General features: G+C 37.3%; 2 protein-coding genes across 2 annotated transcripts; both read left to right on the top strand.

Moving 5' to 3' along the window:
* Positions 1-23,355: 23,355 nt before the first annotated feature.
* LOC143609641 (protein tesmin/TSO1-like CXC 5) lies at positions 23,356-28,873 on the top strand. The gene is made up of 8 exons (XM_077084341.1): positions 23,356-23,456; positions 23,575-23,682; positions 23,760-23,940; positions 25,762-26,124; positions 26,202-26,302; positions 26,670-26,764; positions 27,914-28,279; positions 28,593-28,873. Exons 1-8 carry the CDS (start codon positions 23,356-23,358, stop codon positions 28,871-28,873), a joined length of 1,596 nt encoding a protein of 531 aa, XP_076940456.1.
* Positions 28,874-31,609: 2,736 nt separating this feature from the next.
* On the top strand, positions 31,610-40,180 carry LOC143609640 (putative protein ABIL5). Its single transcript, XM_077084340.1, has 6 exons — positions 31,610-31,717; positions 31,795-31,877; positions 37,911-38,058; positions 38,144-38,243; positions 39,582-39,763; positions 39,840-40,180. The coding sequence occupies exons 1-6, from the start codon at positions 31,646-31,648 to the stop codon at positions 39,927-39,929; spliced, it is 675 nt and encodes a 224-aa protein (XP_076940455.1). The 5' UTR covers positions 31,610-31,645; the 3' UTR covers positions 39,930-40,180.
* The last annotated feature ends 31,909 nt before the right edge of the window (positions 40,181-72,089 follow it).

Below are 72,089 nucleotides of genomic sequence, written 5' to 3' on the forward strand. Positions count from 1 at the left end.
GCTCCCATATTTGAATTTGCTAAAGTTTTTATTCGATGATTTAATTTTCTAGTTTACTTTAATTTATTTAAGTAATTAGTTTAATTAATTATTAGTTTTTTAAAATAAAATAAATAAAAATCCAAATATATATTTTCTTAATTATTACTTTAAATTAGCTATTAGAACTAGTCTCGTTATTTAAATTAGTGTCTCTAGGGTTCGATATTCCCGGTCTTCCCATAGCTATTCTACACCCGATAGGTTCACTTGCCTGTTGCTAATGGTTTGGTTTAGGGTATTCTAGGTTTTTATTACTCGTTGTGCTTGGTCATTATTTGCTAGATATTTATACACCACTTTGCGCACATCAGTAATAGGCTTTGATTACGCAATAAGGTGATGGTGCAACGGTATTAAAACATTAAAATTGAGTTAATTTGGCGTTTTGAAGTGTTTTTAAAGATCGCCGGAATTTTCTATTCGTCGCCGGCGGTGTACCAGAAAACCGCGAGGAAGAAGGGGAGGCAGCTCGGTAGTGTTATAATATTATTATATTATATTTTAAAATTCAATTTACACTTTAAACCCCTCAACTTCTTAATATATATAAACTGTTTTTAAACATTATTAATCTTTAACCCTTGAACTTTATAATTATACGTAATTGATTAAAACTTTTTATATTTTTAATATCCTTAGATAGTTTACGTTTTATACCCGTATAGATTTAAACTTTGATTATTTTATAGACTTTTATTGCTTAGATATTCATTAATTGAACTAAACAGATAGAAAATGAACGAATAATAACCATAAATCGTCGTAATTAATATTAAATAATAAACGACAAATACGAATTTATTGAAACGACACAACGGGTCGGTTTAACGAATACAAATACAATACGAATACGAATAAAAATTGACAAATGTCACAGCATTCCCAACTTTTGAGAATTTCGTCCCGAAATTAGGTAGAAGAACTCGTAACAAAAAGATGAGGATACTTTGTTTGCATTTGATCTTCTCGTTCCCAAGTGAATTCAGCGTCATGCTTGGATTCCCGACGAACCTTTACCAAAGGTATACGGCTATGTTTAGTTTCCTTGTCTTTGCGATCCATGATTTCCACCGGTTTGTCAACAAGGTGCATCGTTTCGTCGATGCGCACCTCGTCAAGTGGTATGTGGAGATTTTCCTCTGCAAGACATTTCTTTATATTTGAACCATGGAACGTCGGATGAACATTAGAAAGCTCTTGAAGAAGTTCGAGTGTGTAAGCAACACTACCAACACGAGCAAGAACCTTGAAAGGTCCAACGAAACGAGGAGATAGTTTGTCTTTCTTGCCAAAACGAACAACACCTTTCCAAGGGGATACCTTGAGAAGGACACGATCACAACATTAAAGTCAAGGGGGCGTCGTCGGTTATCAGCATAACTCTTTTGATGGCTACGAGCGGTCAGGAGGTTTTGTCGGATTTGAGAAATTAAATCAGTGGTTTCTTGAACAAGTTCCGGATCGGTGATTTGGGTTTCACCAATTTCACTCCAACAAATAGGTGATCGACATTTACGACCATAGAGAGCTTGGAACGGAGCCATACCAATACTCATGAAAACTATTATTGTACGAGAACTCAATCAAGTGAAGATGTGAATCCCAGTTTCCACCGAAATCCATGACACATGACCTAAGCATATCTTCGAGCGTTTGAATCGTGCGCTCGAATTTCCCATCAGTTTGAGGATGATAGGCGGTACTAAGATCAAATCGTGTTCCCAACGCGTTTTTAAGCGATGACCTGAAGTGAGAAGTAAAACGACTATCACGATCGGAAATGATACGCACAGGTATACCATGACGACAAACGATACGCTGAACATAAATCTGAGCGAGTTGATCAACCGAAAACTTTTCGTTGATTGGAATGAAATGCACAGAAGTCAAACGGTAAACAATAACCCAAATACCGTCGTGGCGGTTCCGAATAGTCGGAAGTTTGAACACAAAATCCATAGAGATATCTTCCCATTTCCAAAAAGGGATGTGTGGTTGAACGAGCAAACCAGATGGTCCTTGGTGCTCAGCTTTAACTTTAGTGCAAGTAAGGCATTTTCCCACATATAACGCGCTGTCTTTCTTCATACCGGGCCACCAAAATGTGGGTCGTAAATCAAAATACATCTTTTCCGCACCAGTATGAATGGAATATCGAGACTTATGAGCTTCCTCCATGATGAATGTGCGAAGATCGTCACAATTAGGAACCCATAAACGATTGAGGTAATACAACAAACCATCGCGCTTAGTTTCAAGTTGATTCTCGACACCACGGGACATTTCATCATACATATTTCCCTCGGTGACAGAGACATGTTGGGCTTCAAAGATACGAAGTTGGAGATCGGTTTGAACGGTCACACAATGAAGCAAAATTGATTTCACATGGGTCTTTAGGTTAAGGGCGTCGGCTACAACATTCGCTTTACCAGGGTGGTATCGAATTTCGCAGTCGTAGTCGCTAAGTAGTTCGGCCCATCGTCGTTGCCGCATGTTTAGATCTTTTTGGTCGAAAATATGTTGAAGACTCTTGTGGTCGGTAAATACCACACATTTGGTGCCATAGAGGTAATGTCTCCAAATTTTCAACGCGAATAGAACGGCACCGAGTTCGAGATCATGCGTTGTATAATTCTTTTCATTAATATTAAGCTGTCGTGAAGCGCAAGCGATAAATTTACCTCTTTACATAAGGACACAACCGAGGCCTTGATTGGAAGCATCACAATAGACAACAAAATCCTCATTTCCCTCGGGGAGTGCAAGGATTGGTGCATCGCAAAGCATGCGTTTAAGAGTTTGAAAAGCTTCATATTGCTTTGGCCCCCATACATAAGGTTTATCCTTGTGAGTTAGTGAGGTTAGGGGCAAAGCGACCTTAGAAAAATTAAGAATGAAGCGACGATAGTAACCCGCAAGACCAAGAAATGAACGAACTTCGGTATGAGTGGTTGGACTTTTCCAATTCTTAACGGATTCGATTTTGGTTAGGTCAATGTGGATACCCTTTTCGTTTACTATATGCCCTAAGAACGGAATTTCTTTCAACCGGGATTCGCACTTTGAGAACTTAGCATAAAGCTGTTACTTTCTTAAGAGATCAAGGACGGAATGAAGATGTTTCTCGTGCTCGGCTTTGGACTTGGAATAAATAAGAATGTCTTCAATAAAAATCATTAAGAATTTATCTAAGTAAGGTTTGCATATGCGGTTCATGAGATCCATAAACACTGTGGGTGAATTGGTTAGCCTAAAACGCATAACCGTAAATTCGTAATGCCCATAACGAGTCTGAAAAGAGGTTTTGGGTATGTCATCTTCATGCACGCGTAGTTGATGATAACCCGAACGAAGATAAATCTCTGAGAAGCATGTGGCTCCTTGGAGTTGGTCAAAAAGATTATCAATACGAGGCAAAGGATAACAATTCTTATTTTTGAGCTTGTTGAACTCGAGGTAATCGATGCACATACGGAAGGATCCATCTTTCTTCTTGACGAAAAGCACGGGTGCGCCCCAAGGAGATGAACTAGGGCGAATGAACACTTTGTCCAAAAGTTCTTGGAGTTGATTAGACAACTCTTGCATCTCAGAGGGAGCAAGATGATAGGGAGCCCTAGCAATAGGGGTTGCACCAGGCACGAGATCGATTCGAAATTCAACATCACGAGTATGAGGAAGACCAGAAACGTCATCGGGAAACACTTCAGGATACTCGCGAACAATAGGAATGTCCTCCATTTTTTGTTCCTTCTTTTCCACCACATGGGCTACGAATGCAACATACTTTTTGCGTAAGAACGTTTGGGCTTGAAAACAAGTAAAAAAAATTAGGCACCAGGAAGAAGGCTTTTCACCAGACACACGGAGAATTTGACCATTGGCAAGCGGAATACGAATGAACTTTTCGAAGCAAACAATTTCAGCACGTTGCACAGATAACCAGTCCATGCCTACTAAGAAGTCAAAACTTCCCAATTGCATAGGAATAAGATCGATTGAGAACTTATGGCCATTTAGATTTAATTTGCAATTTTGAATAACCTAGTCAATTGTTACAGATTTACCATTAGCTACCTCAACAGAATACGAGTTTTTAAGCTTAGATTGGGTTTTATCAAGTAAAGGCTCAAATTCAAAAGACACAAAGCTCATATTGGCACCAGTATCAAATAAAATGGTTTCAAAGTGGTCATTTACGAGGAACGTACCGTTTTGCTGAGCTTGATTGGCGTTAATCATAAAAGCACACCCACGATTTTCTTGAGGAGCTTGAGCAACTTGAACATTTTGACCACCTTGTGGTGCAGGAGCTTGAATGGTTGGATGTGGCTGAACTTGAGCTTGGTTAGCCAAAAATAGTGGAACTTGCGATTGATAAGCTGGTACAGCAGAGCTGGAGCAAGCTGAAGTGCATTCACAAGTGTAAGTCGTGGACACGCGTTGCGAAAGTGGTTAGGGTCACCACAATTATAGCAAGATCGCACCTGATTTATGGGTTGAACATAGGGCACAGGATGGGGGTTGGGTTGAGCGAAACTTGGAGGAGCAATTGGTGCAATTGTGACCTCCCGAAAAGTGGCACTAAGGTGTCCAAAACGGTTGAAGCGATTGCATTGACGGCACGCCATACTAGTTGAATGATGCCGTTGGCAACTGTTACACAATGGGTGAGGTCTGTTATAGGGTTTCTTGAGCGGTGGGGCAAAGTTGGGTTGGGTTGCAGTTTGTTGAATAGCGCATAATTCTATCGTTTCCTGTGGTTTCGACTCTTTGTGTTCGGTAGAGGGTTTATCAGCAGGTTTCTTTGATTTCTTCGATGTCAAAGTCCCGGCTTTAACATGATTATCAGTTAAAGTTGCAGAAAGGTTAATCGTGTCACCTAGTTCCTTAGGAGCACTACTCAAGACACTATCTTAAATTTGTCTTGGAAATCCCCGAATGTACTTATCGATGGCACTCGAAGTTGGGATAACAAGGTGAGATACCAGCACACTGAGTTCATTGAAATGAGAAGTGTAAGTTGCGTGCTCACCACACTCTTGTTTGAGGTTCCAAAACTCAGCTTCCAAATTCATAAGCTCACTTGGAGGGCAGAACTGCTTGGTCATCAGTTCTTTCAATTCGTTCCATGGCATAGCCATGGCAGCTTCGGCACCACGGGTTGTCTTTTCCTTCACCCACCAGGTAAGTGCCCCTTTTATGAAGACACTTGTAGAAAAATGGGTTCTTTTGTCATCGGAATAGGGTGTGGTATAAAAATCCTTAGACTCGGAATAGGGTGTGGTATAAAAATCCTTGTTAAAGTTTGTTTTAAAAGAAATAAATAAATAAACATAAAAATCATAACAATAGTAATAAATCTTGTGTGGAACTTTAGAGTTTTCATGAACCACCATGGACTCTTATTTTCCAAAAATCAAAGAAACTCGAAATCAAAGCGGAATGAAAGCTGGGTATTCGTGCACAAACTTCTAGTTAAAACACATTGTAAAACATAGAGGGTCGGAGTCACACATTGCATGAATTCACCATGACTTGCGTGACATCCTTAGGAGTTCAACCATATTCTTTTCACAAAGAGAACATGGTTATGTTTGAAAACTTAAAGTTGTGATTCATATGGCGTTGAAAATGGTATGCTTTGGCTTAATAGAGTTCATGCTCTTTCTTAACTCTCCAGGTAAGCAACCGGGCCCCGCGTCTGATTGGGATTTATACGCATTGCTTATCCTTAGGTTTCAATAACCTTGGTGTCAAGAGTTTCGGAAAACATGCACGTCCCCTTTACAGTTTACTACATACCTACCATATAGAACCATCTTTAAGAAGAATAAATATCGGAACACAACAATAAAAATCAATAATTGAAAATGTTGGAAAAATCTTTGTTTTTAGGCATAAGCCTTGGACTTGTGTGTGCTTTGTGTACATGAGGCGTAAATGAATTGACAATAAAATATTAAGCAAGTGCATTGAACAATCACATAAGGCCCACATAATTTTCTAATAATGCAACCTAAACAATTAAGCAAATAACTAACTAGAACACTACGTCTAATGTCCTATCTTATAGTCACGGCTCTGATATCAATCTGTAACACCCCAGCTTTAGCGGAATACGCCCGGGTGTGACGTACAGATTGCTTGAAACACATGTGACACTATTACGTGACAATAATATCATTAATTCATTCAAATCCCAAGTACACAAGTTTATCAAATGAACAAATACAGAAAAAGAAAGGAACAAAACAAACGTCTTTTTGTCTATTATTTAAATAACCTAACTTCTAGTGATTTCATCCATTTCCTCCTCTAATAAAGGTATCTATAACACATATATATATATATATATATATATATATATATATATAAAATAATGTCAACTAACTTAATAGTTGGTGAGTTCACATAGTTTAAATACAACATAAAAATCATACAATTCCATGAAAACTTGTGAAAAGCACATAAGGGTTCTTTACACTAGAAACAAAGGTCCTGAGTGTAAAGAAAAAATGAAGGTCTTTTCCAGTTAGGATTGTGCACCAACGTACTCAGATCGGAATCTCTTTTCCACTAGAAACAATGGTCCATGAGTGAAAAGGGGGGCGTATGATCAAACTTATCAAAGAAATCCATGCATGTAATAATTGAGCAAGTAACAAGTAAACACACAAGTCCATGATGCGAATTGTAGTTTGTAAATAATAAATAAAATAAATTGAATTTTCGATAGGATATATATGCTACCCCCAAAATAGTTTTAAAAAAAGGTAAAAAAAGGGGTGTGAGAAACTCACCTTTGAGATTGGATGATAACTTGAAAGTAATATAATAAGCACGTTATATGAAACCGAATGATCGAATCTCACGAGCTAAAATAAAAAAAACACGAGAATTACTAACAAATTTAATAGGATAATATGTCGGTTTTATAGCTCATACGTGTTTATTTATAAGTATTTTGTTACACATTTTAAAGTATATTAATATTTAAGTCCAACGGGTTTAATCAATTTATTATTATAATATTATTTGCAAGATTAATAATATTTAAAGAATTTGTCGTTACCGGTATGTTTTATTTTAGTATAAACGTTTGTTGATTTTGAATTTATAAAGTTACAACGACACTATATATATTATATATATATAATTATTTAACTTGTTTTAACGAGCGGTTTGTGTTTGTAAAAGTTGATACTTGAACAAAAATGTTAACGGAAATTAAAACAACTTTTATTTAACTATAACACTAATTTTGTTTATTTTTTATGATTTATATATATATATATTAAATTTATTATAACTAATAAAAATGATTTTAAAAAAATATAAAGTGGGTCTGCTCTGACCCGAGTTCAAACCCGGGTCTCCATGTTCACACCAAACATAAACAACCACTGGACCAAACCATTTTTGTTGTAAACAGATGGAAAGAATTACTTATAAACAGAAACCTTATTTATTAGACGGATCAAAACACTATAAATCAACCTAACAATTACCTCGTATGATGTCGGAATAAGGGCAGACGACGAGTTGGCCGTAATAAAAATTGAATGAACTATTTGATTATATTAGGGTGTTTGTTTATATTGATTTATATTCGTAGCACATTTGGATGAAGGTTAGGATGCCATTTATAGTTGTAATTGGTCCGTTGTATGATGAATTCTAGTTATTGAGATTTTTAATATTATTCCGTCGGTTTGGGTTTAAATCCGAACGTTGGAGATGTTAATACGCGTAATAGGCTTTGATTAAGCAATAAGGTGATGGTGCAACGGTATTAAAACATTAAAATTGAGTTAATTTGGCGTTTTGAAGTGTTTTTAAAGATCGCCAGAATTTTCTATTCGTCGCCGGCGATGTACCGGAAAACCGCGAGGAAGAAGGGGGCGGCTCGGTAGGGTTATAATATTATTATATTATATTTTAAAATCCAATTTACACTTTAAACCCCTCATCTTCTTAATATATATGTTTTTAAACATTATTAATCTTTAACCCTTGAACTTTATAATTATACATAATTGATTAAAACTTGTTATATTTTTAATATCCTTAGAATGTTTACGTTTTATACCCGTATAGATTTAAACTTTGATTATTTTATAGACTTTTAGAGCTCGGAGATTCGTTAATTGAACTAAGCAGATAGAATTTATTGAAACGACACAACGGGTCGGTTTAACGAATACAAATACAAATACGAATACGAATAAAAATGGACAAATGTCACAGTGGTGCTGGTGCTATGTCAGGTAAAGCTGATAAAAGGTTTGACTCTGTTGGTGGTGGTGATCAATCTGATGAACCACAACAAAAACCTGAAACTAAACACACTTCTAACGTAAACCTTTGGAAGAGTTGGAAAACTTTGATGTATTTCTGGATCCAACAAGGTTTAAAGTTTCTAACATAGAGAATGATTGTTAACAAGTCTGAACTTGCCAAGATGTTGGATGTTTCGGTGGAAGATCTAACCTTTGATTTTGAAAAGGACATCTCAGAGGCAAATATCAATGACGATTGGTTAAATCAAGATGTGGATTTTGATGAGAAACCTAAATCAGTCAAATATGTTGGTGAAAATGAATAATTTGACACTTTTGATGAGGTATTTAACGAAGAAATCTAGATGGAAGCAAATCCTTATGAAGAACCAAAGAAAGTCAACAAGGATGAACTGAAAGGTTGGTTTCATGATCGAGTTGCTGAGGCAAAACAAGTTTACTTAAACCCGGTGAGGTACTATACAAAAACGTAAAAGGATGTTGCACTGGGAAAGTGTATCAGTATTGCTTACTTGAGCAAGATTCGAAAGATTGCGATAAGAAGACTATTTGGAGTGCAATACTTCAATAGTTTCATGGAGATGAAGTCATTGCCATGGTTCGATGTTTACGATATTTGTATGCATTACGACTTACTTTACAAGCCGAAAAGTGGACATATGAAGGAGATTTGGGAATTTATGGTGAATGAGGCTTAACAAGGGTTTAAGAAATGGACACCTCAGGTTCCTAAAGTTTTCATATTTAATCAAGAAAGAAACCTGAAGGTGAGTTGATCAGAACATTGAGATATTCAAGACAGATTCACTATGCGTTATACCGTTGTACTCAATGGAATAGGATTTTCATCCTTATTTCCTTTGCTGGTCATATTTAGCGTTAACTGGTAAAGCAAGCATTTATTTTGATCACGATGAGTAGAAATATGATGTATTCGTGTGTATGATCCAATGTGGTTAGTGAACTGTTCGTTGAAAGACATAGAGGTGTTACATTTGAACAGGATCCAAAGCTCTGATGATGAAGTCAAGACTCAAGCCAACAATTCCAGAAAGTCGTGGATTTATGTTTTGATAAGAAGATACATTGTGGACGGGATTGGGAAACTAATTGGAGATCTGTTAGTGATGAACAAGACAGAATTGAGGAGGAGTTGAATGTTGAACGTCAAGAGAGGGTTACTCAGGCATCGTGGAATCGTTTTCAATTTATGCCGACCGGAATATCTCGTACAACATCACAACAAGGATCAACAAGGCCATCATTTGAAGAAGCGAGGAAGGCTTATAGAAAGAAGTTCTTTGGTATTCATTGAAGATGCAAGGACCTAGCAATATCCAAGGGGGAGTTTATTAGAGCATTATGTCTAATGCTAGGTCTTGCAATGATATATGAGCTGAACTTTAAATATTGTATTGTTAAGGGGCTGAAATGCCATATTAGTAAAGTTGTAAGGGGCGTGTAAGTTAGACCAACGTATAAGACTTATACGTAGCGTATAAGTCTTATACGCTGACTACAACTTATACGGCCTATAGGGAATTGAATAAATAGGCTTACTTTGTCACATTTTGGAAGAGTTTTGGCAAAATTGCTAAACACTTGTACTTACATGTTATATGAATATAGTGATTGTTTATGTGAGTTGACATGTCTTTAGTTCCTTTGCTACGTGTTTCCGCCATTTAGCATAGTATAGTAAACACAACGTTATCGATCCTTATCATATCGTATCTACACATTTATGATGACATATTATGATCGGGCACCAGGTCTTTCAAACGTATAAGTCCTTAGCAACGTATAATTCCCTAGCAGCGTATAAGTCCTTAGAAACATATGTCCTTAGCAGCGCTTAAGTCCAACGCATAAGTCCAAAATACTTATCCGGGCGTATAAGTGCTTATCCGGGCGTATAAGTCCAACCAGCCAAAACATTTTTAACGTTTTTTGACGTCTGACCTATCAAACGAGCTCGAAGTCACACAAAATTTTCCAGAAATGTTCCCATTATCGAAACGAACATTTTGGTGCAGTCGGATTTTAATTTTGGAACGAGCCAATTTTTCGCTTTTTTAACAATTTTTTACGGTTAAGCAAGTAAAGGAATTCGAAATCCAACGAAACTTTCCAGACTTTATCTATAAGCAAAAATGAACAACCTATGAGATTTTGGACATGATTTGACTTTAATGAATCCGGAACGAACTTTTAACGAATTGAGAAATAGATCGAAGAGTTGATGTGTTTAATTCGGTAGTAAACACGAGCCTAAAGCTCTGATACCAGTTGAAAGACCGGTTGTCGAATCATAAGATGTCATCGTATACATGTAGGTGCAATACGATACGTACCGAATACGTTGTGTCACTACACTAAGCTATAAGGCGGAAACAAATAGCAAAGGAATCAAACACATATCAACTTAAAGTAATTATCACTACTTCATATAACAATGTTAGAGTACAAGTGATAAGTTTTTCACCAAAAGATTACAAAATATGGCACAGTCTAGCATATATATATATATATATAAGTGAGCCTATGGGTGTGTAAGTCTTGCAGTGTATAAGACTTATACGCCCGTATAAGTCTTATGCGCTGGTAACCATGACTTTCTCCCTTAGCAAACTATTTTGACAATTACAGCTTGTTTAACCCTACAAGACCTAGCATTAGATATTTTGTACTAACAAACTCCCCCTTTGATATTGTTTGGTCTTGGTGTCTTAGCAGTAGACGTTCATGCTTCAACAATTTTATTACCAAATGATTTCTAAGGAACCAATTTTATGCAAGTTGTTGATTTTAGGTGGTTAACAATCCTTATGCAAACAAACAACCAAAAATGCATAAATAAAACAACCACAAGTTCATAACCATAGCAGCTAATCTTTACAACACTTGTTAACCGAAACAAGTGTTCCATAAGGTCTCTCCTAAGGAACAAAATTGACACATGGCTCGTGTCGGTGAACTCCCACTGGACCCCGCATCTAAATGCCTCAAGTGTCCACCTTGTGGTGTGACTCTTCCACTTTATTTGGACTTCCTTTTGGGCTCCAACTTCAGCTCCTAGCTTTCTTGGGCCTCCACATTTGGGCTTTGGTCATTGGGCTAAAATCCCATCTTTGACGCTAAGGTCCATTAAGGCCCAAAAACAAACCCAAATTTCTTGTGAATCTTCTTTTACAAAAAATATATCCTAATACATTTTTCTCTGGTAAAAGAAATACAACTAATCTACTTATTATTACAAATCAATATGAAATAAATAAATTACAATTCCATAAATGAATATTACAACCATATTGAATAACCGAATAAATCACAACACAAACACACATACAAACATAAGGTCATGGCTAGGTTATAAACATACAAATACACATCCAAATATGCAAGGAATGAAAATCAAAAATGGTTCCCCTTTTAATCCTTAAAGTTTTCGTCCAAGGTTAACCAAAATGAAAACTTTGGAGTTTTGTCCAAACAAAATAAACAATCATCCAAATGACTTAATTTTTCAAGATTACCACATGCATGTAAAGTATAATCTTGAAAACCAAGTAATAAGTAATAAAAGAATTTGAGTTGAAACTTTGGCCCAAAATAATCCCCTCTTAGACCATAAAATGGTTCCTTTCCCAACTACGAACCAAGTTCGTTTAAACACATCTTCAATACTCTTTCGAGTTGATTTAAACATGCCTCAAAAGATATGCCGAAAATTGAAAATATCCATGAAATTTTCTAAAGACTCCCCACCATATGGGAAAAATACTTATCATGCACCTTTGAAAGGTGGCGGGGGCGTTACTTAGCTCGTATGGCATTCACCTAAATGTGAATGTGCCATACGGGCACGTAAACATAGTCTTCTCCTGTTCTTCAGGATAAACAGCTATCTGGTTATACCCGGAATACCCGTCTAAAAAGCAATAAATTTTTTTACCAGATAGCTTTCCAACAATTTTATCGATAAACGGAAGCGAAAAGTGATCTTTCGATGTTGTCGCGTTCAGTTTTCGATAATCAATACAAATACGCCACCTGGTTACCGGCCGGGTGGCGACCTCGTTACCTGAGTCTTCCATGACGACTTGGATGCCCGCTTTTTTCGTATTGTCTTTGTCGGGCAAAGATAATCCCAGCATCTAGCCACTTCAGCACTTCTTTCTTCACTACTTCCCACATGTTCGGGTCCAACCTCCGCTGAGCATCGTGTGCGGGTTTGACATCCAGATTTGTTAAGATTTCATGCATCACAATTAAGGGACTGATTCACTTCAAGTCCGCTATCGTCCACCCGATTGCTTCCTTGTTTATGACTTTTATAATTTTTACAATATTAATTAATGATTAAAATGATTAAATATATTTATATTTTAACTTAAATGATTTATTACCAAAAAGATAAAAACGGGCTGGGGTGGCTTAAACCCGCGCCCCCAGCCACCCAAGGTCATAACACATTCACACCAACCATGCGAGCTGGTGTGTTAGATGGTTAAACTTGATAATAAAAACATATAACTAGACAGACGCGCGACCTGATCGTACTATGAACCCTAGAAAAATTAATAGGCCAAATCGTTGTTCGTTTGACCGATTAACCATAGGGTTAATGGAATAGGGACAACGATGAACCGAAATACATAAACAATCACTTACCACACTGATTAATAGAAGGCTAAATCGTTCACTATAGGGCCGGCTAGAGTATGAATGGTGATCGTTACTTGCAGGTTTTTATGATGCAATTCATTATAGGGGTTTGCTTCGTAGGGTAGCAGGGAAGGTGCAGACGCAAACAATTGAATTATATTAACTTCAAGATGGTATATCCCTAAATTATTAAAGACGGTTATTGATATAATGCAAACACAATCGTTTTGATCTCAAATTCCTAATTAACTATGTCGGTAAGGCCGAAATTGGCATGAGAAGCAATATACCCAGATCAATTCCTAGTTTAGAGCAAAGATTAAGGCACACAAGTTAGCTATTTGGGTCACGGGTTTGGTTATTGGATCATGGATACAGGTCTAAGGGTTATGGGTTAATGGATAATAATATAACAGATTTTGCAACTAGGTCCCTACACTATAAAGATGGGAACACAAAGGGGTTAAAGTATTGTTTAGGGTTTAAAATTGTATATGTTTCAAAGTTATTTTATATATTACATAAACATAATAACAAATAATAATAACTCTAATAACGCAATATTTTCTGGATAAAATTTCCCAAACATAAAAACGGGTCAGGTAAATATAAAATGAAAAAATTTTGAGTTGTTACATCACGCACGATTTCCCACTCGTCGGATTGTAGTTATATGACAACTATTTGTTTTAACCTGTTGCATATTCTATATTAATTTGAGTGTCCGGGCTTTCACATGTTATTGTTATTTAGTTCTAACACAAGTAAGAAATATATATGTGTGTGTAACCATGATAAAACTAATACAAATATGAAGATCACGTTGAGTTTCAATTTACAACATTATGTTTATTATTTATTAACATGTAAATCTTAGTTATCAAAACAATAAACTAATAATCTGGTTTTTATTAACTAATCAAGTATTCAATTTTTATCAAAATTATCAAATATTGGTTTCACTATAAAGGTTAAATAATCCGGTAACCCTTGCCGGAAAACCGTCCACTGTTCTTGCAATATCCTCCATAACATTGTCTCTCACTACCGCCAACCTTCATTACCGATATTCAGCCCTGTCACCCAAACTCCACTTCTGGATTGTCGGGTCGCTTGAAAACCAAGCCATGCCTGACATCTTACTAGTTCCTCGAAAAAAAAAACGAGAATCATCGGAAGCATGCCATTCGTCATAATACATTCCTTGCAGGTCGGAATGTTAACTGACGCTCAATTCTATATCTTTATGTTTCCGGAACGGTCACTCTTGGTGTCGTCGGAGTCCCGAGACACCGTCTTCGTCGCCTCTGTTGTGTGATGTGACCACCGTCACGCCACTGTGGTTCAACATTTCCGTCATCGTCGGCTCTGAACCTAGAACCATCATCTTCGTTGTTTTTGTCAGATAGGTTCTGCAACGATTTCACTGGTTCCATGTCCTTGGGTGCACCTCCACCAATCAACATAAGGTTCTAGAAGGTTTTTATAAGCAGCGTAGGATTTATCACGTTCATGAACCCGTTACTTAGCTAACTCTCCACTCTTGAGTTGGTGTTTCATATGATTTTGTTTGTTAAAAATATTATTAAAGTTTATTCATAGATTACGGACTATACTTTAGTAGCAATGTATTATTTAGTGGTTTGATTATTAATATCACAGTTTTAGACTCCACACACGGGCTGACGCATCATTTCAAGGCGTCTCGTTTATAAATTTATAATTCACTATTATAGTATAGTAAGATAATTATCTAGTAATGATCATCATTCGGCGACATATATATATATATATATATATATATCTTTATTTATTTGGTCGGTTTAATTGCCGGTATAGGTGTACCGCGCATTTAAATTAGTCACTGGACTTTAACATTATATTCACGTAATTAGACATGACATATTTCATATAGTTAATATTCATATAGCCGGCTTCAAGAGCCGACACGGATTGTACCTGTAACACCCTGACCAAAGCCGGCGGAACATGCCGGGGTGCAACGTGATTGGACAAATACACAAGACACTATTTAAAGTGACAATATTTATTCAACTCATTTTATTTCAACAAATCACTAATAACACATCTCGTTCATATAAACAAATAGCAATCATATGGTTCATTTCACTAATACCCTAATAGTCTTGATAACGATTTCCGTCAAGCACTCGAGTCAACAAAAGTTAAACCTGTAACATTTCATAAAATAAAGTTTGTCAACACAAAGGTTGGTGAGCAATTCATAAGTTTGAGCCTATAAGTATATAGTAATAAAAAGCCACAAACTTGTATACAAGACAATAAATAAAAGCTAAAAACTTGGATAAACTGACAATCGCTAATAGTTTTACGTTAGCGCCACCTAGCTACAAGGGGTTGCCAAGTAGTCTAGGATTTTATAGTTATCGTTAATTGCATTACGTTAACGACACCTTGCCATGAGGGGTTGCCAAATGGTCTAGGATTTATAGTTCCACCATCCAAAAGCGATAAACACATAGACAAATAAGCATAGAACACCAAATCGAGCAATTATTCAAGTAAGGTATACAATCACGTTTGTGGGTTTAAGATGCAAGTAATTAAAGCATTTAGTTTGATAAGTATGAAATGTCACCCCAAAACGAAAGATGGAAAAAGGGGTATGAAAGTACTCACCTCGATTGATGAACCGAGAAATAAATAGATAAATAAATGAAGCTCGAATGGTAAACGAACAGATCCAACTTGAAACGATAAACACCGTAGCTAAAATAAATAATGTAATATATATTAATAAACTTGAAACCATAATGAAACTATATTGGAAACATTGGACGAGAAGGTTCGGTTGTAAATCGGATTACCGGTTAATTTGTTAATGATTAAGGACTCGTACTTAATTAATAATTTAAAATAAAATATTATTATTTTATTGAACTTTTAAATAACTAAAACAATATCAAAATAGAAACAAGACGTGCTTAATTTAAGAGTTCGGGTTTTATAAAAATGAATTGGTAATAAAGTTTATAAAAGTATTATTAATGATGATGATAGTAATGATAGTAATAATTCAAAAAAAAAAGATAGGTTGTATATATATATAGATATAAGATAAAGATAATAGTAATAATAAGAATAATTATTATTAATAATACTAATATAGTATAATACTAATACTAATAGTTATAGAATAAAGATCTTAGTATTAATTAAAATGTTGTTGATAAAAAAAATGATAATAATAATAATAAATTATATTTATAGTAAATTATGATACCATACGTGATGTTGGTTCGATTTCTAAACGAGTTCACAAAATAACCATATTAATATTATTGCTAGTAACTAATGATGATATATGATTTTAATAGATAATAATATTATGACTTTTAATAATATTAATAACAATTTTATATTTATAATAATAACGACAATAATTATAATATTATCAATTAATAAGTATAATAGTAAGTTATACAAAATAATACTAATAACAATCTTTATATAGTAATGTTAGTATTAATAGTAATAAAGTTTTGTTAAGTATAAAAATAACATCGAAACCGGTCTAGGATGAGACCCGAACCCGTGACCTCTAGTTCAACAACTTATGTACCAACCGACCGAACCAAAATAACAATTGTTAATTTAAACCCATAATAAAGATAACATATCCATTATCCGGTCGTTTATCTTTTCCCCAAATTCAAAACAATACCAAAATCCATCCAACCCGTTTCAAAGTATACAACCAAATATATAACCGATTATAACGATTTCAAACTTATAGTCGATATATATAAAATTATTAACACCCAAGTCTAATATTACTTTACCTGTTAGATGTTTATGAGGTCGGCTCTACACCGGGAACAAAACCCGAGTCGAAACCTACCGAAGACGAAGAAACAGAAGCCGAAGCCATTTCCGGCCGCCGGAGGCGTGCCGGAAAAACGATACAGAGAGAGAGAGAGAGACAAGGCGGAGGGAGAGAAAGACGAGAGAGATAGAGAGCTGCGGTGAGAGGGAGAGGTAGAGAGAGCTGCGGTGAGAGGTCAATTCCGGCCGCCGGAAAAGCGAACAGAGGGGAAGGGAGGATGGTGGGTGTTCGGTGGTGGTGGTGCGACAGTGAAGGTGGTGCGACAGTGGAGGTGGTGGGGTGTCGCCGGAATATCGTCGGAGATGGTGGCCGGAAAATCGGCAGGATGTGGAGTGACGAGGTTGGTGGTGGTGGCTGCGGGTGGTGGTTTGCGGCTGAGATGGTCGGAGAAACGAGGGAGGGAAGACGGCCGGAGCTCGGGGCTTGCCGGACCGCCGTCGCCGGAAAACGGCTCAATGGTGGTGGCGGCTGGGCTTTGCATGTATAAGATGTTAGGGTTAGGTTATGTTTGTTGTTTATATATATACATATTTTCAAAAGTGGCCCCTCAAGTTTCAATAAATGTTTAATATGAGTTTAAAGGTTTTCAAAGTTATAACGAGTTTACGAAAATTAGATTAAACCCTCTGTGTTTTCTCAACGACACTATAATATGACAAAACATCGATTTATTGGTGATCGAAATATATAATATAATATTGTATAATAAATAAATAAATAATGTTCTAAAAATGTTGAGTCGGGTTCACGTAATAAAAGTTTACAAAATGAAAACAACTCAAGACTCGAATTTTGACGGATGTCACAGTACCACTATCTAAATATGACATAATGTCATATGTCATTTTATTTTTTACTATCAAGTAACAAACAATAATAACAACACTCAATTTACTATTATTTCCCTTAAGTGGTCATAACTAATATCGGCACAATTGGCGGTCGCATATAATTCTAACTCGTTAATCTTTGATGTTGTACACAAATGGCCGCAACCTTGTACTTTATCTGACCTATTGATATTAACTAATAGTATTTTTCCTTCAATATTTTGTCACCTTTTGGTACTGTATAATTACTTCATAATAGAAAGGTTTAATCGACATCTCACGTGACGCATGTGTTCACTTTAATTTTAGAATTAGTTATTACAATTACTTTAACTTACTAGAATGATCCTCCTGATTTTCTTTTATGGACTTTGATTGCCTCGAAAGCCAGTACAATTTGATGTGTAAAAAATATCAGGCCCTAAAATCGAGGTTGTTACAATATTTATCACATGTTGTATTTGGCGAAGTGTTTTCATACACATACAAACATCACTTGTATGATCAAATATAAAGCCGAGTGCGTATGAACATTGTGAGAACATAAAGTTTTGCATAAAAAAAAGCTAATAAAAACAAATCATCGGTTTATACATCACTACATATATTCTCATGATTTAAAATTGGTTGTTGTATTTCCATTTTCTCATAACTCTTTTGGGATGTTTTAGCTTTGGTCCTATCTTTCTATTTTAGAGATTCTTTCTATGATTAGCTTGCTTGAGGACAAGCAAGGTTCAAGTGGGGGGGGGATGTTTGATGTATATAAAAATCTACATCTTTTAAACATCAAATAATCTCCAAAATATTATCTCTATTGTATTATCTAGTTCAAATAGCTACGTATTATGTTTATTTCTATTTTCAAATATATTCTAGCCTCAAACAAAGAAACAAGTGGATACAAAAAGAAAAATGAAGAAAAATCAAAGAATTGTGTTTAATCAGCCTAACACATCCCCCATGTTGCAAGCAACACACCCCTCATATTCACCTCTACAAGAAAAGATAAAAATCTGATGAAGCAAAACATGGGGCCATGCTTCATGAAGCACACCCATGTGTCACCTTTCACAAAAAGACATATATATATATATATAACACTCTAAACACGGGGCCGTGCCTCACCTAGACCGCCCCGGTGGTGAGTCATCATGTACTACCTGACAAAACATTAAATGCACCTCGACTGCTGCACACGGGGGCGTGTCAGCTTCTACAGATAGTCTATTAATAGATGTGCATGTTGCATTATTTCAAGTGTGCTTGGAGAGGGTTTAGACAGATTTCTCATTTAAAAATACTCACTTTACACCCATATTGAAGATCCATTGGAGAGTTTAAAGGCTTGGAGGCATTTATCATCATCATCCATCATCATCATTATAATCATTCAACACCATTAAAGAAGGAAGATTCATCATCATATTGGTTATATTGTTCTAGCTTAATCATGTGTTTGTTATCTTCATCTTCTTTAACGTTCATTGTCATGCTCATCATGAGCTAAACCTTCATTTACCATATAAATCTATGATGAACCTTGATTCTAATTGATTATTATATTGGATATGTGATTTAGTTTCTATGAAATTCTTTGATGAGATATGTTTTGTCATTATAGTTCATTAATTCAACATTGATGATTAACACTGATTCATGATTCACTCATGTTCTTGGAAACTAGAAATGGTAAAAAGGATATCTTGATATTTCATCCAAAACGTATTTCCTTGTGTTGTACTTAGAAATGATGAGATTCAAGTTATGATCAATTTCACTAGTTTTGATAATTCTGAAATAAATTTTTTAACATGATTGGTTAGGTTGTCATGCTAGTTAAATAAATCATATGTTAAAGGAATGTGTAATTATAATCTACTTAAATCAACCAATGGGAGGTTATGTGAATAAAATATAACCACCCGAAGTTGTTAGAATTGGTATTTAAGAAATTTAAGTCAATCCTAATCTTTATACTTCACTAAAACTACTTGCTTACTTTGGCCATTATCTTCGATCGTGATGGTCGTTTCACCTCTCATTTTTGGAGATCGTTGCAAACCGCCTTGGGTACCCGTATTGATCTCAGCACTACTCACCTGCAAACCGATGGTCAATCCGAGCGAACAATTTAAACTCCCGAAGAAATGCTACGCTCTTGCATACTTGATTTTGGTGGAAATTGGGATACTCACTTACCCGTCGTAGAGTTTTCCTACAATAATAGCTTCCACAGCAGTATTGGGATGGCACCCTTTTAAGCTCTCTATGGCCGAAAATGCCGTTCCCTGATTTGTTGGAACGAGATTGGTGAATCGCAAATCACCGGCCCCGAGCTTGTTCAAGAAACTTCTGATCGAATCGCCCTTATTCGTCAAAATCTTCTTGCCGCTCTTAGCCTTCAAAAGAGCTACGCCGATAAACTCCATAAACCTCTCGATTTCAATGTTGTTGTTCGAGCTCTCCTTAAAGTATCTCCTTGGAAAGGGGTAGTCCGCTTTGGTAAAATAAATAAGTTATCTCCTCGTTTCATCGGCCCGTTTGAGATCGTTGAAATGGTTGGTAGAGTTTCAAATCGTCTCAATCTCCCTGAAGAGCTCTACAATGTTCATCCGAATTTTCACTTTCCAATCTCAAGAAGTTCTTAGCCGAGGGAAATCTCCACATACCCCTCGATGAATTACGAATTGAAGAATCTATGCGCGCTATCGAGAAACTAGTTGAAATTGTGGATCACAATGACAAAGAAACCAAGCGTAGCCGTATTCCTCTTGTCAAAGTTCGTTGGAAATCTAAATGTGGCCCCGAGTTCACTTGGAAAAGAGAAGACCAAATGAAAACCAAGTACCCGCACCTCTTCGTTACGGCTTATTAATTTCGGGACGAAATTTTCCAAAAGTAGGGAATACTGTAACATTTCGATATTTCGTTTCTTGTTTTCTAACCGTTACCTGACCCCGTTTGTATTTGGGTATCTCTTTAATAAAAAAAATCTCGTATTTATCAATATATTTATTTGTTTTATTTATTTATTGGTAAATGATTATTAGTTATGTGAAAAATACAACCCATAACTAATTTTAATCCACTCATGTATCCAACATCATACTACAAGAACCAATTAGCAAAATAATAAAAAAAAAATATCCTTCTTCCTTCGTTCTCCCGTTCAGCCGACACCCCCCCCCCCCACCTTTCTCGAACCGCAATTTTCGGACGTAATCAACGAATTTGACATTTTCAAATGAGTATCATACCTTAAACACACCCTACCGACGTTCTAATTGTAGAATATAATATCGATTGACAACTAATTCATTTAAATATGAGTCGCGGCTAAACTAGGTTATTTACGCTATAAATACGTGTTTTTTATTCAATTAACGGGTACCATATATCCCCTACTGCATCTCGACCTTAAACCTTAAATCAATTACAACTTACAAAGTCGTTAAAGACCCATAACGAATTCAATTTTTAAGTCCTGAGCCTAGTCATCATTCACCCTCAATCCATCATAAATTTTGGTATTGTTATATGCTTTTTGGTCGTTTGCTTCCTTTAAATAAAAGCCCTAACTCAATTTCAATTAATAACAAGTAATTAAAGGGGTTCAAATCCTAGGGTTTATAATTGGGGAAGAACAAGAACCAGAACATGTGTTTATTAATTTCCGTTTTAAGTTATTAAACAAGTCAAGGCGTTGGCCTGATAGCCAGCGCGTGTTATGTTAAAGTTTGAAAACCGGCCTAGGGTGCGGGTTCGAATCCCTTATGCCCGTTTTTTGGGTTTTATTTTTTATAATTTCATTTTAATAAGTTTTTACTATTATTATACATGCATAACATTAAATAAACATTGTTTTGATAAACCGAACCCCGAAATAACTCATTTCTTTTCATATTCATGTATATATATATATGTATAGATATTTGTTGAACTTTTATTATTGATTCTATATATAAATATATAACTTTATATATTATGCGCATACATATAATAAGTAAGATAAAGAAAATGTATAATAATTCTTTTTACGACTCTCGCTAACGAACCAAATTATACTAGATATTCAAAATATTTTGTTTAACTTTTCGATTTAATGTCTACCTTAGTTATGTAAATATTAAACATAAAATTTATAATAATAATAATAGCGTTAATGATAATAATCACAACAACCATAATAATATGATAATACGACTAATTAATATTAATAACCTCATCAAAACCCAAGATTCGTCATATTATTATTCCGTTTATATTTAATTCATGTTATCATTAACAACTATGAACATTTGTCGGTGAATCTCGAGGAGCTTGACCGTTTTTATCCTAGTTTTTATTATCTCATCTTCACTTAATCCACTTGTTAAACTTGTAAATTTATAGTACGTTTAACTTGTGAACGCATAACACCCCCAAAATATAAAACGGTAAATTGCTCGATTAGTTGATAAAACAAGGGAATGCGGCTTATAAGTACATACATGGTGAATATGAGCTTAACCCCAGCCAGGGGCTCTGCCCCTTGGACCCCGCTAGGGGCTGCCGCCCGTAGAACCCCGCTACCAGGGGCGATGCTTCGGACCCCTGTTAGTTAAGGGTTTCACTAACCTAGACGTATGATATAGTAGAAGTAGCTAATTGATACATATAATTATTACCACAGTTAGCCGTGCACAGCGAATGAGGGGTATTACCGTTGAACTCAGAAAGGGACAAGACACAAGTGAGTTTCTAGCCCCTTTCTCTGTTATGTGTTCGGGGCTGTGTGCATACTCCTATGTGTTAGTTAATACACTTACCTTAAGTGGTAAGTGTATGTCGTATGTATGATTAAATGTATGTGAACGAAATAGAAGATAGGTATAAGTATGTATTTGTATAATTGTATAAATGTATGGTCGTGTGGTGGTATCGCAAAGTATGACGGGTTGCAGACGCTAATAATATCTACAAAGGTTAAAGGGTTGCATACCCTAATAATATATGTGAAGGTTAAAGGGTTGCAGAACCTAATAATATCTAAGCAGGTTATAGGGCGAAATGCTCTTTAAAACGTATATATAGTTATGTGTGTAATGCACATGTTAAAATAATGAAAGTATGAAAAAAAAAAGAAATGTAGGTATGTATGTATGTATGTAAGAAAAGTAAACAAGTTAAGTATGTAATATGTATCTTCGGATACGTATATACGTACGTCTGTGAATGTAATTTATGTTGCCTGATTAACTAGAATTCACTCAACGTAACTGACTTTTAGTATACACGCATGCAAATAGGATGAGACAGATGGCTTGAGGAGCACACATGGTTGAAAAATAAATAAGTCCTAATACAATTTCTTTTGTGATGGTTATATTTAAGTTAAGTTTTGTGTTTTGGTTATAGTGAAAGCACCCATTGACAAACGACACCCGTCCGATGAGAGGCTTGAAAACCCAATCTGAGCGTCAAGTATTTATAAAAATTGAATTTCAAAACCTCAAGAGAGGGAGCAACAAAAGAAAAGAAAAGAAAAGAAAGAGGAAGAAGGAAGCCTCTCCCCTTTTCCATTATTCTCTTCATCAATCCTTTTCAGGAATTCAATTCAATTCTTTGAGTTTGTGGAATTCGGTTCGGTTATTAAATAATGGAAGAGAATTTCCCTCCCAAAAGTACTCAGCTGGATTTTAATACTGCATCGGAGGAGGCTTCTCTTGTTTTGCCGCTCCTACCACCTATCAGGCCTACGTCAGTCTCTCTTCTCATTTCAAATTATGCTTATTAACCCTTTCAAATCACTTGTCTTATACATTACCCATTAATTATCAATCATATATTGGATCAACTTTCAATTTTGCCATTTCAGGAAAATCGAGTCCCCAAAAGCACGCCCAAGACTAAATGTTGATATAAAGGACGGTACTCCGAAGAAGCAAAAACAATGCAACTGCAAGCACTCTCGATGCTTGAAATTGTAAGTACATCCTTTACTATTTTTCAACTCAATTTTCTAGTTTTTGATGATATTCAAATGTGTTATTGCGTGGTCAGATATTGTGAATGTTTTGCATCTGGAGTATACTGTGATGGTTGCAACTGTGTTAACTGTCATAACAATGTCAATTATGAGCCTGCTAGGAGAGAGGCTGTTGAAAATACTTTGGAACGCAATCCAAATGCATTCAGGCCTAAAATTGCAGGCAGCCCACATGCAAATCGTGATAATAATAGAGTGAGTTTCTCAATTTACTGTTTGCGCTTGATTGGTGTTTAAAAACCCGTGCATTAATGTGATTGCCATTGCTACATATTTACGCAGGAGATTGTGCATAATTTCTAATCAGAAGTATATATGTTATGTCTACTAAACTTTTAATACATGATGAGTAATTTGTCACTTAATTCTACTTGCTTCCTATTAGCGAGATATGACTTGTGAATGGATTGAATGGGTTATGGTTTATCCCTGATAATAGAAACCACTTTTAATGCTTACCACCTCCTAATTCTTCTATTTTTAAAGTATATATATTATCATTGTAATAACCATAGTTATCAAATGCGTTAAGCGCTTGAAAGCGTTAAGGTGGGACCTAGCGCCCGGGCGATAAGCGCAAAAAAAAGCGCCCGATTTTTTTTAAAAAAAGCGCATATTAATAAAACAAAAATTTAACTAAAGTAGAACATCTTAATAAGAAAACAAACATTCATACTTGAAACAATTCATAAAACAACCAAAATCCAAAACATGAAGTATCAATACATCTTAATAAGAAAACATAGAAAAACCAAAAACCAAAACACAAAGTACCAAGTAAATCTTAAAGTTAGATAAGATATAAGGAACATAAAATCCAGAATAAATAAGGAAAAGAAAGAAATCCGAAAATAACAACAGTTTTGTCACAAAACTAACATGTAAATTCTGAGATCTTGATGATTTTGGTGCTATAAGATAGGATTATGAAAGCACTTAAATAGTGGAGTTTTAGGTTTTACTTTAGAATAGGAGCATGTGTTATAAATGACGTTTAATACATTTATTATTTAATACGCATGGGAACCAATTATGCGCTTTAAATAGCTGATGCATTAAAAGCGCAATAAATTCGCCTTGCCCGGTAAATGCGCTCAAGCGCCAAAAGCGGTCGCTTTTGACAACTATGGTAATAACATAGTCTCTACATATATATAACGCATTAATTATATGTTAAAAACATGGAAACCTTTTTTTTTTGGGGGGGGGGGGACCTATTTGACCTGTTATGCAACCGACCCAGTTTGTCACCTGATCAAGTAAATAAAGTATACAATTAGCACTACTTTTATCTATAGTTTTGTTTCTTTAAAGAATCCCCCCCCCCTCTCTCTCTCTCCTTCCCCCTCTTTTCTATGGTTATAAGTACATAAAACTTCACGAAATAGTAAAAGAGTTTTCAAGTGTTTTACTAAAGTCACTCAACTTTCATTAGGTGTTCCAGTCTTGTAAGTTTGTTTTAGTAAATGTTTGCGAGTAGCCGAGTTTGTTTAGTAAATGTTTATTTATTTTTTTAAATTTAGGCGAATGAAACATATATGAGTCCTAGTTGTTATTTAGTTATTGAAAAATTTCTTATAAAATTGAAGCAAAAGGTAACACTAACAGTGAAGAAAAAGAATAAAAGATTCACCAAGTAATAATCAAATTGTTCAATTAAAGTCAAATTGGAAAAGAATAATCACTAAATAGTAATGAAGATTCATGTGTTTCATTTTCTCACTTTATTTTAAAAATGTTAACCATTTGTAAAAAAAATTACAAGATTGGAACATCAAATGTAACTTAAGTGGCTTTAGAGAGAGAGAAAAAAGAGAAAATTAAGTGACTTTAGTGGAACAAATGCCAAACTTGGTTGATATTCTGGAAATTTATAATTAGGGAACCTTTCAATTACATAAGTGACAAAAGATTTTTTTCGATATATTATGTGCATTGTAAATTATTGCAATTTTCATGTGACAAAAGGAGTGATACATGGTACTTGAGTGACTTTATCTTTGTTTTTAAATTTAGGAAGAGGCGGGGGAAGTTGTTGTATTGGGAAAGCATAACAAAGGGTGCCATTGCAAAAAATCCGGATGCTTAAAGAAATATTGCGAGTGTTTTCAAGCCAACATTTTATGCTCAGAGAATTGTAAATGCATGGATTGCAAAAACTTTGAAGGATGTGTAGAAAGACAAGCACTTTTTCATGGAGACTCAACCAATAATATTGCATATCTTCAGCAGACGGCAAATGCCGCCATCACCGGTGCAATTGGGACCTCCGGTTATGGTTCTCCGCCAGTTTCGCGGAAGAGAAAACCGCAAGAACTATTTTTTGGTGGACATTTAGAAAAAGATTTATCCAATCACAGGCTTGCACCATTTCAACAGGTATTATACATTTTTACATATAGTCAATTGTTACATAGTTGCTTTGTCTTTGACTTTAATTTTGTCTTGTTTAATAGATGAACCACATCAAAGTGTCTGCTCCCTCTTCCTTGTCTCCTATTCCTGGCCCACGTGTTGCTAATCCTACACCAGTAGGCACTTCAAAATTTTCATACAGGTACAAGTTGTGAAACTCTCTTTTCTTTTAAACTAATACATTAATTGTTAAGTGCGACTACAAAAACTCTATTATTACAATACTTTACAAACATGTATGCATAAAGCGTAATAAGTTAGACTTGGGTTTAAACACAACCAACATTGACCCATTCGCAAATTAATCCTTTTTAGCTATTTTTTTATTTGGCCCGTTTGAGGTTAAACACAACCAATATCCATCCATTCACAAATAAATGGGCAACTTTTGACCCATTGTATATTCTCCTTAGCTAATTTTTATTTGGCCTTTTTGAGATTAAACACAATCAGCCGTTTGCAAAATAAATGATTGTCATTGACTTGTTCTCTTTTTCTTTTGTGTGAAGATCTCTTTTAGCAGATCTTATAAGACCAGAAGATATGAAGGAGCTTTGTTCTGTTTTGGTTGTATATGCAAATGAAGCTGCCAGGATGATTGCAGGTGAATACAACATTTTTGCTGCTATTATTTCAGTTGCAAATAATATTATTTTTGTTTTTATATGACCTTTTTGTAGCCCACGCATTCTTTACAACATGGTTATAATTTCAATTTAAGATATAAAATCCTTGTCTTGTCTTTGTAATTGTTTACTAACTTGGATTGAAGCTAATGATTATGTCAAAATGGATTGATATAGTCACATAGGTTATAATTTATCTAAAAAAGGTATAAACTTTAATAACTTAGTTAAACATGAGACGTGTCCAAACTGCACAAAATGTATTTAAATGCTTACAAGTCTTAGCCTGTACACGAACCGAACATTTAGCGAATCGTTCGGCGGGAAGTTTGTTCAATTAATAAACGAACAAACATGTTGAACAAATTTTATATATTCATTTAGTTAGTGAACGAACATGAAAACATGTCCCGTTCATCATTTATGTTCTCTAGTTTTACTATGTTTAGGCTCGTTTGTTTACATTTGTTTATATACTCAACTAAAATATTATAGGCACATTACAGTTTTATTTTAATTCTGTGCATCACCTCTACCAATTCAGTCTAGTGTATAAATGTTTTAAGCTGAACATGTTTACTTTTAATTTCTGTTCATTTGGTTATGCTTATTCATCTTTTTTCAATTATGTTTGTTCGTAGACCGCTCATTTATACTTTAAACAAACTGACATGGACACACTCATTTTCTTAACGAACGGACATTAAGTAGAAAACCCAATTTGTTTAATTGTTCACGTTCGATCGTCTCCTCAGTTGAAGTTAAACAAACGAACACGAACATGCTCGTTCATGTTCATTCGGTTCATTTACAAACCTGCGTTACAATTTTCTGCATCATTTTATTTGAAACAGATTAGCATTTTTATAGTACACTTTTACTTATATTTAACTTCAAAGACAAACGAACAAAAAGTATTGGTCGGTCAAGTGGTCAACCCATCCTTACCTGACCTACAGTAAACATTTACATACAGCTTGTCACTTGTATCTGCTTTGACTTGAGTCAAGGTTGACCTGAACCCATGTGTTCTTAACTCTTAAAATAGAAACACGGATCCAGGTTTTTTTTTCATATCTTAATCTATTTTTCAATTTGTATTCAATGTTTTATATGTGAAAACACAGATGACCAGAGAGAAAACAGTGATGCATCAGAGGCAGTTAAGGACCAAACACAGGGTCAGAAAGAACCAATGGGAGATGGTGGGGCCCTGACCGATAAATCCAGCCCAGACGAGTCAACTACTTCAGATGGGTCAAAAGGGAGGCCCATGTCTCCAGGAACCCTAGCCTTGATGTGTGATGAACAAGATACAGTTTTCACCTCTTCAACTTCTAATGGGCTAGGCCTTGGGCCCAGCACTACAGATGCAACATCTCATTTGCCAACTGGTCAAGTAGTAACCGAAACCTATGCTGCACAGGAGAAGATTGTCTTAACCGCCTTTCGGGATTGCCTTAACAAACTCATTACTTTAGGAGAATTGAAAGGTAATTTTTATATATTCTTTTGAAGGAATACTGTGGGCCCGGATCGGGTTTCTGTAGAACACATTTATTTCAACGAATAGACATGAACAAGAAAACCTTGTTCATGTGCGGTCGTTTGTTAGATTTTTGTTAAATGAACAAACACGAACATGCTCTGTTTGTGTTCGTTCAAAGACTTCTGTTCTAGTTTTTTATTCTATTATGGACATTTATTAAATATTGCGACTTTCTAATCTGGGATGTTTTTCAGTTGTGTACTCTTTCTTTTACAGCACAACGTACAACTAACTATATCATCGTTTCCACTCTGCAGAAACACAGTGCTCTTCATTGGCCAGATGCGATTCAGGTAGTCAAAGTCAAATGGAAGCCATTGAAAGCAACACCAATGTGATACGCCCGAGTCAAATGACAAGTCAAAGTCAAAGACCCTTTATCAATGGCTTTCCGAGGTCAACAATCCCGGCTCCTCAAGCCGGTAACACAGCAGCGTGGACATATGAGGCTAACAGTTCACATGTGAAAATCCCTTTTCATGTTGAAAATGGAGAATTAAAATTAAAATTAAAATCTGAAAAAGATATACAAAATTGAATAGTATAAGTGTGATTGTCAAATTATGGTAGTAGCCGCAGCCTGCTTCTTTGTAATGTTAAGCCATTTGTTGTTTATGGCTTTTCTTCGATGCGGAGTTGGAAATTACACTTTAGCCCTCTCCTTATTGTTAGAGAATTAACATGAATCTTCTTTACTTTTCTTTTTTTTTTTTTTTTAATTTAACGTAGTTCCTTTTGCAGTGAATTGCAGTGTTAAGTTAGGGTTTGTCATAGCCTAGGCATTAGTGATCAGTGAAGGTGTAATGTAATATTTGCCAGTGTTCTATTGTCTTAATAAACATTATTTTTACAAATTTGTTGTGTATGGATAAAAAAGTAACAAAGCTACATTTTAGGTATTTTTTTAGTTATTTTATTTGGATATCAATCAACTTGAATCATGCATTTTCTAGCAGGTTGGATTGAGTCACCGAAATTAATATAGAAACAAAAAAAGTGTGACAAATTCCTTTTCTATGAAATGAATGTAACCATTGTTCATTGTGTCACCATCACTCTTATAATATCGGGTTTTGAGTAGTCCTAAAAAACTTAAAAAACAAAAAAATAAATCAAATTTAAAAAACATTATCATCTTCATTCGTAACGTATATAAGCCTTATGGATACGATTGAACAATGATGGCATCAGGTGTCTTGACTTTATCCATACCTTAAATTTAGAAACGAGAGAAGAGATGTATATGGTCGAACAAAACCTATAGGATCGAACGAACTTGAATTTGATTGAACAAAAACCTATAAAATCATTGTTGAATAGAAATCGAAAAGTGTAAAAGTTGGAGAATTAGTAGAATAAATAAGCAATTAGAACATAGAATTAGAATAAACGTAGAACTTGAAATCAATAGATGACCAATTGAAGAGTCGAAGGAATTTATGTTGGAATATTAAACGTGTGAACTCACACTATTAGGGTATAAAACACAAAATGAGTCTTTTGGGCTGACCCAAATCTCAGATATCAGTAACCATTAATCAACCAAAATTAGAACGGTCAGGGTTCAGGCAGCGTGAATTCAGGTTCGGGTTTCATGGATATTACTACATTCGGGTTTGGGTTAACAATTTCTCGACTCAGGTTTTGAGTTACGTGCAAAACTGAGAAGCGTAGGTCTAGGTAGAGGTGCACAATATCGGTTTTTTTTTAACCAGGAACCGGGTAGGAACTGGTTTTTTTGTAATCGGGTACAGAATGTAACCGGTTCCGGTCAGGAACCGGGTAGGTTCCAAACCCGACCAGATGGACTGAGATGGGAACCAAGTGGAACCGGTTAGGGTAGGAACCGGGACCAGGTTTTACGTAAAAACCGGGTACACTGTTTTTTTTTTTGAAATTTAAACAAACTAGCCGTTAGGAACCGGTTCCAACGGCTATATAGCCTTTTTTGACCGTTGGAACCAGTTTTTTAACTATAAACAAGTTACACACATACTATAAATAGCAAGGTGTTGTGTATAATTGGTTAAACCACTTTCAAAACTATAAAACACACTCTAAATTACAATTAAGCTTAAACCGATAAACAATGGCAAGTAACGACGACGTTGTTATGGTAATCGAAACAACACGATGCCACGATGTTTGGGTTCATTACGATTTGTATGTCATGACCGACTCACAATAGATGACCCGGTGCAAGTACTGTTCCAAGTTGCTGAAAGCGGGGTCGAACTTCACCTAACGCAAGCGTACCAATAAGTATTGTCGTGAGAAAAAAAGTTTGGATGCCAAGAAAGCGGAAGCGGGAGAGTCGTCCGGCTCTACAACTCAAGCACCTACCGCCGCCGGTAACAACGCTTAATCGTTGTAAATCGTCGGATTAAAACGACGGACGTTGTTTTTTATTTTAACTTGTTATGTTTAGGATCGTCATGTTTTAATAATGTTTGTAATATGTGTTGTTTATATAATAAAATGTTCATCGTTATTGTAATTTATTGAAAAAGTAACAAAAAATAAAATATGACTAATAAGATATAAAACATTACTAGTAATAAACAAAGCAAAACTAGTTAATAAACAAAGCAAAACTAAATATTTTTTGAAAAACCGGTTCCAACGGCTATATTACCGTTGAAACATGTTACAACGGCTAGTTTACATTCAAAAACCGGTTCCAACGGCTATATTGCCGTTGGAACTGGTTCCAACGGCTAGTTTTTGACCTGTAACTGAGTTTTACATAAAATACCTATCGGAACCGGTTATTCCGGGTAGGAACCGGAACCGGTTTGGAACAGGAACCGGGTATGAACCGATTGAGGATATAATCTGTAGAACCGGGTAGAGATTTCGGGTATACAAATACCCAAACCAAATTTAGGTACACCGGGTACGAACAGAAACCGGTTCCGAGCCAGACACACCGGTTCAGGTCTGTAACCAGTTTTTTTTTCCACGTCTAGGTCTAAGTATTCAAACTTTTTAGCACCCAATTTCATATTCATAAAGTGAGATAAAGAAGTATTAAATAAATAAAAAGAGGAATAACACAAAAAATCACGGGAATGCTGTGAAAATAGCAAAAAGTTTGTAGTTTCCTTCGAATATATATTAAACCCATGTCCATGCCTTTTCTGTTTTGCTTCTGACAACAGAATCTTAAATCCTTTTACTTTTTTTATACAAAACACACAGACATACCCAAGTATTTTATGTGCTTGCATGTGTTTCTATTAATTAGTATACAGTTATTATACATATACACAATCAAAAAACCTACATTGGAGACCAAATATTTAAAAAAATGATGAAGACAGCCCCATCTGAAGCGCAATCTCAATCTGAAAATGATACCAAATTCTCCAAATCAGTTCAAGTTAGTGAATCTTGATTTTATAGTTTGATTGACTGATGTGTGTTTTTGTTTGAATTAAGAATTATTTTTTGTTGCAGGATTTAAAAGAATTGTGTTCACAGCTTCACTATGCTGCAGATTCATATCAATCCACCTTCTTGAATTCTAACCATAAGCAACTGTGAGTAGCTACGCTCCATTCTAACTTTTTGTTTAAAAAAATTTGTATATATGGTATCTGAAGAAACATGAAATGAATCTGACCTGATCCAAGACGATGTTCCTCGGTGTTCGAGATAAACGAACCACGACTTCATCTTCTTCTCCGGTAGTTCGAGACCTGCCATAGAAATATGGGGGTGTGGAGGTGACTGCTAAGAAATATCAAGGATCTCTTGTTTACAGACACAAAAATGGTTATGGTGGTGGCTCTTATTGAGGACAACAACCCTTAATAAGGAGGTGGAGACCTCCTTATATAGGTTGCCTAATGGCCACCATCATGGTACCCTAATGGGCCTAGCCCAGTTAGGGTTACCTCCACAAAACCCCCTCAGCCCAATAATATTGTATTAGTCCATATAATAAAATAAGCCAGACTTAATAAATTAAGGTCGTAAGCCGGGTTTAGTACCATATAATAAAATAAGCCAGACATGCGCGCCCGCGAGTCACCACTCCGCCGCTCTGCATGCGCACAGCCGCGAATCAACATTCCACCACCTATGGAAGATCCCGCACACATGGAACGCAGCACAACTTAGAAAATGTTTCATGTAAAAGTTGTCAAGTTCGTAATCAAGGCTTTTTAAGCCATTATGAATAATGATACGCTCTACTTTTTCTTAACATGCGTTCTATTACCTTTTGCATACATGTTTCACACTTCCCTTTATTAATTTTGAGCAATATGACAACATTGTATTGACATCAAACTAAAAATAAAACGAAGTAAAACATACATGCGCGAGCTTCAAGCTCAGACGCGTTAACGAGTTTTAACTCTAAAACGTTAGGGCCTTAGCCCAATAATATGAGCCTTAGCTCAAATTACTCATAGCATCCATCCTACGTATTGCGCAGCTGGACCATAAAAATACCTAAGCACAACTAAGGCAAAGCACATGCGCGCTCAACCCTTCGCCATGAATGCGCGCTCAACTCTCCGCCATGCATGCGCGCTCAACTCCCGCCATGCATGCGCGCTCAACTCCCGACATGCATGCGCGCTCAACTTTCTGCCATTCCGCCGCCATGCACGCGCGCCCGCGGATCCTCACTCCGCAGCCATGCATGCGCGCCCGCAGAAACCACCATGTGAGTTCGAAAGACGACTCCATGCCTTAGGTTTTGCGCAGAAGACTTCACCGCCATGCATGCGCACCCGCGAATCCTCACTACGCCGCCATGCATGCGCGCCGCGAATCAGCATTCTGCTGCCATATATGCGCATCCGCGGGTCCTCAATACGCTGCCATGCATGCGCACCCGCGGGTCCTCAATACGCTGCCATGCATGCGCACCCGCGGGTCCTCAATACGCTGCCATGCATGCGCACCCGCGGGTCCTCAATACGCTGCCATGCATGCGCACCCGCGGGTCCTCAATACGCTGCCATGCATGCGCACCCGCGAATCCTCACTACGCTGCCATGCTTGCACACCGTGGATCAACGTTCTGCTGCCATGTATGCGCATCCGCGGATCCTTAGTATGCCGCCATGCATGCGCGCCGCGAATCAGCATTCTGCTGCCATGTATGCGCATCCACGGGTCCTCAATACACGCCAAACTTAAAGGTTGGGAATCCTCATAAACCCATACGGCCATGCGCCAAACTTAAAGGTTGGGAATCCTCATAAACCCATACGGCCATGCGCCAAACTTAAAGGTTGGGAATCCTCATAAACCCATACGGCTACACGCCATATTTAAAGGTTGGGAATCCTTATAAACCCATAAGGCCACGCGCCAAACTTAAAGGTTGGGAATCCTCATAAACCCATAAGGCCACGCGCCAAACTTAAAGGTTGCGAATCCTCATAAAACCCATACGGCTTCGCGCCGAATACAAGACCGAACGCGGCTCCGCTCCGCTCAACACGCCATCATGATTAAACCTCTTATAACCCGAAGCAAAGTATACATATGCAAAAAGGTACATTTGGGAAGCACCGGGTCCAAAAAACCGTACAAGCACTCCTAATAAGTCCAGAACTCCAACTAACCGCTTGCACGCCCAGGAGCAGCACTGGACTAGGGGGACTAGTGGAGGTAGGATCCTAAATACCCGGTGGGTCCAGTTTCCAATTTTCTTATCATCATCCAAGAATTTCATTGAAAAACCTATCACCGGAAAAAACAAAAACATGGCGGGCAATTAGAGTCCACGCCGCCTCCTGCTCCGGCAAGCAAGCTGCAAGTTGTGATGATCACCGTGGCACAACTCTCCGCCACCGCGCATGCGCTTACCGTGGTTCAATACAATGCTAACATTCATGCGCACCACGACAAGTGAACCTCGCCACCGGGTAATGTCATTGCGCCACCACGCGTACACGCCACCGCGGATAACCATCTGGCCGCCATGGTGCATGCCACCAAGCATGAGTTCCACCGCTATGAAGCAGCAGCGCGCCATCACGCATGCGCGCTGGCGCCGAGCACCGCACCACCGCGATCCAACACCTCGCCACCGTGCATGCGCATCGCTAAACAACACACCGCCATCATACTTGCGGATCACCACTACGCAATCACATCACAAAAGAACATTGCGCCACATGCGTGGGCGCCGTCGCGGAACAACACCGCGTCATTATGGATGGGCGCCTCCAAAAATTTGGTTTCTTGCATCCGCATCACTGTTCAAGCGGGAAGACATGAAGGCCGCCATCACGAAGACCACCATGTTTGTTATTTGTATTCCGTTCACGGCGTGTCAACCGCTTTCTCATGCGCATAGGCGGACAAAAACAGGCACAGCGGATTAACACCCGCCACCGCGGATCACACACACTAGCATACCAACAGCGCCACTGTAACGCAACAGCGCCACTATAGCAGGGTGAAATACAAGCCCCCCACGTATCAACACCGCGGATCAACATTCTGCCACCGCAGTCGCAGATCAACCTTTCCGCCACTCTACATGCGCACCGCCATGATGCTTGCGCGCAGTCGTGTATCACATTCCACCACCTATGAAAGATTCCAACGCCATGCATGCGCACGCAACCCAACGCCATGCATGCGCACGCAACCCTTCGCCATGCATGCGCGCTCAACTCCCCGCCATGCATGCGCGCTCAACTCCCCGCCATGCATGCGCGCTCAACTTCCCGCCATGCATGCGCGCTCAACTCCCCGCCATGCATGCGCGCTCAACTCCCCGCCATGCATTATGCGTGCTCCATACTCCCTCTAGTAGACCAACTCCACCACCAGTCACATGTGAGTAGACGTGCTAAAAGCCGTCCGTGGCAGGTCATATACGCGGACTGGAAGACGTGACAGCCGCTCCCGCGGGTGACATAAGCGCTCAGATATTCCAGCCCCGACACAGTGCCACCATGAAACACTAACGGCGTGTCATCTGGGCACTCACGAGGATCAACTAGCAACCATAAAGAGCCGCATGCGCACTCCCACAAGTTAACTTCAGCCATCATGGATGTATCGCGGGTCATTTCTGGCTCCCGCAGATCACGAGAGAGTTCCATAGCGGGTTGATTCTCGCCATTCCGCGTCCGTAAACAACTTTTGCGGGTTACTACCAGGGCTCGTCACGCTTCTGCATAGATGAAATTTACAACCATCATCGGGGACTGAAGAAGCGATCTGGATGTCTTTCGTATGACGAATGAAGGTGTTTTCTTGATGTATGAGTTAACTCTTTATATCTCTCGATATATATATATATATATATATATATATATATATATATATATATATATATATATATATATATATATATATATATATGTATATACATACACATTTATAGCCCCTCATCCGCCCATGTGATTAAAACTTTATTTAGCAGCGATCTGGATGTCTTTCGTATGACGAATGAAGGTGTCTTTCGTAAGCAAAGCACATGTCGTGTGCAATGATGGTACACTTTTTAAAAGAGGAAGGAATTATTTCCAATTTTTCATAACAGCCCCTCATCCGCCCATGTGATTAAAACTTTATTAACAAGTTTATTATTACAAGTTCAATGCTCCTAACATTATTTAGCAGCAATGAACTGGGGGACTATCGTGGTATACCACCACTACATTATCGCGATGGAAGACATCCGAATCTTAGGTCGGGAGCCTAATAATATCCCACATGGCCACGCGCCAAACATAAAGGTCGGGAGCCTAATAATATCCCAAACGGCCACGCGCCAAACATAAAGGTCGGGAGCCTAATAATATCCCAAACGGCCACGCGCCAAACATAAAGGTCGGGAGCCTAATAATATCCCACATGGCCACGCGCCAACGTAGGTTGGGCACACCTCATAATTTGCCCGAGGATGGGAACCTTGTAATACATCTACTTTTAGTCGATATGTTTTTGCAGATTCGGCTACGAGTCGCACAAGCACCTATGACATTATTATTATTATCTGGCTGTTTGTGCCTCCATTATTATTTTGAAGACAAGCCGGGATAGTCATCCTGCGTAGAAGAGGCCCTTGTGGGCCAGTCATTATCGTCATATTATAGCTCATAAGCCGCAACTCGCGCGCAAGCTTCATTATTTTTATAGCTCGTAAGTCTCCTCGCGCGCAAGCTTCATTATTTTATAGCCCGTAAGTCGCCTCGCGTGCAAGCTTCATTATTTTTATAGCTCGTAAGCTGCCTCGCGCGCAAGTTGCATTACATTATTATCGAGATGCGCACTCTATCTTTTATCACGCCCCGCGCCACTATTGTTATGATGCATGCCAGTGCACCATTATTATCATAAGGATCACAACATGTCACCATCATGGAGAAAACCTCTCAAAACTCAAAGACAACAAAGACAAGGCCGAAGAAAGGTGGAAAAAACCGCCTCATATCCTAACACACCTTATGAAGTCCAGCGCTCCACCTAAACGCTTGCACGCCTAGGAGCAACACTGGACTTGGGGGGCTTGTAGGGGTATGGTACTAAACCCGGCTTACGACCTTAATTTATTATGTCTGGCTTATTTTATTATATGGACTAATACAATATTATTGGGCTGAGGGGGTTTTGTGGAGGTAACCCTAACTGGGCTAGGCCCATTAGGGTACCATGATGGTGGCCATGAGGCCCCCTATATAAGGAGGTCTCCACCTCCTTATTAAGGGTTGTTGTCCTCAATAAGAGCCACCACCATAACCATTTTTGTGTCTGTAAACAAGAGATCCTCGAGATTCCTTAGCAGTCACCTCCACACCCCCATATTTCTATGGCAGGTCTCGAACTACCGGAGAAGAAGATGAAGTCGTGGTTCGTTTATCTCGAACACCGAGGAACATCGTCTTGGATCAGATCAGATTCATTTCATGTTTCTTCAGTATCAATCAAACCTTTAATCTAGAAGGTCAGTATTAGGTATACAAAACAAGGGTTAAAACGATAAAACTGAAATTTCAATCCATAAAATGAATTTAAATATCACCATGTTTGACTTCTTAAAACTAGAAAAAATTTCTACCTTTGTTATAAATACTCTTAATGTATTATCACAAAAAATAGGTCTACAAGGTCGAGTACTCTCCGAGTACTCGCTACAAGGTATGATACCAATGAGAGTTTCTTTAACTCCGCTTAGTTACTAAAAATTGTTCAAAAGTGGTCAACATGAGCCTGAAATACATCTAGTCGGTTAACTTTGGCATATTTTGGCTTAAAAATACAATATAATTCGTATGTATATAGTATTAAAGAACGAATATCATTTAGTTTAACTAATGGTTAACAATTTTTAGAATAATTTAGTATTTAAAAATGTATTTATCTTATATATATTGATATTCACTTATTTTGTTATAAATATTAGTGAACTTATGATATTTTAAATATATATATATATATTATCCAAAAATTAATTTTTTTTATATTTATTATGTCCGAGTACTCTCCGAGTACTCCCCGAGTACTCCGAGTACTCCCTCCAAAGGGGTCGGCCGCCTAGGGACCGCCTAGCGATTTTTGCAACATTGATTATCACTAGTAATCCAACTTAGGGTTTTAAAGAACACGAAGGAGTACATACACAATGCCCTCGTGACCGTTGCGGATCATCTAAGATCGGTCTCTGCTAATCTTGATCACCATTTATCGAAAACTGGTTCTGTCTATCAAACAGAAGTGAAAATCAATATCATGAATCAAGTGATTATCGAGTTAATCATATTATAGAAAGTCTTTTAACATTTAAATCTGGTAAACTAATTTACCTTTTTAATATACATAACAGAAACTGTTGACCGTCCAAGATTATTGTCACAAGATTGCTCTAGCCAAAGTTTCTGAAAGGGGAAGTAATCGGATATATAACTCTCGTTACATAAAACCACGTAAGATCACATTTTTTATTTATAAGAGTGTAACGAGCCGAGCCCAAGTCGCATAAGCTTAAGAATGTCTCGTTTAACTTAAGAGAACTCAATCTCGACTCGTTTAGAACTCTATTTCTAAATCTTAACCACAACTCGGGCTCCGCTATCTGTAAATTATTTCGGCATTTTTTTTAACTATATATATATATGTATATGTGTGTGTGTGTGTGTGTGTATATATATATAGTTGGTATCATTTAAGAACTCTAATAAAGTTAAAAACTCTCAGAAACTCTAAACAATCAAACATTTTTTTTAAATTTTTTTATATATTAACAATGTTTAAAAGTAGTTTTATCATATTTTATACAAAAAATTTTGATAACATATATTAATCACAAGTTTACATATTTGTAAAATTTATGTACTAACAAATTTACATGTGTAAAACAAAACATGGATATGTATAAAAACTAATTTTTAAAATTGTAATCGTAAATATATATATACAAAATGATAAAACTACACTCAAATAACATTAACATACAAAATTTCTTTATAAAAAACGTTAGTCTTCAAGTTCCTCAAAGTTCTTAAATAATTTAACAGTTCTGTAATGATACTCATCCTATATATGTTATATATGTTTGGTGTGTGTGTGTGTGTGTGTGTGTGTATATATATAGGGGAGAGTTATTTTGAGAACCTTGGTGAGTTTTAAGAACTTTAAGAACTCAATTTTGAACCACACATTTAATTAAATGATATGAAATATGTGACTGAGATTAAATTTAATTAAAAAATGAAGCAGCAGAGAGAATAAGTATTTATGATAACTACACAAGTTTAAACGTTAGTTACACATGTGTAAAAAGTCGATTCAGTGTGTAAAAAAATACCGTAATTTTTTGTACATCACTTACACTAACGTATTACACATGTGTAAAAAAATTTCGAGAAAAAAAAATATTACGTTGAGTTCTTTTGAGTTTTTAAAACTCAAAATGGTTCTCAAAAGAAATCAATCATATATATATATATATATATAGATTTAGTATGTAACATATATAAAAAATTATTTAATTTCTTATTATAATTATTATGTAAATATATATTTTTTGTATTGAATATAAGTTATTACAATAATAGGGTCGTTTAGGCTTAAGAGTCTACTCAACTCGAACTCGAACTTAAAGCTCGAGCTTGTTTAAGATCGGCTCAGTTCAAACTTTTAACGAGACGATCTCGAGTAGCCCATGAGTAGGCGTGCTCTGTTACACCCATCTTTTCAAGTTTTCTCATACTTGTTTCTTGTTACATCTGTCTAATACAATATCTTATTTCTTAAATGATCAGCCGTTTCAGATTCTTTTAAAACAAAAGAATATGATAAATTCAAAATAGATGAAGAAGTCCCACTGTTCATGTACACGTGTAACAACTATAAGACATCATCACTACTTAATGATTCAACGTCAATTTTTCCTGTTCGAGATAACTTATCTGTTCAGCCAAGATCTGAATCTTTTCAGTTACAGGTCATTTGTGTTTCCTTAAATTCTTTTAGGATGTTTTGCTTTTTTATCATTAAAATATGCTCATTTAATATTTTAGGACACGAGTAAAAGCAGACGAGGTCATTTGTTTATAAAGTCACGACCATACAATAAAATGTTGTTGCTAGGAGGAAGTCGAAGAATATGATCATATTGTTACGAATTTTAGAATAACTGGTATCAACCTTCTTTAGATTGGATGTTAATAAATATGCACAATATGCGAATTGGATTTTAATATTTTAAACTACTATCCGTAGGCCGATAAGAATGACACTTCTAATTTTTTACTTCCGTTGCCCATGAAGTTTCACTTAGATTTGCACTAGATCTACATTTGTTTTGCACTCAATTAGGTTCATAAAAATCCTTGTGAGCAAATCGAATGGAAATCAAGTGTAACTTTATGATTAATGTGTGATTGAAATTGCCTTCATAATAAAAGTAAAAGTTCAAACGTCATTGATTAAGTTGTGAAGATGGTTTGTTATTGGCCAATAAAGTTGCGGTTTGAATTATTCAAATACAATTTACATATATAATATATTGATTTTAGTACAAAAGTGTTCATCAGAGGTTGAAACAAATGGCAGATCTATGTGTGGGGCCCGAGACACCCTCAACTTTTTTTGCGAATTGCAATTTGATGTATTGTATACCCCAAAACTTTAAGATCCGTCAATTTCATATAACCAAACCTTTGCTTAATATGCATTTTTTATACCTACGAATTTTTCTTTTAAATTCATTATTGGTTGAAAATTGAAACTGAATCAAGCTTTTAAACCAAACTAAGTCAACTTGTTTAGCAAGATTAGAGTGTAATGTCTAAACCAAGTAGGTTAACTTTAAATTAATAACATAGAGAATTTTCACATAAAGTTGTAATGTACAGAACTGAGAAGAGGAAAAATGTATTTTTGATAGAAATGTAAAGATGGATTGCCCCAAACAAATTCAAGTACAACTAGTCTCTCATTAGGGTTCATGATGTTTAAAACACGGTTACAATGTTGTTAAACATATTTACACCTAATCCCTTATGCTATTATCAATTACAATTTGGCCCTTGATCCTAATTCACAAGTAACAAATACTCCCTTTATTTAAAGTTCTTGACCTCAAAATTTTATTAAAAATATATATGAAAGAAATTAATCAACTAGAATCCATCCACCATGACTCAAGATTATTCTGTTGATCAGTTCTTCATGTAAGTAATAGTAAACATGATAAATATTAAACATATGAACCTGTTACAGCAGAGAGAGTAGTAACCGCAGCATGGTATGATGTAGTCGACATGTTTGTCATCTTAATCGAGTTCCCCTTTAGGATGTATAGTTAAGGATGATGTTAGGGTTATTGAGAGGAACCCGGTTTTATGAGAGAGGAAGCACACAAAATTGTTATGTGTGTGTGATTAGGTTATGATGTTAATATTTATCTCTCTATATATACACCTAAGGGGAAACCCTTTATTAGTTAATTATAGGTAATATGGCCCATCAACAATTACCAAACTAATATATAATAAGGTATATTTAATATTTTGATCTATTATAATATAAATGATTATAATGGCCATATATAAATATATATATTATTAAATATTATTCTTACATTCTCCCACTTGGCCGAGTAATCATTTATTATGAGTATTAGATAAGCCTGATCAGGAGTTAACACTCATTTTAGCTTTAAACTTAAACTGGAGCAGAGAAATACAATCATTGAATTGAACATCAGCTCAAGACCCCCATTATTCATACTGCAGTCCTTATTTAAAACCTAAGTAGTTATGATCAAAATTTTCAAGTAAGCCCTTCAAACGTTTGATTTGTATAATAATTTGTCTATATGTCATTATGCATGCAGAACATATTAAGAGACATACAAATCAAAACTGATGAGGAAATTTAATAGTTAATCATTCATAGTATGATATGCAGTTGCGCATAGTCATCAATAACCCGTCATTATTATAAGCGCTTTCATAATACTTATAGGTGATACTTTTATTTATCGGATCCTTAAGCATATCATGAATGTATTCGATACGAAAATTTAGATTCCTCAATTCGTTCATAAACGAATAATTAATTTCATATCAAAATTTAATGCAACACCTCTCAAACTGCAACTGTTTGAGAAAACATGGTAGCTGACTTTATCACAATTAGTCTTCAATATATATGTTATTTGGAGTTTAACAAAAATTATGAGTCCACTAATAAATATTCAACAATATTTATTGACAACAACGTTGTAATTAATCAACATATTATGTTGTTATCAGTTTATTATGACTCCTCCATGAGATAGATTTATCCACTGACATAAGAATATATCCCAAAAATTACATTTTCTTATATCTGAATATGACAAAGTTTAGAGTAATATACCAGTTTGAATTCTCACTTCTTCTTTTAAATTATAGTCTTTCGTTTCTTTTAAAGATATTTTAATACTCTTTTAGATGTTTCACATTAATCTAGGCATATCTAGTGTGTTACAATTTTGAGTAATATCTGAACGAGTATAGACTTGAACCTACATAAGGCTTCTACTTAATGAAGCATAAGGTAATAATCTCAATGATCCTATTATCCTCTAAATAGAGCAATATTGTTTGTTACATGTGTAAGGACCCATTTAAGATAAAACTTATAGAACAAAACTAATGTCCCTTTGGGTCTATCTCAGAATGTTATGATATCTATTATGTAAGGGATATCTTTGAGATATTTCATATCAAAGTGTTTGAACATTGCTTTGACTTATGTAACATATACTTGTCAGAAGAATGTCATCTATATAAGAACAAGTTTGTTTTTAGTTGCTCCCACTCATCTTGAGTTAGGTACATTAATCCACTTGGTTTTTGATGAAAATAATTGTATAAATATTTCATCAAATTTTGATGTTTGCATTAACCCATATATGGATTTTATTGACTTATAGACTAAATGTTCATTAACCTTCAGTTTATACATTTAGGTTGTTTTATGAGCATGTAGATATGTAAGTCAGTTATTAGGGAAACTTTTTTTAATGTTCTTCTAACGTAGCTCTTTAACTATTATAAGCTACTTGAACAGTGATGATCCTCAAAGAAATGTTTTATAATAATGGTTATAAGATTCTTTGATGATTTATTCCCTTTTGAATCTAACCTTTAATAATCAATTATGCTTCTTAGTGTCTTAATGTTTGTGTTAGGATTTAGTTTAGTTATGAACACCTTTAGGTGATTCAACCAAATCTCAAAACTTAGCGACTTATGGAGTCAATTATGATTGATGATGATGGTTTAATTATAAGGGGTATGATCATTAAACTTTCCAACATCCATTTCAACTTTAGTTAGGGAGGTTACATAATCATCAATTTTAGTAGGTTTTAAAACCTAGATGGCCCGATGAGTTGATTATTGGGTAATTTTAAAAGTCTCGGTTTTAAGGATTAGCTCTTGGTTAGGTTGCTATCATTTTCAGGATTCTAAGTGTGTAAGAGTTGGTGCAGTATGGTGTACAAGAGGTGTAATTGGAGTAAAGTTTAATAACTCTCTTCTCCCCGCCTCTTATAATTCTAACAAGTCATTATAAAGACTTTGACTGCTCCCACTGACCTTAGAAACCTTTAGGAAATTTACATGCTTATGGTCAATAGACCAATAAATTCTAATAGAGAAACAAGTTAATAATATAAGTTATTGTAGTTTCTCTTGTGAGGATTAGTTTATTAAGAAATCTGAATATGCCCACATTTAAGCAACAATGAAACTTTTGTAAGAGTAGTAGTAGTAGTAAATTCTAAATAGATAAGTTTTGATAAAATAGTGTTGTGATGGAGCCGTGTCTTGTACCAGAGGTGCAATTGAGATAATATCAAGTTTTCATTCCCCCACCTCTTGCAAATCTTGTAAGTTATGATTGAGACATTTAAGGCTCCCACTGATCTTTAATATATCTAGGAAAAATACAAGAGAGGTTTCAATGATGTAAATGACGTAGGAATCTTTCATATACATGTTAGACTTGATTTGATTCCATTAACGTCCAGATGTCATAATAAACTTAAAGGACATATTTAGAAGAAATCGTATTATGTATATATGAACGGATCTCTTTAAGAACGCAGACCATAGAATACTGATTAGATACAAGTAAATAGAATTTTAAATGATAAAAGAATTATGGCTGAATATTTCGTTTGAATAAGTTTCACGAATGTCAGTGAAATATAACTTATGGTGGACCCATACTTTTTCCTTAAGCCAAGTAATGTTTAGGGCATTTAACACATGATTTAAATCACTAAAAATGAGATTATATGAAAAATCACCCTCATCAACCATGTCATGATTTCTCATGAAATTTGGTTTTAATAGATGAATATTATAGGTCTCATTTGTCTTTCGTTAAATTTTTATTTGCATTATAACAAAAGTTTCACAAGTATACATTATCAATCTAGTTCTATTTAATATATGTTTCAATCCAGATATTGATAACAAATAATATAAGAGTTTAAGGTAAGAGTGACTTTATGTTGGCTATGCAAATCTTATAATTGTCATAATGTAACTTAAGTATTGAAACAAATATCTGATTAATCTTCAGAATATTTAAGGTATCATAAAGTGTAATTAAAAGACAGTTTATCATGGTTCTAATAACCTAAACATTTAAATTTGTCATTAACACTCATGTTAGTTATTTGTTGATTTCGGGTAAACATATAGAACTAGACTCAACAAATCATGTGTTAATGGGAATATTAGGATTAGCAGACTTATATATCATTATTATACAACTATCAATTTTAGCCAGTTGTTCTTCTAAATTATGGATAGTCTTGTAATGTCTATGCCTAATCTAATGGCATATTTTTGCAATGGGACTTCTCCTTAAGAAACCTAAAGTTGGAAGTAATACTTGTATTTTGTCTATGAACCTTAGAATTATCCTCATTTAGGTTTTAGTGGTAGTGAGTTGAATAACATCTTATTTCTAGCACCAGACATTTCTTTTCGTGTACATATGTTGCTGATCAACACACTCATTTTCCTTTGGTACTTCTGAGTGTTATAGTTGATTCGTAAGGCACCAAATTGTACTGCTGAAAATTTTAGTATGTAATGTACTATAAAAATGTATTTATTTTCATGTGTAAGCCCTTAATTTTATGGGTCATGGTATTTTACATTATGATGTATTCGGTAATGCCATTTAACCTTATAGTTAGAATTTTCAAGAAAGAATGCATGTATCTTATGAGTTATTTTGATTAGTGTTAGGAAAAACTAAATCAAGAATAATTCTAGTGACAGAATTTATTTAAATAAATTATTGATTATCATTATTATAAGAGACATTATGATTGACGCATCCCATTTGTTATGCTCTAGTTTTTAATATAATGATTGTTATTAGAAAGAGCAGTAGGATAGCCATATCATGTCTTAATGAATAATTAAAATTGAGAAGAGCTAAATGTTATTAAAACTCTTTATGAGACAAAATTCAATTGTATTTTAAGATTAGAGTGGATGATTTGGATGAGATCGTTGTTTATGAAAGAAAATATAGTGAGTAATATTATGAGATATTAAAATAATATAGATTAAAGTTTATGATCATTAGATTAATAAAGGATCATTAATATGAGAATCACTATATTTTATTGAAGATGTGATATGTCTATTATTAACATCAAACTAATAGACTATAATTAATAGTTCTACTTAAACAAAAAATAAATCACCTTTGGGCAGAATTAAAATTTATTTAAGTATATGTGCAAAACAATTGTAACACATCACCTTTGGGCAGAAGTGAGACAATTATTTTAATTATGCACGGGCTAGTTTTGATATATAAAAATGTAACAAATCACCTTTGGGCAGAAGTGAGACATTTGTATCATGTTAGGCAAAACTAACAAAAGCTTTTCAGTTATACTTGAATGATAGGGTAAATGTAACTCATCACCTTTGGGCAGAAGTGTTACATCAAAAGTTCATTCAAGTTAAGCCTTTATGTTTTGTAAAATTTTATAATATTTAAGGTTTACAAAACATTTAATTAGTTAATAGCGGAAAATGTTTAGAGTAAGGATTTTTAAGTTTCCGGTAGGACCTTATTTTGCGGAATTAGTTCTCGGAAATTTTGGGTTCCCGAGAATTACCAGTTTCCGGCTTTTAGTGGGTTTTTCAGTTTTTGGGTGTTTACATAATTTTATGGAGTTTTATGAAAAATGTTGATTCCGGTATTAGTGAGTTTTCGGGTTTATGGGTTATGACCCCAAACCATTTTAGAAACTCATAAACTCTTAGAACACATAAGCTATTTTAAGCCCATAATACATGATTTTTAAATAGCCTGTGAACCCGTAAACTTGTTTAAGCCCTTAACCCATGATCTTTATTAACTAAATTAATAATGATAAGATTTGGTTCAAATCTTTTTAATGATTAACAATTATGTTTGTTTCCTATTTTAAGGGGATTCAAATCTTTTAAGAAAATGTTAAAACTTCTAAGTTATCTAATATTTGAAAAAATATTTCCCTAAATAATCATTAACAAATTTTAATCTATATTTTGAACCAACATATGTATAATTTTCGATAATAATGATGAACACGAAGAACATCATCTAAAATTTTAAGAATTAAACATAAAAAAAACTTGAATCGAAATCTTTAAACATGAAATTAACAGATTTTGAAAATATTAGAGTTTACTAAATATGAATTTTAGCGATTTTAAACAGTTTCATGTATTGTTTTCGTAATAGAACATGAAAAAAAAGAAACCTAAAAAATTAGGGTTTATCAAGTTTTAGTCCTTGTCTTCTGATTCAATTCCAGATTTACGGAAAACATGAAGAACTGATTAATCAACATCACTCTGTTGCCACATGTTGATCAGTTCTTCATGTAAGTAATAGTAAACATGATAAATATTAAACCTATGAACCTGTTACAGCAGAGAGAGTAGTAACCGCAACATGGTATGATGTAGTCGACATGTTTGTCATCTTGATAGAGTTCCCCTTTAGGATGTATAGTTAAGGATGGTGTTAGGGTTCTTGAGAGGAACCCGGTTTTATGAGAGAGGAGGCACACAAAATTGTTATGTGTGTGTAATTAGGTTATGATGTTAATATTTATCTCTCTATATATACACACAAGGGGAAACCCTTTATTAGTTAATTATAGGTAATATGGCCCATCAACAATTACCAAACTAATATATAATAAGGTATATTTAATATTTTGATCTATTATAATATAAATAATTATAATGGCCATATATAAATATATATTATTAAATATTATTCTTACATATTCATCACAAACCTTTTGCACCACACTCACCATTACAAAAAGGAAACAACTTGTGTTCCTGTTACTTCATGAAAATTTGTTTCACTTGCAACGCTCACTCTTTACTCTTAGCTTGCCATCCTCCATGGCTTTATCATAAGCGGGATTTTTAGTCTTCTATCCTTTATCTTTCCCTAGCGAGTGAAGAAAGAGTGGATGTTTTAAACAAGCGTTGAGTGAGTGAAGTGCCCCATAAGCTATAAGGGCGAGCTATATGTATCAATCCTGTGAGCAGCGATTTAACTGAACATAAAAAATGCATCCAGCAGGAATCAAACCTACGAATTTGCCCGGTTGGGCGCTTTAACCATTCAGCCATGGATGCTAAGAGACTCAGCGAGTGAACTAGGTTTTGGTATTCCTTCTTGAGCTTCTATTTCTTCCGTTAAAGAAGATTCGAGAAAAGATGGAATAAGAAGACGTGTTTCCAGAACGTACAAGATACAGGTTGAGAAGGGGGAGTTAGCAAAGTTAGACATGTATTGATGTACCATATCGGCTAGTGCTCCCAGGTTGATGCGATGTATTCCACTAGTTGACTGAAGACTTGATTATGGGTATATCGATCAGTCCAGCACGGATTGAAATAGTAGCCGATTTGATAAAAAGCTTTTGAAATCCCCATTATAAAGCCTTAACCAACAAGTCAATGGCTGATTATAATGCTCACAAATGACCAACCTTCTCTTTCGTCGCATACTTCATGTCATCCTTTTTAAAATATGCAATCGCGAGTTGATAATCAATTTAGGGTGTTTAAAAAAATTTGCATCCGTATTCGAAATATCTGAAAATCCGAATCCAAATTATCCAAAATTTCGGATATTTGAATTTTCGGATTCGGATAGTGATTTTGAAAACTTTTGGATATCCGAAATATCCAAAATATTTTTTAAGTATTAACTAATAAATAATGTTTATAAATTTCTGATAATTTTTGGATATTTCGGATAAATTTTCGGTTATTTTGGATAATTTTCGCATATTTCGGATACTTTTCGGATATTTCGAATGCTTCGGATAATTTTTTGGATATTTCGGACATTTTTTAGGATATTTCGGATATCCGAAATGTTTTTAAAAGTATTTCTTAAAATTTTTTAATAATTTTTTTTGGATATTTCGGATATCCAGTTCCCTATCCGGTCGGATATCCGGATGTTTATTTTCTTCAACCGACCTATTTCTTCTTCACAGTATATTCAAGTCAGTTTCATGTAATATTGTTTATTTTCTTGCTATGAACTTTGAGCAATATAAACAAAATCGATATCCCAAAAACCTCTTTGGAGGATCATTTAAGTGTACATGCTAGCCCAAAAACTTAAAAAGAGTTAAAAGGGGCATAATGAAACTCACCTAAGACAAGACACGAATTCACCACGAGCAAGATGATTCCCAGGTAATCCCAAAATTCAAACACCTGTCGGTTTACATTCAATCAATACTAATGACATGGAGATGACTCGTTTATCCTACGAGATGTTCTAACACAGTTCGAGTTACCTAAACCCTCGACCTCATCAAACTAAATCACAATAGCCCCCGGGGCCTCACGTTTAACAAAACGACCCTTAGGTACTCCCGGGAATATAGATTTCCGAATTTTCCCCCGAAGCACTAGGTCACACTAATACGCGTGTTTAAGAGTCGTTTAGGCATCTAACATCTAACTCAGCCCCGTGGACCCAAATTTGATAAATTCACATCCAACAAGTCTACACGAGTACACTTAAATCGATATCCCAAATTTTTTAATAATTTTTTTGGATTTTTTTTGGGCTAGCATGTACACTTAAATGATCCTCCAAAGAGGTTTTTGGGATATCGATTTTGTTTATATTGCTCAAAGTTCATAGCAAGAAAATAAACAATATTACATGGAACTGACTTGAATATACTGTGAAGAAGAAAGAGGTCGGTTGAACTAACCCTTTGTAAGTTAGTCGTACGCTCTCTGATCGTGTTAGCAATAACAAGGTGCATATATTGATACAAAGGATCATTATAATAAGTAGAATAATTATTTGAACCCCATTCTTTTGTTGAATGCATGTTCCAATTATCATGTATATGAGCGGGAATGTCGGTTAGAGCTTCTGTAAATATAGATGAGTTAACATCATCCGCAGATTAAATACCCAAGCGTAAAGCGAATTCGGTTAGTGACATCTGAACTTTCTGTCCCCCAAGTCTGAAGTGCAAAGATGGACTAGTAAGATTTTTGCGAGGTGCAAAATAAAATGTGTTGGTGCATGATGTCAGTAGTTCAGTATATAGTGTCTGTAATCGAGTTAGTTGGATTAGCATATTGTAATAAGCGAAGTTAGCTCACAAGTTTGCTGATATAGGCGAACTTGTAGAGTAAGCGAAGTTAGTGACAACTTCGCCTAAACATGCTAGGCGAAGTTGTCGAGCTTTATAAGCTGTTAGGTTACGGCTGAGATTATTATTCATTAAGCAATTCATTGATCGAGTTGTAACGAGTTGTCCAGTGTTTGTGATTGATATCACGTGTTTTCGGTTGCAATACAACGTGTCTTTGTTTATTGTAACGTGTGTTTGATCGTGTTAACTCGTATCGTCTTCTACGCTCGTAACGTCTTACGTAGGGATTCCGCACCTACGTAGAACGAGATATTCCGTGTAGATCCGGCTGGAACCTACAATTGGTATCAGAGCTATTGCTCGTGATTGTGTGGTTCGGAATTATCACGCGGGTGTAGAAATCGTTCCGTTCGACTATTCGCGGGACGAGTTTACCGAGTTTTTGTGTCGTACTCACCTCCCACCATCAAAAACAACCCATAACACCTTCGCATACCTCGCAAAATCCAGAAATCAAACCTGCAAAATCATCGTGTTCATCAGGCGAAGTTGTCGCTTAAATTTTAGGGTTTAGGCGAAGATATAAGGTTAAGCGAAGTTATTCACAACTTCGCCTACCTCACAAGTTCGCTTATCTCAGGCGAAGTTATCTGTCAGGCAAAGTTATGGACAGGCGAAGTTATGGACAGGCGAAGTTAAGGAGGGGCGAAGTTGACTTTAGGCGAAGTTAAAAAAAAAAAAAAAAAAAAAGAGTTTTCGTCTGTATGGCCAGGTGTACGCGATTATTGTGAGACCGAAGACGTTGTTCCGTCAACGAGTGAAACTTGTTATCTCTTGGTCTTACGTGTGAACAAATACGTGTCAACTCTGGATATGGAGTTGAGGTTGTGAATGGGATATTGATTGAAACTGGATATTGACACATATTTGGGTGTTTGTGGGCAATGAAATTGTTGTTGTTCGAGGTTGACCAACTGAAGAAAGTCAAATTGAACTGAAGGTTTTCGTCATTCCTGGATTGCGGTCAGAGCATATTATTTATGTTATTTTCAAGGCGTTCGAGAATTGGATCCTGAAACGTGATGCTTATTTATTAAAGTGAAAATTCTGGAACAAGTTGGATTTAATCGGGAATTAAAGTGTTTATGTTCTTGATCGTTATCCCTGGTGATTGAAGATGCTGAGGAGATGATAAATGGTCATGTGTGTTAGATTCTGTCAAGGTGGTTTTGTGATGAAATTGATCACTTGATGTTGAGTAGTTGAAGATTAAACCTTATCGTATGCCGACGTGTTGGTGAAGTTGTGGAGGGAGCCCAACTTCACGTGTTGGTGAAGTCAGAAGGACTCACGTGATTGGTTGAGATGATCAATTAGGCACGGAGATGCATGCATTTCAAAGACCTCAATCTATATAGTCGGAGAAGCTTACACTGAAGGGGAGATCTGATATGGAAGACGCTGGGTGATTGGTAGATTTGTGAAGCTACAAGACAGTTTCAGACACGGCTGGTTGAAGAGCAAACATAAGATCATCAGTTAAGAGGGAGTCTGTTGGTGCATGTTTTGTAACAGATGATCTTTTGTGTTTGTTAGAATTGAGAGCAACGGTCAAAAGGGAGTCTGTTGGTGCATTTTGTGACCGTCGCTATGCAATTCTGTTCAGCGGAAACGAAGTTAGAACAACTTCACCATAGGCGAAGTTATAACAACTTCGCCATAGGCGAAGTTGTAACAACTTCTGCCACAGACGAAGTTAGAACAACTTCGCCTACTGGCCCAAGCCCAAGCCCGCGAAGTTGTTTCGATATATATATATGTGTCTTGTTTAGGTTTGAGTATCCAGAAAAAGTGAGAGTATTTTGTGATCAGTTTATTTGTCTAGAGAGAAACCGAGAAGGAGAGTCGTGTGGGACGGCCCGAGGTAGAGCTCACCTTGGGTCGGCCGTCATTTGTTTTCGTGTTTGGTATGTAATGTGTTTCGGTTATTATATAAATGATCTGCAGATGTGTTTATCCCATTCGTGTGTTTGTTCGTGTATGTGTTTGTGTGTAATTGTGTTCTTCGTCTTCTACACCATTAAACGAGTCTAGGAGGATTCCGCACTCCTAGACCTCGTGCGGATCTCGTATCGATCGGCGACGCCCCGGGGGGACTTAGATTGTAGGTTCCAGCCGGATCTACACGGAATATCTCGTTCTACGTAGGTGCGGAATCCCTACATAAGACGTTACGAGCGTAGAAGACGATACGAGTTAACACGATCAAACACACGTTACAATAAACAAAGACACGTTGTATTGCAACCGAAAACACGTGATATCAATCACAAACACTGGACAACTCGTTACAACTCGATCAATGAATTGCTTAATGAATTAATAATCTCAGCCGTAACCTAACAGCTTATAAAGCTCGACAACTTCGCCTAGCATGTTTAGGCGAAGTTGTCACTAACTTCGCTTACTCTACAAGTTCGCCTATATCAGCGAACTTGTGAGCTAACTTCGCTTATTACAATATACTAATCCAACTAACTCGATTACAGACACTATATACTGAACTACTGACATCATGCACCAACTGACTCCCCCTTGGCAGTAGCTTCATATCTCTATCTTCAAGCACGTGTCTTGTAATCTTCAACAATCTTGTATCTTCATCTTTAAGCATGAACTCCTTCTCGTACACATACCGAAACAACTCTTTGATATTTCTTCGCTTCGTCTTTCCAAGCAGGAATATAAAATATCTTCTTCTCATTCAGCACCTGCAGATCAGCTTGAGACAAGTTCACTAGATGCATTGGATCATATACTCTCAGCAGCTCTTGTTCATCTTCGTCCTCCATTACTGCTTCAGCTGTTTCACAATCTACATACCACCACTTCAGATCTTTCAGCACATCCTTGGGCATTTGTTTCATCGGCACTTCTTGTCGGACCGGTGCGGGACACGGTTTCCCAACGATTCACGGGGCAACGTGTTAGAGTGCGGAATCCTCTAACACGGCGATTCGGTGGTGATCAACAACGCACGGTTACGATTCCTAAGACGGTTTGACACCTAGGGACGGAGGAAAAGACCGACACGACGAAGATGGGCAGAGAGGATTTTCGGCAGTAGCAGGTTCGTGACTGTGTGTAATGTGTGCTCTATCTTGTGAAATTTCCTAAGTTTCGTTTATATATCGTATACTGATTCGATCGAATGAGTATCTCATTCGATCGAATGAGTCCTGGTTCGATCGAATCAGTCACTGATTCGATCGAATCAGTTTCTTTTGACATTTTCAGTCCGTTAACTTGGTTTCACGATCGTTATTTTCATATCGAACCATCCTGATAGAACTGGGGACATACACATGACATTTCATGTCCTAACAAACTCCCCCTTGGAGCCAGTTCTATTTACTTATAATCAATCGAGTTCTCTTGCTCGATCGTAACTCCCCCTTGGAGTTATATCACTCTCTCTTTTCTCAAAGCTAGTGGTGCGCACGTTGCATCCACGAACTCCTTTCTTCATGAAGTTCTCTCAAGATCAAATGGTTCAGTCAGTCAGACTTACCATAGGTTCCGCATATCCTGAGAAGCTGTCAATTGGAATTTTAGATAAACATTTAAGCACAATCTATCACAATGTTCCAAAACAAATTACATTCAACTCAAGAACAATTACAATCAGAAGATTAAACCTTGAATTACAACAAGAAACAAAATAAACATGACAATTAAGCTTCAGTTTCTTGTGCATACTTCTTCTGTTGCTCTTTCCAGTTTGATCCTGCATGTATGTCATAGGCAAAGCAAATCCTAATGACATTTCTATACGTTAATGCTTGCTCTCTGTCTTCGGGGGCATAAAGAATCTCTGTCTTGTATAGTGTATAGACATCCTCCCGTGACAAGTTTGTGAGCCACATAGGATCAAATATGCGAATTGTGCTCCAATTTCCATTGTCGTTGAGCACGATAACTGCTTCATGCAGTCTTCCATCATAGTACCAATGCCTGAATGCTTTGTAGAAGTCCTGCTTCATCTTTCTTAGAGGAATCTTCTTCATCGTGAGTGGTGGCATGTACTTCAAGATAATCATTTGCCTGTTGGTGATCGGATCGATCTCCTTTTTACTTGTATATCTCTTTGGCCTCTGTGGAGTGATCATCTTCCATTTTGAGTTGTATTCCTTTCGCAATACACTCTGATAGTACGTGGCAAATGGAGATGAACTGGCGTAAAGCATATCAAGATAGTTCAGACGGTTTAGATCATAAGTAGGAAGAGTCTTCAAGTCAGTGATACGTTGAAAGTACTCAACCCCTTTTTCTCTCTTGATAGCAATGCAATTAAGATCCTTCAGACACGCCCAAGCAATAATCTCTCCTGAAGTTCTACGACCCTTCATCTTATAAGACGTTGTGTGAGGAATGGTCGGCTTTGCTTGTCGTCTGGACCTTATCTTCTCAAGAATAGCGTTGAAAGCTTTCTTGCATTCTTCTGTTTTCTCAACGAATTCGGCTTGATCTGCTTCAGAAGGCTGTTTCATTGTGTTTGACCTTTTGTCAGCCTTCTTCTGTATTTCCTCCTCTGTTACATTTTGGAAGAAACTTGCAGAGTTAGGAAGATTGTCAGTTTGAGACGTGTAGTATTCTGGATATTCTTCCTGTGTCAAGTCTTCCATTTCAACTTCATCAAATTGAGAGGGATCAGCGGCCGTAGATGATGTTGAGTCAGGTGTAGCAGCCGAAGAAGATGTTTGTTCTGTTGAAGGCAAAGCCAGATACTTGCCTGTTTCTTCATTGTATAGCTCAAACATTTGTTCCAGTTCTTCTTCTGTGAAATTGTGTGAAATTTCACCTTCTTCCAAGTCTCCACTTGCGAAGTTTTGCTGCTCATATGGATTGTCCAGTAAAAACGTGAAATATTCCGCTGCTGTTTTTGATTGCAGCGGTTGGACATTAAACGGATCAGCATCACCTGGTTGATTAAAAACCACAATGTAACACAAATTTTAAATAAACATATGTAATATCATAAACATGAAATACAATACCATTACATATGAAACTAAGTTTACACACAAATCATTAATTAAAAAGATTTAACATTTAAGTCCTCACTACATTCACTCAAATTCCTCTTAAATACCTTCACCTCCATCATCAGAAGAGTCCAGTTCGTCTGTGTCCACATCGACATTGGTTGGACCTTCCAGACGAAGAACATCTCCTTTCAGCTCGGTCACTTTTGCTTCAAGGCTTAGATTTGACTCTTTCAGCTTGTTGATCGAAGATCCTTGTTCAGCGACAGTAGCATTTAGCTGACTGTTTTCAAGCCTGAGCATTTCGTTCTCAGCTTGAAGTTTAGCAATCTGCTCATCTCTGAGTCGATTCTGTTCTTCTTGCTCTGTCTTGAACAATAACATCTTCATCATAGCCTTGTGAAGATCAGCAATTTCAGATGCAACCTTTTGAGGTATAGACATTTCCGGTTGAGGTTGAGGAGTAGGTTGTGGTGCTGACTGCGGTGTTGGTGGCTGTGCTGGTTGAGCAGGAGGGGCAGCAGAAGTCCCAACTGATGGTACCATTGAAGGACGTGGTTGATCGGAAAATAAACTCCGATACTTTCTTGTAACCTTCTTCTTCTGCCTCTTTGCAGGCCTTTCTTCAGTCGCATCTATCTCAGCCGGTTGTTTCTCGGCTCTAACTTCTTCACCAGCCTCCAGATCCTCAACATTTAAATACCAATCAGCCTGTTTTTCAGCTTCTGTCCTTGTGTCTTCCGGGACCGCCACCTCCTCAGTGTCAGAATCGTCGCTGGATTCCTGATACGGTAAATTCTCGACGTCTGAATCACTGGCAGCATTTCTCCACTTCCTCTTCGGAGGGGCCCTGTAGGACGGATTGACTGTATGCCCGAAGCATCGTTTGAGTGGTGGCCTGGTGGGACGTTCTTTGTAGGATTTGAGACGGTTGAGAGTCTCATTCTTCATGTGGTCCAGTTTCACCACATCACCTTCATTTTCTTTCAGTAGACCCGGTGCTTGAGTATCAACTATCATCTGAACGAACCTCGGGTACTGAAGAAACTTCTAGCTCTTCCCTTGTTTCAACGTGATGTTTTCCACCATATGACCAAACGTCATTTGAGAGAAGTTGTAGGGGCGGTTCATCACCAGAGCAGCTACGGTGAACTGCATGCTTTCCCTCAGCTTGTCAAAGCTAGTTCGTTGAGGCCCCAAGCAATGCATCACCACGTGTGCCAGATACTTGAATTCGGGGCACAGGTTGGCTTTGTGAAGCAGACCGGCATTGAGATCGCCGTCATACTTCATTCTTGCGAAACATCCTCTAGTTGCCGCAGGATGTAATGATGTAGGGTCTGATTCTAAGTCTACAAAGCCGCAGACTTCTCGGATTACCTGGGCAGATATTACGATGGCATGCCCTCTGACCGTGGAGCGAATAACCGACGGCACGACTGTTTTGTCGTGCGTGGCATTCCTCCAGAACTCTTGTTGAATTGACATTATAGGCTCAACGATCCTCGAGATAGGTCCAGAAATCCTTGACCTCTTCAGAAATTTGATAACTGTTGCAAAATCCTTCCCGTGGCTAGACTTTTCGTCCAGGAAAGCCACGATATTGTGCTTGATAGACGTTTTGAATGGAGCAACCACTTCTGCAACTTCAGCAATTGAATCTGTAAACTTAAACGTGTTAGAACGAACAGATATCGAAACGACTGAATGCGTTTAAAATTTTCAAATTTTCTGGACTAGTTCGATCGAACGAGCAACACATTCGATCGGGTGAGCTATTCATTCGATCGAATGAGATCTGGTTCGATAACAGACAATCGAATGAGATAGATCTTATCATTTACTTCTGATTCGATCGAACTACTAATCGAATAAGTCACATTCGATCGAATAAGGAACTCGTTCGATCGAATAGACTGATTCGACTCATTCAAGCAGTAGCCCAGAAATGAAGAACACCCGAACCCGGAAAACCAAAACGACCAAAAACCCGATCAAAACACGGTTAAAAACATGTAAAACTTACATTTTTGTAATCTACGTGAAAAACTGAATAAAGTGATCGGATCAAAAAGAGGGTTTGAGAAAAACAAATTTGAGAGAGAAAATCCGTAATATTTTTCGAATAATTCTGTCCGATCGAATAAGTTTGAATATTTATACTGTTTTTGGACTTATTCGATCGAATGGACTTGTTCGTTTGGATCATTCGATCGAATGAGATTCTATTCGATCGAATGAGTCTCTTCACAACTGTTCGCATTCTCTCACACACTGATTCGATCGAAACTGTCCATTCGATCGAGTTATTCATTCGAATAGCAACCTATTCGATCGAATGAGGGAAAACATTTGAAAAATAAATTTTTTAAATTTCTTATTTCCCGTCCATCGATCGTGATGCCTTTGAACCTGCACGAAAACATAAACTTTTGACACTTGGTTAGTTTTCTTAGACATTTTCCAATCCTGAGAGCTTCGTTCCTACAGAACATATAGATCATAATACATTAGTAACAAATGGAAAAATATCAGGCTCAAACATCTTTGGGTTTTCTTGTCACTTCATTCTTTCTTTCATGCACAGCCTGTTGCACAGATGAACATTTAGCAACCTGCATGAAGTTTTCTTTCATTCCTACACACTGGATAAACATTTAGTAGGAACAGACAGGGATCAGACTACCTGTCACGATGATTTCTCATTAAAAAAAAACAGAATAAAATTAAAAAAAAATTAATTCAGAATAAAAATCTTTTTGTATGTTTTTTTTTTTTTTATAATATTCAAACTGAAATAAACAACTGTACAAAAATTTAAAACACATTATTTTTGGTTGAGAAGGATCTATAATAAGAAATCATACAGACGTATATGACTATCTACTGAGACTTTTCGGGAATTTTTTTTTTTTTTTTTTTTTTTTTTTTTTTTTTTTAACAGAATATACGAAGTTAAACAAGACATAATGAATATTTTTTTGTGAGAAAGATCCGAACAGGAATCATACTAATTACGTGACTGTCACACAGATCCGTGTTTAGCTGTATTATGACATAAAGAAACAGGTTGTGAGCATGTAAATAACTTAAAATGGTTTTCATCGTTTCTGTGATACGAGTTAGGTTCAATTATGTCTCAAAATTTAAGTGGGTAACAACTCAGAGATTATGATGCCTCCTATCTATTCTCAAAGCGTATTTGGCTTTCCCCAAGTCACCCCGAATTGACCTTGACCCATAGTGTCTGATTAAGGTTGTAAGTGTCTTCATCTGCTTCCCGTTTTCTTTCTTACTCCATGATTGAGAAGTCTTGACATTGTTAACTCTAGAATGTTTCAATCACTCATAAGGTAAAATTTTTTTTTTTTTTTTTTTTTTTTTTTTTTTTTTTTTTTGAATGTTACATAGACTTCAGAGTAGTAAACAATTGCAAGTCCCGAATCTGGATCACTGCAGTTTCTTCACACACTATCTTTACAGGAATCAGAACACTTATGGGCTCGTGTATGACTGGGTAATCGCTTTTCTGCCTATCATTCGGAAAGATATATATGAAGACATACAAAACTCTTAAGGAGTTTCCACGTAAAATCGAGTAGATTTAGTTTGTATCACATCTACTTTTACGCACCATAAAAAGCTACCATGACACACAATGACCGTTCTAAAGCCTTTTAAGCCTAATAACTTCACTAGTTAAGCTCACAGAATCAGTGTATCTATCATTTTCCAAGGTTGGATCAATTTCTCATTTTCTGAATATATATGAATGTCCTTTTTTTAAAAAAAATAACGTTTAAATTATTTCGCCCCGATCAAGTCAAAGTCTTCAGGTAAACGGCTATCCTGAAGATCCAATGGATCAACTGGACCGACCACATACGAGTATGTGTCCTTCTAACTAAGTATAACCGACTATTTTTCAGCGAAAGAATAAAAAACCCATCAAAACCCGCCCCGATCACTTTCAGTCATCTGGTTAATGGCTATCCTCATAATCTACTAGTAGAAGTAAGGACCAAAACACATCCGAAAATGTGTCCATCAAACTGAGGTAACCGACATAATTTTAAGCGATAGTGATGTATAAAAATTTAATATAAGAAAAATGAAAATAAGCTGTACAGAAATAACAAATCTTTTTGATGTCTCAGTATGATAGCGTCTGTGTACTATCACCTTTCTTGTAACAAGATCAACTTCTCAAAATTTTGAAAATTTTTGGTTTTTCTTGAAACCTTTCTCCCCCTAGAATTTATAAAAAAAAACAAAATCTTTTTGGATTTTTTTTTTAAATTTTTAAGAAAAGAAAAAATGAAAACAATTTAAATGATATCTTCAGGAACATCTTCTGATATACGTTTAACGCCGTTGATCTCTAGTAAATATAAAAACCGTGGTTTATCAAATGCTTTAGTGAAGAGATCAGCGCGTTGTTCCTGAGTGGGGATTTTTATCACATCGATTAACTTCTTTTCGTAGCAGTCACGAAGGAAGTGATATCGAATTTCGATGTGCTTCGTTTTGCTAAAATGGACCGGATTTTTGGTAATTGAAATTGCAGCAGAATTATCAATATATATGGGAGTAGTAGAACATTCAATACCGTAGTCACGCATTTGTTGCTGAATCCAAATAACTTGAGAACAGCAACTGGCAGCCGCAATATATTCCGCCTCAGCTGTTGAAGTGGAGACTGACGTCTGCTTTTTGCATTGCCACGTTACTAAACGACTTCCAAAGAACTGACATCCTGCTGTTGTTGATTTGTAATCGAGTTTACAACCACCATAATCCGAATCACTATACGCATGAAGATCGAAGTTGTCATCATAAGGATACCAAAGACCCCAATCTGGAGTACCCTTCAGATAACGCAAAATTCTTTTGACTGCAATCAGATGGGAGACCTTCGGCTTTGACTGGTAACGTGCACAGAGACACGTAGCAAACATTATGTCTAGCCGAGAAGCAGTCAGGTACATTAGAGATCCGATGATCCCTCTATAGTGAGTTGGATTGATCAATTCACCCTTCTCGTCAGGATTAATCCCGTGATTAACCTCTAAAGGAGTTCCCTGTGAAGAAGAACTCAACATCTCAAACCGTTTCAAGATGTCATTGACGTATTTTGTCTGGTGAATGAAGATACCGGAATCTTTTTGATCAACTTGAAGTCCTAAGAAGAACTTCATCTCACCCATGGAGCTCATTTCAAATTTTTCTTTCATCACTTGTTCGAACTCCTTACAAAGTGTTTTATTCCTGGACCCGAAGATGATGTCGTCCACGTACACTTGTACCATAATTAGATCTCCTTCTTTTTCTTTTGAGAATAGCGTGCAGTCAATGGTTCCCCTTCTAAACCCGTTGTTCAAAAGGTGTTTGGATAGTTCTTTATACCAAGCTCTCGGGGCTTGGTGAAGACCGTACAAAGCCTTGTTGAGCAGATAGGCTTTGTCCTTGTGATATGGGTCTTCAAAACCTGGAGGTTGTGCCACATATACGGTCTCTTCGATGTGACCGTACAAAAAGGCACTCTTGACGTCCATTTGATATACTTTGAATTTCTTGAAAGATGCATACCCCAAGAACATCCGGATTGCCTCCAAACGAGCAACCGGAGCATATACCTCATTGTAGTCTAGGCCTTCGATTTGCCTAAACCCTTGGACCACCAGGCGGGCTTTGTTGCGAACAATCACTCCACGATCGTCACGTTTACATTTTAGTACCCACTTAGTGCCAATTTTCTTCTGTCCTTTGGGGAGATCCACCAGCTTCCACACACCAAGTCTTTTAAACTGCAATAATTCCTCTTGCATGGCTGAGACCCGGTTGGGATCTTTCAGCGCATCGGTGGTGCTGTGTGGTTCTTCTTGTGCTAAGAAGCATTCATGGGCATTAAGAGCAACTGATCCTGACTCCATCATTTCTGTGTAGAGACCAAAATTCAGCTGTCGACGAGTTTTGACACCCTGTTGAATGTCCCCTATAATGTTGTCTTGTGGATGATCACGTTCAGTCCTAACAACCGGATTGTCAGGAACGACAACATTTTGTTCCAAGTTAGTTAAGTTCGGCTCAGGAACTGGAGCGGATTGTGGTGCCTCTGAAGTAGACGTTAGAGGCTGATCTGCATTCGGCACTTCTTGATTTGACGATGAAGGTTGTGAAGTAACCTGAGTTGGTGCCGATTGTACATCATCTGCTGGAGATTCATCTTCAGATTCAGATTCGGAAGATTCTTGAACTTGATCGCTAGACTCTGTGGAGGAAGATGATGACGGACCAGGATGAGTTGAAGATTGCAAAGATTCATCAGGAGGTGCATTTTGCGCCTCATACATCATTTGAATAGCAATCTCATACAGATTGAAAGACTTGAACAATTTGTCATAATCAAACAACCAGTCTTCTCCTGTCCCCTTGGCTGGTTCTGTGTAGCGTTGAACATCGACATGGTACCATTCTTCAACTAATTTTGTTGTTCTGTTGAAGACCCTTTTGAGAGGTACGCTGTAACCCAGAAAATAACCCTTGATAATCTTCTCCTCGAACTTATTATCAACGTGCCTTTTAAGTAACGTGCAAAGAGCTCCGAATGGTTCCAGGTGCTCTAAGTTAGGCCTTCGTCGTTGAAGAAGCTCGAAACTTGTCTTGCCGTGGCGCTTGACAATGCCTACCCGATTTAATGTGAAACAGGCGTTGGCAATTGCCTCACTCCAAAACGTAACAGGTAACACTGAGTCGGCTAACATTGTTCTTGCTGTCTCGATTAACGTACGATTTTTCCTTTCAGCAACCCCGTTCATTTGTGGAACATATGGAGCACTGAACTCCTGAACGATCCCTTTTTCTTTGCAGAAATTTTCAACATTCGCATTTTTAAATTCTGTACCGTTATCTGACCGCATTCTTCGAACCTTCAGATTGTATTGAGACTCAATAGTTGTAACCAACAGTTGTATACATCCAAACGTTTCTGATTTTACTTTCAAGAAAAACACCCAAGAGAATCTAGAATATTCATCAGTAACCACTAGACAGTATGAGTGCCCAGAGATACTTTTGACGCTTATTGGGCCAAAAAGATCCATATGAAGGAGTTCCAACGGAATATCAATCGAGTGGAAACTCTTAGACTTGTGGGACCTTTTTATTTGCTTTCCTGCTTTGCACTGCACACACGAATCAGGGAGACGAAAGCTTCTCAGATTAACTCCCTCAACTAGTCTGTTGTGCACAAGCTTGTTCATGTTCCTGACATTTATGTGTCCCATCCGTCTATGCCATAAGACAGTATCACGTTCGGATGCCTTGGACACAAAACATGTCGCCGTTGGAGACGATGACCCTGCCTTAGCCATATCCAGAATGTAGAGATCACTCTGGCGTGCAGCTGACATTAAAACCTTGTCTTCAGGAAAGTTGAAATCCTTAGCCAAGATGTGGCAATCTCGGTCGTCAAACATAACTTTGAAACCTTTGTCGCAGATTTGACTTATCGACAACAGGTTGTTCTCCAACTCTTTGATGAAATTAACTTTCTCAAACGAAATTCGCCCATTAGACACAATTCCTTGGGCCGTGATATAACCTCCTTGATTTCCTGCAAAGGAAACTGCACCTCCTTTTATTTGTCTGACACTTGAAAGGAGATTCATGTTTCCAGTCATGTGCCTGGAAGCTCCTGAGTCTATGATCCACATGTTGAATCTTGGATCATATAGAGCAACCTGCACACAAAAACAAAAGGTTTAAATATCATTGGAAACCCAAGCCTTTACGGTTTTGGGTTTTCCATTTTCATCACGAATGTACAATTCAATCCATTTACCCTCATTAACACTGTTTTCTGGTTTGACATTGTTGTCAACAGTGTTAGTTTTCTTTGGTTTCCAAAAGTCAGTCTTCTTCTCAACATGTTTGAGATAGATGGTTGAAGACTGAGTTTCACTTGTCGAAGTGGAAACATTTGGATCTGAGGGGTTTGGGGATTGGTGTGGTGAGGTTGGCTGAGGTTTCCGAGGAGAAACCGACCTCGGTGTGTGAAACCGTTCTTGACCTTGAACGTCAATGGTCGGTCGCCTCCTAGGAGGTGACTTGGCATACCTCGGATCCGGAGTCGATATGTACTGCTTAGGATCCGTGTACTTATAGCAAAATCTTGCTATATGCCCTACCTCTCCACACGAAAAACAGTAGTTTCTCCCCCTTTGACTTGGTGGAGAGAAATAACTCTGTTTTTGTCGGTTATCATAGTACCCCCTGGATTTGATATTTTGGGGTGTAGTTTGTCTAGGAGGGTGTTTTGGGAAATTATGTTTTTCATTAACGTTACCCTCCTTTACAAACTGGGTACTATGTTCCACATAGACTTTCTCAGATTTAGGATTAAACTTTTTCTTCTGAGAATTTCTTGTTGTTGTTGCCTTTGACTTAGATGGTGGTGGGCCCGACTTAGTTGTGGAACCTAAGTCTGTGGCAACAACATTTTGTTTGGACTCAGGAGCCGGGTCAATGACTTCTTTTCCCTTAGACTTAGAAATTTGGTTTGTGTCCTCGGGTATATAATCATTTGATTCATCATCCGGCACAGCTCCTGGTGTGCTTGCAAATTGATTCAGGATCGGGGGTGGGACATTGTTATATCCCACGCCTTTTTCCTTTTTGCCTCGGAACTCGGGAATGATGTGTTCTAATAAATAAGATGAATTTGAGTAACTTTTTAATTTGAAATTCAATGATTCAAAATCAGCTTTCAAGTTTTCCAATTCTTTTTTCAAAACATTATTCTTATTTATGTCAAAATTGATAGAATCTTGTTGATTCAGAACACATATTTCAAGTTCCTTGTTCTGACGCTTAAGGCTATCAATCTTTTCTTTAAAAGCAGACTCTTTCTGCTTCCAAGCCTTATTCTGTGCAAGCGCGTCAGTCAGTTCCATTAAAGATCTTGAGGCTGCTTGTTTGTAAGCCTCGAGATCTTCAATTTTCTCTTTTAGAGATTGAATTTCTTGTTCATACAATTCACATTTTAAACATTTAACATTTTCTGGTTTGGGAGTTGATGGGTTAGAACTTACCTTGGCATTTGATGTCTCTGCCATGAATGCAAAGCAAAGATTCCCAGCTTTTTCCAGAAACGATGCAGAAGTTGCTTTAGACTCTACTTCGTTGACTTCTTCAACTTTAGCAGCCTCTGCGGGAATTGTCGAACATGGAGATATTTGAGGAACATTTGACTCTTTATCGTGATCCTCCTTAATCTCCAAAGATACCACTTCAACCTCAGGTTCTTCTTCATGGACTTCAGCAGCTGGTTCATCGACAATATATTCTTCATTGGTCGAGGAAACAACAGACTCGGTTTCAGAGTTTCCATCTACTATTGTGACATCAGCAATGTTGATGCTGAAGTTCCATGTCTCGCCTTCATCCCCTTGAACTGCAAGAGCAGTTTCATTGTTGATGTTGACGTTGTTTGCTGCGGTTTGATTTTGAGGGACCAGTTGTCTCTCAAGGTTGACAGTTGCAGCAGCTGCAGCAGGAGTGGATGATGATGAAGTGGTTCGGAAGGGATATTGGTGACCTTCCCTTCTTGGCTTCGAACACTCCTTGGCAAAGTGACCAAGTTCGCCACAGTTGTAGCATTTTACTTTGTTTTTATCAAAGCCGAACTTGGATTTGTTGTTTATTGAGAGGGCCTGACCTGTTTTCTTCGTCCACTTTCTGGCCCTTCGGAACGCACTGCCAAGAGCCCACATAATGTCTATGCGTTCCATATCATCTTCGTCAAGCTGTTCATACTCATCACTGTCCAGATGACTATTTCCTAGCTTACCCGCCACCATTAAACTGTAGGACTCAATTATCGTGCCTAGAGTTGCCATGTGTTCTTTGGCAACCTCCACTGTTACTGTTCCCAAGCCTTCAGTATTCAACGTTGCTTTCTCCGTTGACTTGGGTCCGGAGTTAATACTTGAGTTTCCAGAAGTTGATGGTGGGACGGAAGATCTCGTTTCAGTCCCCTTTGATTGATTTGACGTTGAGGAGACAAAAGCGGTCTTCATCGGAGCATGATCAGTTGAATCTGACATAGGAGGTTTTGACATGTAGAGTGATTTGTCAGAAGTTGATCTCGGTTTTCTGGAGGAGGCTCTTAGTTCAGCCTCTTCTTGTCTGATTTCTTTAATAAAATCAGACAGGAGAATCGTCTCCAGCTGATGACTTTTTCTCATTACTGTCAGGAAGGTGTTCCAGCTGGTTGGAAGTCCTTGAGCAAGACATCTAACCTTTTCAGTCCCTGTTGTTTTGACATTATAGGACTTGAGTTCTGACATTAGATGATAGAATCTCGACAGTAACGATTCAATGTCTTCTCCCGATTCTGGACCAAACAAATCAAATTCACGCTTGAGCTCCCGTGCGTGAATTTCTCTAAGTGAGTCAGATCCTTCACATCGTTCAACCAGTGCGTTCCAAAGAGTTGACGCTGTAGTAAACTGGTTAAACTGATGGAAGAGATCGCTTGAAAGTGCTTGTGACAGTAACGAGAAGGCTTTCTTCTCAGCATCAAAGGCTATCCTTTGATCTTCAGACAGCCTAAAGTAACTCAAAGTCTCACCATCATCATTTGTCGGATGCACCCAAGTTGTCTGAACAGCTTCCCAAAGTCCAGGATTCACACCTGTTATATGAATTTGAAATCTTGTCTTCCAGGTTGTAAAATCGTTTAAAGTCATTAGCTTTGGTGGCTTGTTATAGCTTCCCGATTCAGAATCACTTTCGAGAATCGATTGAATCCTCTTGTTGGTACTCGAACTTGCAGCCATCTTTGTTTCTTTGCTTTAACGTTGAACTGTTGATCGAATGGGTTTGATTCGATCGGATGTCTCTCTGAAATGCTGATCTGTAAGTTATTCGATCGAATGTGAATCTGGTTCGATCGAATGGGTTGAGAGGTTCGATCGAAAGAGTTTCTGGTTCAATCGAACGGGTTCTGACAGTCGAATAAGACAAAGATCGAATCGGCGGATCGAATAAAAGACTTATTCGATCGAATGGTGACTAATTCGATCGAACGAACAAATCTGGTTCGATCGAATGAACTAGGAGTAATTCTCGGCGGGAAAAAAACTGATTCGGTCAAAGTTTAAACTTGTTCGATCGAATAGGAAGGCTATTCGATCGAATGAGTTCCAAAAATAGACACGTTCGATCGGAAAATCTGGAAATTCCAAAATTAGAAGATTTTGACGGATTTTCGAATTTTGAATCAAAAACACAAATCTTGGAAGATCAAGAAGCAACTTAAGATCAAAATATGACTTTTAACACAAAAACAACTTAAGACCAACCAAAAAACGGATCAAAACCACCAAAAATACGAAGAACACGAAGAACGCGAAGAACGTTCTTGACGAAACTCGAACTTTTAACACACAATTCTAAGATCAAAACACCAAAGTATGACAATTTTAACAGTTTTTGACAAGAACACGACGAACACCAAGATCAAAAACACCAAAAATTCGGAATTTTCCGGCAAAAATTACGATTTTCGCGAGAAAAACACGAATTTTACCACCGAATCGCCGTGAATCTAGAACCAAAGGCTCTGATACCACTTTGTCGGACCGGTGCGGGACACGGTTTCCCAACGATTCACGGGGCAACGTGTTAGAGTGCGGAATCCTCTAACACGGCGATTCGGTGGTGATCAACAACGCACGGTTACGATTCCTAAGACGGTTTGACACCTAGGGACGGAGGAAAAGACCGACACGACGAAGATGGGCAGAGAGGATTTTCGGCAGTAGCAGGTTCGTGACTGTGTGTAATGTGTGCTCTATCTTGTGAAATTTCCTAAGTTTCGTTTATATATCGTATACTGATTCGATCGAATGAGTATCTCATTCGATCGAATGAGTCCTGGTTCGATCGAATCAGTCACTGATTCGATCGAATCAGTTTCTTTTGACATTTTCAGTCCGTTAACTTGGTTTCACGATCGTTATTTTCATATCGAACCATCCTGATAGAACTGGGGACATACACATGACATTTCATGTCCTAACACTTCTTTTAAACACCGGATCGGCTTATACTTCATGATCATCCAAGGCTTGCCATCTGCTCTCAATCCTCTATCTTTGTCTTCAATAAGTTTTCCCTTTTGTGGTTTCAACAGCTCGAACTTCTTCTCTATTATACTTTCCTTCCAAACAATCTTTCCAATGACTCTAGCCATGTTATCATCACTCCTGTTTATTAACCCCAATCTGGCTAAGTCTTTCACTTCACATTCTGGCAATGTATTCAACGATCTCAACAGCCTTTTGAAGTACTGAACACCATCATACCTTTTAATCACAAAGAGCCTCAACTGCTCATCATATATCCAGCATATAATCCCCTTTCTCGATTCAGCATAACCTCTAATGTTGTAACTCTTCTTAAACATAGTAGGGACCGCTGGTTTCTTCGTTTTTACAAACCACTGAGCATAGCCTTCTTTCCATCTTGGCTGCTCTTCCCATTCCGTCTCATCACTTCCCATATCTTTACTCATATCTGCCTTATCAACATCCGGAATCTCATGCTCAATATTCTCTTCTATAATCTCTCCCTCTTCAATATCATTATCAATAACAATCTCTGCACCAATCTTCTCTATCTCTTCAACTGGTAATACATCATCATCACCTAAAAACTCATCATCCATCTCCTCAACATCCACGACCACCACCTCATCACCTGTACCGCCCGCTGCACTTGTTGACTCCCCCTGAGATGTGGAAGTCCCAAGAGCTTGTTCAGTTCTAGGCAACTCTCCACCTGCACCTTTCGATGCATTGGGATCATCGTCTCGATCATTACGCTTCTTAGTCCTCAGCTCATCGCCCTTACAGTTCGTCTCCCCCTGAGATGCCAAGAACTCCTTCAAAGCGTCAATGATTTTGCCATGTTCTATCAGCAGGGACGATTGTATCTGATTCTCTGCAACGAGGCGCTGAATAGCATGGGTCTGGATAAGATTTACCCTTGATTGTTCTGCCACGACCCGTTCAAGCGTTGCTATTCGTTCTGAGTCTGATAAGGTTGCATCGAAATCAAACCTCAGATGTGATATATCTTGAGTGTACTGAGGAGGGATTTCCAATGTAACTGGGACCTCAGAAGTAGGCGTAAACGTAACCGCAGGTGGTATCGTAACTGACAACCCGTTGGAGTAAGAGTTGGAGGCGGCAACGATACAATCTCAGGAGCCGAAAGTTGGAATGTAGTGGGTGGGAGGCTGAATGCAGATGAGGTAGCCACCACGGGAACATCCGTGGCGCTTGGCCTTGTAACTTGTAATGATGAAGGGACCATTGTCATACCGGACAGTGCGGGTGGATTGAAACGTACCACCCTTGAGCTCTCACCAGCTCCCGAACCTGCACCTGCCCGTTCCCTTCTTGATCTACGAAACAGCTGATGTACTTCTTCCTCAAAATCTGACTCACTGTCATCATCAGCTCCTTTTCTTTTCCCATGAATTCGTTCTTGAGTTACCAAAATTCATCTCGCTTCGGCCACATCATCATCTGAATCAGAATCAGCCACCGTCTGAGCTGGCCTAGCAATATTCACACTCGAAACCCTTTCAAATGATACTTGCACATTTTCTTCAGGATCAACACGATCCATAGCAAAGAAGCCTTGACCACCAAATGCAGCATCAAGGTCTACATTCTCCTCTGGTGACACAACAGGAGCAGCAGGTATAGCTTGAGTCGCTCCAGCCTGTTGTGGTTGAGGATCCCGAAACTCGTCCCCACGAGCTGGCACATACTCTGGGTTGATCAAGTACCCGAATAAAGAAGTATGTCGAGGACGGAGCTCAGGTTTACTCCTCGCACTGGAAGATCTGCACTGGGCGAAGATCCTTTTACTTACACTTTCTACATATCTGATTGGGCGGCGCTGAGGTAACGTTGGAGCAACGTGATTCAAGATCATCTGAATGAATCTTGGATACATAATAAATCTCTCACGCGCCACCGCTCTTCTCTAACGATCTATCTCATAAAATACCATCTGACTAAAGCTGTATCGCTTATTGTAAGTCAGAGAAGTCATCGCCGACTGCATGGTCGCGCCCATGCCATCTGTACCAGCCTTTCTCCCTGACATACACACGATCATTACGTGCATGAGAAAGCGCCACTGGTCTAGCAAGAACCCCTTGCGTCTCTGAGTGTCCCCCAAGGGACCAGAGTATCCCATTCTCAGAAACGCTCCATCTCGGAATGGAGCCACAAAATCTGTCGGATCGTCTCTCGTTTCTTCTCCGAACTGCAAAGCCGCCCGGATCTGTTCAGATGAGAACTGAACAATCTGATTGTTGACCGTTGCTCGCATAACCGGGGGCTCGACACGACAGTCATACTCTACTGTCTGCCAAAAATCCTCAATGTTTGGCAAGGATATCGGCAGTGTTGTGGTAATCGCGTGGAATATACGCGAGCGGAGTAAGAACGTGATGATCTCGCGGAAATCATCAACACCTCTCGCATCCGGGTCTAATGTTATGTACATGTTATGACCCGGGAAGAACTGTCGTTGGTTGTCTCCTCCATCATCACCACCTGCGCCGCCTGCTCCAGCTACAGCAGCCATTTCTGCACCAAACAGGCTAAGTTAGATAAACGTCAAGGCAAATCACAAGTTCGCCTCTTACCAGAGCGAAGTTGTGATTATTTTGTATAGGCGAAGTTAGAGGTGGGGCGAAGTTGGAAACAACTTCGCCTCAACTTGAACTTCGCCGGATAACAGTTAAGTAAAAAGGGCCAGGCAAAGTTAATGATAACTTCGCCTAACCACAACATCGCCTCATATACTGTTACATAATAATTATCAGGCGAAGTTAAACCTCAGGCGAAGTTATGGATAACTTCACCTAAACTGTAACTTCGCCTGAATATGAATCGGCAACAGTTAGGTTTTCGAATCGACGTGTAGTTGGTGAATTTGGAGATTGCGGATCTCGTAAAACATGATTTTAAGACGATTTAGACGATTAAGTTGATTACGACCACGTAATAACAAGTTTGAAAATCGGGTATTGAAGTTTCGAATAAACGGGGTCGTGAATCGGGTCGAAACGACTGATGATTAACGTCAATGATAGTGAATATACGACACTATAAGCCTACACACCTTTAATCACGGATTAGAACTGAGAAAATAATAACACAGATGATCGAGAAATAAGTTCGCCTAGGGTTCTGGAGATAAGTTCGCTGGGTTTTGAAATAATGAACAGTTTGACCTTAAAGCTTCTTTATATAGGGTCAGAGCTATACCGGCGAAGTTATGGATAACTTCGCCTATTGCAGGCGAAGTTATGCACAAGTTCGCCGATATTAAACTTTACAAAACAAACCCCTATAATTAGAACAATTTGCAATTAAGTTATAAAACATCCTTTAAAGAATTAAATGATACGATCAAGACCAAGTAACCAGGTATAACATCAAACAACTACATAAGTAGAAAAATATTTTAACTATAAAGTACACGGGATCAAATTTCAGTCTCGACAGGGACTACCATGTTTTAGAAAAGATCCGAACAGGAATCATACTAATTACGTGACTGTCACACAGATCCATGTTCAGCTGTATTATGACATAAAGAAACAGGTTGTAAGCAGGTAAATAACTTAAAATGGTTTTCATCGTTTCTGTGATACGGGTTAGGTTCAATTAAGCTCAAAACTTAAATGGGCAACAACTCAGAGATTATGATGCCTCCTATCTATTCTCAAAGCGTATTTGGCTTTCCCCAAGTCACCCCGAGTTGACCTCGACCCGTAGTGTCTGATTAAATAGTAATTACTCTTCGATCTTCAGACTCTTCTTCCCGTTCTCTTTCTTACATCTTGATTGAGAAGTATTAACTTATGAACTCTAGAATGTCTCAATAACATACACATTTTTTTTTACACAACTTCAGAGTAGTAAACAACTGCAAGTCCCGAATCTGGATCACTGCAGTTTCTTGACACGCTATCTTCACGGGAATCAGAACACTCACGGGCTCGTGTATGACTGGGTAATCGCTTTTCTGCCTATCATTCGGAAAGATATATATGGAGACATGCACAACTCTTAAGGAGTTTCCACGTAAAATCGAGTAGATTTAGTTAGTATCACTTCTACTTTTACGCACCATAAAAAGCTACCATGACATACAATGACTGTTCTAAAGTCTTTTAGGCCTCATAACTTCACTAGTTAAGCACACAAAATCAATATATCTATCACTTTCCAAGGTTGGATCAATTTTCTGTTAAACATGGTAAAGGAACTTCTTACGAAGTAGTAGACTTGAAAAATAATTTCATCTCCCAAAAAATTTTAGCTTCAATCGCCCCGATCAAATTGAAGTTTTCAGGTAAACGGCTATCCTGAAGATCCAATGGATCAGCTGGACCGACCACATACAAGTATGTGTCCTTCTAACTAAGTACGATCGACTAATTTTCAGCGAAAGAATAAAAACACATCATAAACCGCCCCGGTCACTTTCAGTTATCTGGTTAATGGCTATCCTCATATTCTACAAGTAGAAATGAGGACCAAACATATCCGAAAATATGTCCTTCAAACTGAGGCAACCGACATAATTCTAAGTGATAGTGACGTTTTTTTTAAACAAAAACGAAAAACACGGTTACTCGGGATTGATCATCCCATTCAGCTCAACAAGGTTTTGAAAACGAGTTTTGTCAAACGCTTTAGTAAACAAGTCAGCGAAATTATCTAACGTATCAACCTTTTCGAGCACAATCAGTTTCTTCTCAGCACAATCCCGTATAAAATGATGACGGATGTCAATATGTTTAGTTTTGCTATGCTTTACGGGATTGTTAGTTACTGAGATAGCAGCAGTGTTATCTATGCAAATAGGAGTATGAGTGAAATTCAGACCATAATCCCGCAATTGCTGTTGTATCCAAAGAACCTGGGAGCAGCAGTTGGATGCTGCCATGTATTCTGCTTCACAGGTTGAAATGGCGACTGAGGTCTGCTTCTTGCATTTCCATGACACTAATCTGCCTCCAAGAAACTGACATCCACTGGTTGTTGACTTCTGATTCTGATTGCACCCTCCATAATCAGAATCCGTGTAGGCGACCAACTCCAAGTCTCCTCCTTTCGTGTACCACAACCCCAGCTTAGGTTTGCCTTTGAGATAGCGCAATATCCTCTTCGCACCCTTCAAGTGAGATTCCTTTGGGTTTGCCTGAAAGCGTGCACAAAGACAAACTGAAAACATAATATCAGGTCTAGAAGCAGTTAAGTACATTAAAGAACCTATTATTGCCCGATATTGGGTTGGGTCCACGTCTGCATCACTGTCTGAATCAGCACCCAATTTATGGTTGACGCAGACTGGAGTATCAAATAGAGTGCTGTCCTCCATCTTGAAGTGTTTGAGAACATCATGGACATACTTAGTCTGATGAATGAACATCCCAT

Source organism: Bidens hawaiensis, unplaced genomic scaffold (assembly GCF_021521415.1).
Source record: "Bidens hawaiensis isolate Kalapana, Puna unplaced genomic scaffold, B.hawaiensis_p1.1 tig00008075_1, whole genome shotgun sequence".
NCBI classification, from domain to species: domain Eukaryota; kingdom Viridiplantae; phylum Streptophyta; class Magnoliopsida; order Asterales; family Asteraceae; genus Bidens; species Bidens hawaiensis.

What these genes read in the sequence shown, in the direction of transcription:
- LOC143609641 (XM_077084341.1), top strand. Translation starts at nt 23,356, where the DNA reads ATGGAAGAGAATTTCCCTCCCAAAAGTACTCAGCTGGATTTTAATACT. An exon ending in ACTTCAAAATTTTCATACAG is followed by an intron (nt 26,303 to 26,669) that starts GTACAAGTTGTG and finishes TTTTGTGTGAAG; the next exon opens with ATCTCTTTTAGCAGATCTTA. An exon ending in AGCTGCCAGGATGATTGCAG is followed by an intron (nt 26,765 to 27,913) that starts GTGAATACAACA and finishes GTGAAAACACAG; the next exon opens with ATGACCAGAGAGAAAACAGT.
- LOC143609640 (XM_077084340.1), top strand. Translation starts at nt 31,646, where the DNA reads ATGATGAAGACAGCCCCATCTGAAGCGCAATCTCAATCTGAAAATGAT. An exon ending in CTCTCGTTACATAAAACCAC is followed by an intron (nt 38,244 to 39,581) that starts GTAAGATCACAT and finishes TTAAATGATCAG; the next exon opens with CCGTTTCAGATTCTTTTAAA. An exon ending in CTGAATCTTTTCAGTTACAG is followed by an intron (nt 39,764 to 39,839) that starts GTCATTTGTGTT and finishes TTAATATTTTAG; the next exon opens with GACACGAGTAAAAGCAGACG.